General features: G+C 50.7%; 1 long non-coding RNA gene across 1 annotated transcript; it reads right to left on the reverse strand.

Moving 5' to 3' along the window:
* Positions 1 to 16,278: 16,278 nt before the first annotated feature.
* Positions 16,279 to 29,905, reverse strand: Gm31836. Its single transcript, XR_387670.3, has 3 exons — positions 29,065 to 29,905; positions 28,927 to 28,970; positions 16,279 to 18,405 (listed from the first exon to the last, which is right to left on the reverse strand). It is a non-coding gene; the product is annotated as a predicted gene, 31836 (long non-coding RNA).
* Between the last annotated feature and the right edge of the window lie 41,835 nt (positions 29,906 to 71,740).

The raw sequence follows: 71,740 nt of genomic DNA on the forward strand, positions 1-71,740 counted from the left end.
CCCCCAGGGAAAACTTTGAATCTAGGAAGCTTCGTCTGGGACATGGCCTCATTTCTCTGCGTTCTGGTTTCTTTGCAATTCCCCAGGCCTGGCAGCCGCCCTCACTTCAGAACCTGAATCAGAGACAGAGGCCCCACTTTGCCTGTCTCCCTGATGCTGCGGCCTCGTTTCTGGGGGACCCTTGGAGGAAGGAGCTAGCATCTTTCTTGTGCTCCCAGCAGGCCGAGTCTGAAAAGCAGTCTCAACTCTGCTGCCTCTGTCCTGCTAGGCTAGCCCTCTGCCCCATGTCTGCTGGCTCCCGCTGTATGCAAAAGGTGGCAGATGCTAGAGCAGGAGGCCATAGGCATTGATCAACCCTGACCCCTGACCCACCCCCCACCCCCAGTGTTTTATTTGATTCTGATCCAAGCATCTCAGCTCCTGGAACAAAAGTCATCCTCTCTCCACACCCAAAAGTCCCCACCCTCAGGGTGAGAGGTTAAACACCACCTTTTGAACCCAAAGCATAGGCTGGGAACCTCACACAGCCTAGATCCTGTCCAGCAGGTCCCCAGACCTGCCTCAGCTTCCTCGAGTGAAGACTGGGAGAAGACCACTCCTTCCAGATGGTTCCAAGGACCCAAAGGATATGAATCAAGCCAGGACCAAGGGAAACGTAGCAGCCAGACATTCTGCAGTTTGGCTGATCACTGCCCAGTGCTAGGCAGTGGACAGTAAGCCAAGGAAAAGAGAGTCCAGGTCCCCATGTCCTCCTCCCAAGGGACAGAGTGACAAATGATACCTATCGACCTGTGCCCGTACAGCGGGGCATGCATGAGTAGTGGGGGAGGATGGCTCAGTGGTTGGTGATTCTGCATCCCAGCTCCAGATCCCCAATCAAAGAATGATGGAGATCCTGTATGGGGTGAGAGGCACAAGGCACCTTCAAAGCAGGGAGAGAGGGGCAAAGATGGGAGGCCATGGCCACCCTGTCCTCTTGGTTCTTCTGGCTGGAAACTCTGCTACTGCCCCCTAGGTCTTTGCCACTGCCGAAATAGTGCGCTGTCAGCCAGGGGCTGCTCCCAAGGCACCACTGTCCCCATCTGAGGACCATGGCAATGTTTCAGGGCTGCACACATCCCCTGTCATCCTGGAGGCCGGAAGCAGTCACGTGGCAGCTGGCTGAGGCCTCAGATGTGTCGGCTCATGAATATCAATCAGGCCGGGTAATTCACAGAAAGAGGAGCCCAGATTGGCTAATAAGCAACGGTTTCACCCCAAACCGGGCCTGGGGAAGCAGCGGGCAGGTGTGGGCATGATGTGACTGGAATTGGAAAGCCAGAGAGTAAAGCTGTAGGCAGCGAGGTAGGGGGCTCGCCAAGCAACTTGAGGAGTGGGGAGGCCCCTCACAGGCAGCAGGCTCAGAGCCACAGCTTAGAGCATCTATAGGTAGAGATGTGAAGAACTCAGTCTATGCACTGGGGGAAGGGGCGGTGGCCTTTCAGGATGCATAGGGCCCATACCCCTAGCATCCAGCTGACATCAGTCATGGGGAGACCCCTCAGGTCACCTCTGCCCTAACTGAGAGGCAAGACCACTCTCTCCAAGGCTCCTGGCCACAGTTATGACGCCCAGTTGCATCCCTGAGAAAGAGGTGAGCTGTCTGTATAGGCTGCTCCCGCAGACTGGACCTTCACCAAGCAGAGGGAGGGCAAGGCTGAGGGAGAGTGCCCAGGTCCCTGCGGATTGAGGGTTACCCACTCTCTGTGACTCCGGAGCCCCAGGTTCTCACCAGAACCAGGACCCTGGGAAACTCAGGGATCTGACTCACCAGAGGTTTAGCCCTGTTGCTTACAAAGCTCTGGCCCCAGGAAAGTTACAAGGTCATCTCATTCTGCAGTTTCTATTGATGTTAGTGGGGGTAAGAAACAACTCCCCCACCCCCCGGAACCTACCGGGTGAGCTTAATGGGGTAAGTCACCAAGTTATGTGTCTCACACAAGACACCAACTTTGAGCCAAGTCCCAATGTGTAGGGCAGGCTCCAGGCACTAAGATGAGACACTGTGGGCCCTGGATGACGTCACCATCCTTCACCTCTCCCACTATTGATAAGGCTTGTCCACAGCCTTAAGTGACGTCATCACCAGTGCCTCCATACAGGTTAAGTTATTTCATAACACCCCACAAGTCAGGCACCCCCTGCACATGTCTTACCCTCAGCTCCAGTGAGAAATTCAGAAACCAGAGAGACTAGGTTTACTCAAGACCACACAGCTGGCAAGAGAGCCCAGGCCAGAAGCAGGCTGAGTAGCTGCCTGTTCCACTATAGACTCCCCCCGCCCCCACGACAGCCTCTGTCCAACATCCCTGAGACCCAGGAATGCCACCCTGCCTATTTGTGTAGGCGGTGCCAAGGTTGTGGGAGCTGGAACCTTTCCTCCCTGTGCACACAGGGAAGGGTACTGGGCTGCTAGGCAGAAACTGATGAAGAATCTTACACCCCCTGGGTGCAGTCTATGTTGGCGGCCCTGGTTCTCAGTGCTGGGACAAGAGCTGTCTCCAGCAACACCACGTATGTCCAACTTGAGTTCTCCCAGAGGATGTGCGGAACCAAAGCAAGCTCCAAAAAAACTGGAGGGGGGAACACTTTTTGATGAGACTGCACATGTTCTGCCAACTCTGAGATGCAGTATAGAGGAGACAGAACACAAAGTCCCTGTCATATTCCTGGGGGAGCAGGGGTGGAGAGATGGATTTACTGAAAGGGAAAGTATTGTTCTGGGTTGGGAGCCACCCTGCAGGATGGAGCAGGGGGAAGTCACTGCCCGGTAGGACTTCTTCCCTCAGGGCTATGTGATGGACTCACCGCTATAGAATAGTGGTGATGCTGACCTTACCAGGTCCTGTGAGTACAGACAAAGATGAAGGTGATCGGGAGCCCCCAGAAATACAGCAGGCGCTCAATAAAGGGGACCCCAGGGCCCAGCTGGCCACCACAGCTTGCTTTTACCAGCACTTGCAATGAGCCTGTGGCCTCAACACCTTGGGAATTTGGTGAGGACATCAAGCACCTGCCCCTAGTCTGAAGTTTCTAGTCCCCCTCTCACCGCTCTGTCTGTCTGTCCATCCACCGAGGCTAGCAGCTGCAGAGCCACTGCTCGGGGATGGGGGTGGGGTGCCCAGCCGCTGCCACCCGTGAAACCCCACGGTTTCTCATTTTCCCCTTGAGTGGTTTCTCAGCCCGGCTGGACCCGAAGCAGAGGCTGGGATGGAGACCCAGGCATGGGGAGGGGATGATCAAGCTCTCTCTCTCTCTTTCTCTCTCTCTCTTTCTCTCTCTCTCTCTTTCTCTCTCTCTTCCCCCCCTCTCTCTCTGCTGCCCCTCCCCCAGACAAATGGCTGAATACTCAGGGAGGGTTCTGAGAGAGGAATTTACAGGGGCTCAACCTGACTCATCCCCGGAGGAAGGATGAAGCTGTGTCTTCATACAGAAGAATGCAGAGCCTGCTGGGGAAGGGCCACAGCTCACAATGAAGGCACAGGCTGAAATTGTGGGCTCTTGTTCAAAGCATTTGAGTTCGTTTTCCTAAACTCAATTAGGGTCTCCAAATTCTTTTCTTGGGACACTGTTGGGGACAAATTCACTGTTTAGGACATTCCAGGAACCCGCAAAGGCTATCCTTTCTATCATTCTTAGAGGCTGTGACCCTGTGACACTAGAGAGCTTGAAGCCCCGCAGCCTTTCTCACACCTACCTGTGACTTATTAGTGTGTATGTGGGGGGGGGGGGTTGGAGTATCATAGGCTCAGAGAGGTTTATAGCTTTGCCCAGGGTCACACAGCTTAGAAATAGCAGGGTCACGCTTCAGTTCCTGGGTCTGCTGGACTCCACATCCAGTGCTCTGACATAGAAGATACTATGTCAGGTGTGAAGAGCGAGGGAGAGAATAGGCTGCAAGAGAATTAACCTTCCTTTGGATTCTCCACGTTCCTTTGTAGCTCCCCCACAGGACTGAGGTAGCCAGAGAGGCCCCTGCCTCTGCAGGCTCACACCTGCTGACCAGTTGGCTCACCCCAGGTGCCACCATCCCCACCCGACTCTGCTCAGAGCTCGTAGCTTTAGCAGGGCATCCAAGCTAGGCTTTACCTGGTCTGTTTTCTCAGACTCTCACTCTCAACGATGTTACAGCTGCCCCAACTCTGCCAACCCTGCCTCTGTTATCATGAGAACCACCAACCATGCCTGGGTAGAACTGGGGACCTCGTAGCTACCAGACCCACTAAGCCCTGCCCCAGCCTGACTCTTCCCTCCCATTCTAGCCATTGGGTCATCTTGATGTCCCCACACAGCATGGACTTGGCCTTGTTGCCCCCCCCAGTCAAAGACCCTCTGCTCCAAGATATCTCCAAGGAAGTCCTGCTCCATGAGGATGGGAAGGAAGGCCCCCCGTCCCACCACCCTGGCTAAGTCCATGTGTCCTACACCTACCAACCTCACACACACTGCACTTTACTGAACATTCTTCTTCTCTCATGTTCCGCAAGGACAGGGTCTGTTTCTTTCTTTTACTTTTTTAATTTTTTAAAATTATTTATTTTATGTACGTGAGTACACCATTGCTCTCTTCAGACACACCCAAATTGGGCAGCAGACCCCATCGCAGATGGTTGTGACCCATCATGTGGTTGCTGGGAATTGAACTTAGGACTTCTGGAAGAGCAGTCAGTGCTCTTAACTGCTGAGCCATCTCTCCAGCTCAGAGTCTGGATTACTTCTGACACTGTGGTGCCCAGCCAAGATACACAGTTGGGGAATGAATGGGTGCATCTATAGAGGACATTTCTTCTTCATATTCCTCTTGCCCCCACTTCAAAGATGTAAACACTGAGACCTGAAGACTGTCACACAGCTGTTGTGTGTGTGTGTGGGGGGGGAGGTGGTATACAGTGGAACATGCAATTGCTCAGCCTGCTTCTGGCCTGGACTCTCTTGTAAGCTGTGTGGTCTCCTAGCCTCTCTGGTTTCTAAATTCCTCACTGGAGCTAAGAATAAGACATGTGCAGTGGGTGCCTGCCTTGTGGGGTGTTGACTAGGAAATGACTTGACCTGTATGGAGGCGCTGGAGACGTCATTTAAGGATGTGCAGAGCCATCCATTCTTAACACCAAGTACCTGCCCTATTACAGAGGCAGAGAGCCTATGTCTCACCCCTCGGGTGGTACCAGCTCGGCAGGGATCTCTCCACAGAGGGGGGGAGGAACTCAAGACAGAAGTTGGAGGCCTGGGTCTGAGTCCCAGCAGAAGAGCAGCCACTGTGGGCACTTGAGCTAGAGTCACAGGCTTGGGTCTGGCTGCAGTAGCTTCGTTAGAATGCAGTCCTCAGATCAGCTTCTCTCTGATGGCTGCGAGTGATTGACACTTACAAATTACCCCGCCGAAAGTGTGGAGTCTTTGACCCCTGTGTAACATCTTTGGCAAGCCTGAGGTTTGCCAGCATTCTGTCATCTAATTACTACAAATCCCTGGAAACTTCTCCGGCCGCTGAATTTTTAATGCGGGGCAATTTCAACGTGCAGCCTGGCCCAGATGGGTTCCACTCACCTCCCCTCTCCCCGCCCCTCCTCCCCTTCCGGAGCCACTTGTTTTGCTTTAAATCTCACCAACTTCCAGATGAGCTGGGGGGCTCACCCCGAGAAGGCACAGAGCAGCCTCCCAGATCTGATCTGTAACCATGCTGTGAGCTCTTGTCTCTCCTACCCCGCCGCTGCCGCTGCCGGGCTAGCCTAACATGCAGGGTGGTGATGGACCAGACTCCTTGGGGGACACACGGTGTGAGTGCGCGAGTGGCCCCTCTGCTTGTCACTCGGCAGGCGGCAACCTGTAAGGTGGTCACCTTCACAGGACACGCTGGCAAAGCGAGCGAGGCCCGAGGCGAGCGCTTCTCAAGGTGACCACTCCCCCTAGTCTTTTAGGCCCCTTGGAGAACGGCGTTCAGCCAGGCAGGTGGCACAGAGCCGAAGCCGGGCCTACCGACTTGTTCTACTGCAGTGACCCTGAGCCTGACCCTGTTTCCTCTGACCCCAAGGGAGGCCACACTAGCCAGAGGAAATGTTACCAGAACCTGGGTGGCAGAATGGACTCAAGTCTGCCACCCAGCGGAAAGTCAGGCCGCCCCCACCGAGATTCGCTCATCCAGGAGCCCAGGCACCTGAAGTCTTCAAGTGGAGATGGAGCACCTGGCAGACACCCATTGTCCCAGCACTCAAGGCTGAGGCAGGAGGACTGCCAATTCAAAGACAGCCTGGGCTACATGGTCAAGCTCCATCCAAACCAGACAAACTCAACGGTATAAAAGTCTATAAATGTGAAAATGGCCCCAGTCTCAGGAGAGTCTCTCCCAATCATGTGTGATTTTCAAGTCTTCCTCCCTCCCTCCCTTCCTTCTTCCCTCCTTCCTTCCTTCCTCTCTCCTCCCTCCCTTCCTACTTCCCTCCTTCCTCCCTCCCTCCCTTCCTTCTTCCCTCCTTCCTTCCTTCCTCTCTACTCCCTCCCTTCCTTCTTCCCTCCTTCCTCCTTCCTCCCTCCCTCCCTTCCTTCTCCTTTTTATTTTTTAGTTTCAAGATTTCTTCTCTCTCTCTTTCCTGCATCGTCCTCCCAAGTGCTGGAGCTAACAAAACATGCCACCACACCCAGCCTCAGCTTTAAAATGTTCATTTTCCCCTTTCACCTATATTTATCGTACACACATATATGTACATATATACATGTGTGTATGTATGTGTGTATATGTGTGTATGTGTGTGTATGTGTATGTATGTGTGTGTATGTAGTGTGTGTATATGTGTGTATGTGTGTATATGTATATGTAGGTATGTATATATAGTGTGTATGTGTATGTATGTGTGTATGTGTATGTATGTGTGTGTATGTGTGTATATATAGTGTGTATGTATGTATGTGTGTGTATGTGTATGTATGTATTGTGTGTGTGTGTGTGTGTATGTATGTGTGTGTGTCCCCAGATGCCTTTTAAACTTGTTCCCAGTCAGCCTCCGAATAGCCATCACTTTGCAGTGTGGGAGCCTGTACCTGGTGTGGAGCAAATCCCACCAGAGCCCCCTCCCTGCTTCACCCTTTTCAGGAAAACGAGACTTGGCTTTTCAGGCCTGTTTTTTCTTACACATGTACCCGGCTGATAAAATATTCCACCTCGCCCCTTGTCCCCGTGGGACCCGCTGTCTTACGGGGAAAGGGTTTGTATGACAGCGAACCACAACAGACACCAATGTCGCCTGGAAACCGTGGGGTGGAGGTGGGGGACGGTGACTCCTTATTCAAATTCCCTCTTTGATAACAGTCTTGCTGGAGAGGGAGGGACCTGCCTTTCTCTGCAGGCTCCACTGGGCTGGAGGGCCCCTCTGGTCCCCTAGTAAAAGATGCTATCCAGATCTGGTCTCCTCCATTGGCTTCCCAGGGGAGTCCTGCAGCGATGGAGCCCGTGCTTATACAGCAGGCCGCTGCCTGGGCTCCAGGTATTGAGTTGCCTTCCCTGGCCCCCAAAGGCTAGGCAGGCTGCGCAGAAGCAGCCGTGGCTATGGGAACAGTGGGGCCACCACGCAAGGCTCGTGGGCCAAGGTGTTCCACAGAGGGGAGATGCAGGAGAGTGATGGGTTTGTCCCAGGCCTTGGAGGGGGTTTTGCATGGCACCTTCCTAAAGGATGCTTGGCCTTGCTTCTGTTGCCACACGCTCACCCGTGGCTCCAAACTGGGATATTATATAGATGGAGTATGGAGCACAAGAAGGCTTGTGGGGTGGGGATCCAGACCTGCCCCCCAATGCTTTCCCATTCCCCTTACCAAGGACAGCAGATTGTCACACTAGGGGTCCTCAGCTCAGGGGTGGACTGGCACCCCAAGAGCCAGGTCACTCCAGGCTCTGAATGGAGGGGCAGATCCATAGACCCTGCGCTTAAAGGAGCTTTGAGTGGACCCTGAGGCCCACAGACCATGAGGGAATTAAATCCATATCAGGGGAGAGGAACATCATGTCAGGAAGACAAGAAGAGAGTGGAACCCACACAGGAGGCAGCAGTGCACAACAAATACTCCGAATATTGGTGCCCCTCATGCAGGCCTCACTGGGAATGACCTAATGACCTAATGACAGACAGTCACTTAGACAGGGCTGTCTGAGTAGGAGCTGCCAGAGTGACCCAGGGTAAGCCATGGTGGCCTTCCCACAGGCCATGAGACCTTGTGGCTGGGCAGGGCTGTGAGGTCTGTGTGTAAGCGACAGTCAGATCCCTCCGCATAGCTGGGTCATCGTGGGTTAGCAAAGCCAGGTTCACATTGAAAGGAAAGCATTGGGCTCCAGTGTGAGCCCACCTGACCACTGGTCTGCAAGCCTCATATCTCCAGGATAGAGGAACGAACCACGAGGTTGTGTCAGTGATCCTAGGGTCTCACCTCTTTTATTTTGAAGTGTGATATGTATGCATATATGTGTACACATATATGTGGCTGTGCACAAGTGTATGTATGTGTGCAATATGTATGTGTGTGTGCTCTTTTTTTTAAAAGACTTATTAATTTATTTATTTAATGTATATAGATACACTGTAGCTGAACAGATGGTTGTGAGCCTTCATGTGGTTGTTCAGAATTGATTTTTTTTTTTAGGACCTCTATCCACTCCGGTTGACCCCACTTGCTCAGTCCTTGCTCCTGCTTATTATACATAAGTATACTGTAGCTGTCTTCAGACATGCCATTCCCATTATGGGTGGTTGTGAGCCACCATGTGGTTGCTGGGATTTGAACTCAGGACCTTCAGAAGAGCAGTCAGTGCTCTTACCCACTGAGCCATCTCACCAGCCCCGAGAGTGTGTGTGCTCTTATGCCCATGTCCTAAGCACATACCTCCTGCTCCTAACAAGGGAGCAGCCTTTTAAAGTCTGGGTCATATTTTTTTTCAGTTGAACATAAACACTGTATTTATTTAACACAACCATGCTTAGTCAGAGGACGATTTGCAGAAGTCACTTCTGTCTTTCACCAATATATAATTCAGGTTGGAAGATTCTAGCATCATGGTGCTCCATTCGGCAGAATCTAATGCCCGGTGGGGTCTCGGGCAGGCTGAGGTGGGCATGCCATCGTAAGCAACAGATGGTGGCACACACTTGTGATCCGGGTCCCTTGGAAACTGAGGCAGGATCAGGCCAGCCTGGGCTACATAGAGAGAGACCTGCTGGGTTTGTGACCACTTGAAAGAAGCTAAAGTCATCAAAGAGGAAGGAGCCCCGGTTGAGAAAATGTCTTCATGAGATGCAGCTATAAGACATCTTCTCAACTAGTGATTGATGGGAGAAGGCCCCGCCCACTGTGGGTGGAGCCATCCCTGGGCTGGTGATCCTGGATTCTATAAGAACATAGGCTGAGCAAGCCATGGGGAGTAAGTCAGTAAGCAGCACCTCTCCATGGCCTCTACATCAGCTTCTGCCTCCAGGTTCCTGCCCTGTGTGAGTTCATGTCCTGACTTCCTTTGGTGATGAACAGCAATGTGGAAGTGTAAGCTGAATAAACCCTTTCCTCCCCAACTTGCTTTTCGGTCATGGTGTTCATTCCAGCAATAGAAACCCTAAGTCAAAGAACATCAAACGAAAACAGTGCACATTATATAATTTGTGTTCAGTTTGCAGCTGGATGTACGACCCAGCTCAAAAGCAGATGCTGAATCCCCTTGTACTTGGGGTATCCCCTGAGGGGTCTCTTCTGGGTTTTTTGTTTGTTTCTTTGTTTGTTTGGTTGGTTGGGTTTTGTTTTGTTTTTTTTTGGTTTTTCGAGACATGGTTTCTCTGTGTAGCCCTGGCTGTCCTGGCACTCACTCTATAGACCAGGCTGGCCTCGAACTCAGAGATCCGCCTGCCTCTGCCTCCCGAGTGCTGGGATTAAAGGTGTGCGCCACCACGCTTGGCCTGAGGGGTCTCATCTAAGCCCTTATTTCAACCCCCCTTGAGGTTGAGAGGCCCACAAGCTGGATGCTGGGGCCACATCCCCTCTCCTCACATAAGTCCGTGGGGTGACCAAAGAAGAGAACAGTCTTTCTTTCTTTTTTTTTTTTTTTTTTGGCTTGGTTTTAGTGTTTTACTTTTCTGTTTTGAGACAGGGTCTCACTATGTAGCCCAGGCTGAGCTTGATCTCACAACCCTCCTTTCTCAGCCTCTGAAGGGCTGGGATGACAGCCACATGCCACTACATGGACCCTAGCATCTCTGCTTGGATGAGCTAGCCGACTCTCTATGGAGCGAGCCCTCAGTTCCCAAACTGTTCTGGGCCCTGAGACGTCATCTCATGAGTAAGCCCCCCCTCCCCAATGAGGAGAGACAGCATCTCAGAAATAGTTAAATGTTGGGATTGATTCTACCTCCGAGAATCCTCAAGAAAAAGGTGGGTGAGCAGAGACCACTTTTTGAGAAAGAAAGGCTCTACGCTGCAGTTGGGAGTCTTAGTCAGAATCCAATTGCCATGAACAGACACCATGGCCACAGCAACTCTTATATAAAGGAAAACATTTAATTGGGGCTGGCTTGCTGTTTCAGGGGCTTAGTCCATTCTCTCTCTCTCTCTCTCTCTCTCTCTCTCTCTCTCTCTCTCTTTTTCTTTTTTTTTTTTAAAAGATTTATTTATTTATTTATTTAATGTGTGTACACTATAGCTGTCTTCAGACACTCCAGAAGAGGGCATCAGATTTTTGTTACGGATGGTTGTGAGCCACCATGTGGTTGCTGGGATTTGAACTCAGGACCTTTGGAAGAGCAGTCGGTGCTCTTAACCGCTGAGCCATCTCATCAGCCCCCTCTCTCTCTTTTTCTCTCTCTCTTTCTCCCTCTCTCTCTCTCTCAAAGATTTATTTATTTATTTTAGTATATGAGTACACTGCAGTTGTTTTGTCTTCAGACACACCAGAAGAGGGCATCAGATCACATTGCAGATGATTGGTTACAAGCCACCATGTTGTTGCTGGGAATTGAACTCAGGACCTCTGAGCCATCTCTCCAGCCCAGAGAGAGTGACTGAGGTTGGCTTGGGCCTTTGAAACCCACCCCACACTCAGTGACACACTTTCTCCAACAGGGCCATACCCCCTAATCCCTCTCAAACAGTGCCAGTCCTTGATGGCTAAGCTTTCAAATATGTGAGCCCGTGGAGGCCATTCCTATTCAAACCACAGCACCATGCCTCAAGTCAAATGCTTCCAACTCCAGGAGAAGGAGGACGACGAAAGGAAACATGGTTCAGGTGGAATGGCATCCGAGGATGATCAGAGGCAGGCTAGTCTTGGCAGTGTGAGGGGCACCCACCATCTTTTCACCCAGCCAGGAGCCCTTCCCTGGATCTTGGCTGCCTCTCTTTCCTCTCACTAAAGCTTTCCATAGCCCTCCACTTGCCTCTCTTGCAGGGTGATCTCCCTTCCTGCCACTCACACTCCCTGTCAAGCCATCAGTTCTAAAATGTCATGAGCATCACCCTCAATTGTGCCTAAGGACAGACAGTAAGTGGGCGAGCCAAGGAGACACTGAGGATGAGAGCTTGAGTGTGTACTCTCACAAGTGTGCGCGCCTGTGTGCGTGTGCGTGTGTGTGTGTGTGTTTGTGTGTGTGTGTGTGTGTGTGTGTGTATACAGTAGCGTTTTAAACACCATACTGTTTGCACCCAATGAGGTGATGTGTGCCTGCCATTCTAGCACTCAGGATTGAAGCAGGAGGATCATGAGTTCAAGACCAGCCTGGGCTATATATCAAGGCAGCACCATTTTGTCTGCTGACGTGCAGTATGGACCCTGTGAATATGACACCGTATGGATATGTGGGGAGAGAGAGGGAGGGGGAGGGGGAGAGGGAGAGAGGGAGAGAGAGAGAGAGAGAGAGAGAGAGAGAGAGAGAGAGAGAGAGAGAGAGAGAGAGAGAGAAATTCCAGAAAGCCCAGGATTTAGGCAACATTTTGGGGTGTAGAATGATTGGAGCTCAGTCGTCCTGGGGTACAGCTGTCAGGACTGTTCAGGACTGTTGCCTTTCCCTCAAGCCTGCCAGGTGTGCGCCCACATGTGGTGCCCCCCACCCCTGAAAAACCTGCAGGTGCCTCTAACCACTGGAACCTGCTGTAGGCACAGGCCTGGCCCCCCAGGGTGCTCGGCACCAGGCACCATCTGCAAGTGTGAACACCCCCACTGCATCTCCCCGAGTTCACACGATGGGAGATTCTCATTTTCGCCCCGAGACAGCCTGTCTAGTAGAGAGCCCGGAGCCTACTTCTATTTTTTTTCCCCTGAATGATAATTTCTCCCTCTTTTTTTTTTGTAGCTAAAAATCACCCAGGCTTGTCCAGACGCGAGGGCAGAAAATGATGCGGCAAAGGAAAAGGGAGATAATTTCTTCGGGTCACAGGCGTTCTCGCTTGTCATCCGTCTGCAGGGGAAGTGGGGAGGGAGGAAGAAAATGAGGCCCAGCCCGAATCCATCACTGTCCTCTGCGCTTCTCCCTGGGGTGGGGGTTGGGGCGAAGTCTCAGAGGGAGAGGAGGAGCAGAAGGAGGCTTCCATGGAGCAACGGGAGGCAGGGCCCAGACCCCTGTGAATACTAACTTGTTATCCCAGCCAGACTCAGTTTCCCTTCTGGGGAAATGGGTTCCTTGCTCACTGAGCCCTCCCGATGCGGGGCTGTATGGTGTGAGAGGGCACTGCGTGGGTGGCCACAGAAGAAGCCCGCGGTCCGGCAACCTGAAGGAGCCAGGGTCGAATCCCAGGGCTGTCCCCAGGGATGCAAGAACATCCCAACTTGGCCAGACCTCGGGTTCACACCGGAGCACAGTCTTTCAGTGCCACCGGGCTCAAGGTTTTAATGTGTGTTTGGCGTGCTGTACGCGTTCAACAGCAAAATGACAGACACCGGGAATCAGGTTGATGACTCGGCACACGGGCACCTGCCTGGCAAGTGTGAGGACTTGAATTCGGATTCCTGAAAGCCATGTAAAGGAAGCTGAGCATGCGCGATGTGCGAAGGGTGGAAGGAGACAGGCCAATCCCTGCAAGTCATGGGTCAGCCTGCCTGGCCTAGATGGTGTAGTTCCAGGCCAAGAAGAGAGCCCCAAGGTTGTCTTCTGACCTCCACGTGCATGAACCTATACATAAACACCATACACACATCTCTTACAGACTCATACACACACAAATTCGTGGGCCCAGACCGGTGGCTCAGTGGGTAGCATGGGGGAGAGACCTGGAGAGTTCAAATTCCTAGAACCCACATAAAAAAAATTGATGCTTAATATTCCTAGGGAGGAGACTGGAGAATCCTCGTGTGCACAGGCCCACCATGTGCCTGGCATATGCAGCGGAGTACAAACGACCCGCCTCAAACAACAGTGGAAACGGAGAACAGACACCAGGATTGTCCTTTGTCCTCCATTGTGGCATGATGAGCCCACATTCACACCGGTGTGCACATATGCAACACAAAGGAATCATAAAACAATATGGGACTAGCCAGATCTTCACCCCACCCTACCCTCACCCAGCCAACACTGGGCGCCCTCAGGAGCCTCAATCTCTCACGCATGAAAAGTTCACAAATGCTCCAAGCAGGGTTGGAGGGGCAAGGGAGAAAATTCCAGAACCCAGAGTCGGACACGTTTGACTTCAGTCTGAGCACAATCCACCAGGTTGTGAGCTGGACAGATCAGTATCTTTCCATCAGCCTCAGCTTCCCCATCTGCACAGAACGGCTTATGACATTTACCAGAGTTGCTGGGGAGATTTGGGGAACTGTTTGCTAAGGAGCCAACAAGGGGCCAACCTCCAGGTTCTAGAACCCTACCAAGGAAAGCATTGATGAAGCATGGTTTGGGATTAGCCAGAGCTCTGTGGGAGGATCAACTGAGAACAAGGCTGCAGGCTTCATCCAACCCAGAGGCCATCCCATGTGAAGACACACTCAGACTTGAGCTGCACAGGAGCCCAGCTCACCTGCAGATGCAGTCTGCCATATCCTCAGGCCATCCCCAGATGTCCTCTGTTACTTCTCTGAGTACATGCCTGATGTTTCTCCCTGTAGGTCCTCCATCATCTCAGGGCCCTTTTCCAAAACATTCTTCCTTAAGGTTTCTTCTGGTGGGATCGCCTTCGCCTCGCTGGTCAGTTTAGAGCCAACCTTCAAGAGATGGCTCAAGTACAGGCTTAAAATCATTAAGGATCTGCCAGAGCAGTACCTATGGCAACAGGGCAAGCAGGACAAACACAGAGCACACATTGCACCAAGTGCTGTGCCTGTGCCAGAGCAGACATTAGTAATCAATCAAGGTGATCTTGCTCACTTCAGGCAGCCATTAAATTAAACAGTCAGTAAAGTGTTTACCACGAGAGCGTGAGGACCCAAGTGCTTTGAAAGAAAAGCTAATTTTCTATCCAGGAATTGTGTGTGTGTGTGTGTGTGTGTGTGTGTGTGTGTGTGTGTGTGTGTGTGTGTGTGGTGTGTGTGGTGTGTGTGGTGTGTGTGTGTGTGTGTGTGTGTGTGTGTGTGTATGTGTGTATTAGGGTCTGGGATAAAGTGTGAAATTCTTAGTGGTTATTAGCCCCATATGGGCATCCACTGGCCTTTTGGGGGAAGATTTGTACTCAGATCTCCCACACTGAGAGATTTTCTATGGAAGTTTCTATGGATAGGAGATGTTCCCCTTGGTTTTTGTTTGTTTGTTTGATTGTTTTTTAAACAAGGTAGCCGAGCCTGTATAGAACTCACTGTGTAGGCGAGGCTGGCCTTGAACTCACAGAGATCCACCTGCTTTTGTCTTTCAAGTGCTGGTGGTATTCAAAGTGTGCAACATCATGTCCAGCCACCAGTGAGGCTAGACTAGCTCCAGGGAGTCCCAGGGATCATGTCTCACCTTGGTGCTGGAATTACAGCGCCAGCCAAGGCACCTGGCTTCTTTACATGGCTTCTGGGATTTGAACCTGGGTCTTCACACTCTCGTAGTAAGCACTTTACTGACTGAGCCATCTCCCCAGCCCTCCAGCTTCAGTCTTCTCGGGCTACATATACCTGACAGAGGGGTAGGAAAGGTATCAGAGTCTTCTTGTCACTTGGAAAGAAGTAGAAGAAGAAACAACGCCATCTTCTTTGACTTTTTCTTTATTATCATGGATCCTCTTGCCACAGGGCCTTGGCACCTGCTGTTCCCTCTCTCTGACATACTTTTCTCTGCTCTCTTCACCCACTGTGACATCCCGCACATCACACCTCAATTCAGGTATCACTGTACCACACAGCCCGTCTTCTCCTCCTTCATTATTTCTTCTCTAGACGCTCCTCCCACTTAAGCACAAGGAGGGGCCGTGTATGCTCATTGATCGGCTCATTTGGGACATGTTTTTGAGGGCCTGACATGTTCCTGATTGGAGAGTTTGGAGGATGAGGGACAAGTGAGGTAATAGGGAAGTAGGTAATGAGGGTGGAATTAACACTGCTGTGAAACAAATGCCCCCAGTACCCTGTGGATACCCCAGTACCATAAGCATCACATGATGCAAGTCTCTGCATCATGGTTCGCCAGATTTTAACCCTTCACTCTCAGGTACCTCTGCTCAGTGAAAGGTTGCTGGGTGCCTCTGTGGATCTAGACTGGCTTCTCGCTCCGATAGAGCATTCATTGGCTGACAGGTAGTCTAGACTGGTCTCTGTTGTTGAGAATGTGGCATTAGGAGATCACGTCCCAGCTTACTTTCAATGTGGGAGTGAGAAGCCACAGGGTCTTCAGGGTCTTGCGGGCTCTTGGCTCAGCTCGAACACCTTAGCTTTCCCCACAGTCCCTTGGCCAAATTAGGTCACAGTGACCAGCTTAGCCTGGCCCAGACAATTGGGTCCAAGAACACACCCAGAATCTAGGGTGGATGGGCCAAAGTTTAAGGACAGGAAAACGTATTCTGCTCTTTAGTGGAAGGAACTCAAACTCAAGAGGTGGAAAGATAGACTCCACCCCTTTAGTGGGAGGAGCTTTAAGGTGCAAATGAACCTCTACAGCCTCTTGGGATCAGCAGGGTTCTCCCTAGTTCTTCTGAGAATGGACAAGGGGCAAGTGACAGACAGGGAGGGATGGAGTCTGGCCCTCCCTGTACCACCCATGCCACACCCTCAGTCCCCAGAGGTTGGATGTATTCGTGAAAATGATGGGTGGGGTCCACATCTGGCCCTTCAGGCGCCAGCCCCTCCCCTCCAGCTGCGAAGAAGGAGAAAGCAAGAGAGCGCGCTTTTCCAAAGTTTAATTAAGTGATCTGCCTGGAAGCCTAATCCTGTTATCACTGCCCAGAGCTGACCAAAGGGGAACCGTGTAAAATGTCACTGTCTGCAGGGCCTGGCGGGACCTGAAAGACTCTGGAATTCAGGACAGCAGGAGTGGGGCGGAAGTCAAAGCCTCCAGGGGGCATATTCTCCAGAGACAAAAAAAAAAAGGAAAAAAAGCTCTGTTCAGTCCACCCCAGGACAGCAGGCCACTAAGAAGCCTCTGTGGACTCCGCGGTGGCTGCTGCCCACTGGGGCCCCGCATTCCAGAGCACAGGTTCCAGCTGGCCACATCCTGTCCCTTTGCAAGACTCACTGTCCTCACCTGCCACACATCCCCCTCGCCCCCGCCCTCCCCCCCCCCCAGGACAGAAGAAAGAAATGAACCAGTGCTGGGCTGGATTTGCTGGGATTCTAATCCGCTGGCTCCTGTGTGGCTTGAGGCAAATGACCTAACATCTCTGAGCCTCCAGTGAACCAGGGGTTATGAGATCCAACTCCAGAATGACTAAGACTGAACAAAATACCTAGATCTGAGCCCGGCAGACATGGCTGCTTCTTTGGGAACAATGATTACACTCCATGTGGAGTGGTTGTCTTCATCCTCACACCTCCACAGGCTTCTGGGGAGCAAGGACTGTGTTAGATACAGGCCCCTTTAAGGGTACTCCCCAAGGGTGCCTGACCTAACACCAGCTCTGTCTGCTGCCCTGCTCCAGCCTCTAGCCCAAACCTTGCACTGACCAGTTTTTTGCTCACAATCCAATCATCCATGAACATAGACCCTCTTTTATAAAGTGGGGTACAGGACAGTTGGTCACACAGCTCCTTGTTGCTCTCTACCATGTGAGTTCTGGGCAGACTGGGAATGCCCCATTTTCTCCAGAAGTCATTCCTTTAGCTGCCCTCTCCCTGGTTGATGGCTGTCCATCTAAGCAGAGCTCCTGGCCTGAGGGGACTCAGGACACATGTGTCTTCCGCATCTTAGGAGCGGAGCTGTTTGGGGGAAAGGCTTGGTCACTCTAGGTCGATTGGAATTGGGTGGAAGGGGGAGGACACACAGGGGTCTGCAATGACCCTGGGGCATCACCATGTGCAAATGCCGCCCATCGCTCCTGCCATCATCAGACAGACAGACAAAGCTCCGATGAGGCCGAGGACACATGGTGGGTTTATCAAAGACTAGCTATCAGCCAGACTCCAAGTTCATAGCAGCCACACTCAAACCTCTCCGCCCACGGCTCACTGCCTCAGTTTCCCCACCTGCGACACAGGTTGTCAGAACCAAGGACAAAGTTCCCTACATTATGCTTTACTGGGGGAGGCTCCGGTTCCTCAGCCTGGGAGCAAGCGCCACCATTCCCCTCTCAGAACCGCAGTCTGGTACCATGGGACCAGCCCTCACAGCTGCCATGGTCGGAGCCCGGCAGCCCAGACCTAGCTTGCGCCTGGCCTGTCGTGGGAGTGAGTGGAGATCTCAATTTTCCTGGCACGGAGCCTCTGCCACCAAGGAGCACAGAAAGAGGCAGGGCCACCGTGGTCTCCGGGAAGTCACATGGAAATGTCGACCTGAAAGTAGTCCATAAAACCCAAGTGCAGTGAAGTCAGACTTTCCGCTGGAGTAATTAGCACTTCCCAGGGAGCGTGAAACCTAAATGTCAGATAATGCCCAGGCTGTTAGCCTTGTGATCTGCCCAGCTCCGGACCATGGCTGCTGGGTGGGCTCTGTGTCTTCAGTGACCTTGAAGGCTCAGAACAGCAAAACAGAACGGGCTGCCCGGGCCTGGGGACCAGAGGTGGCCTTTCCACTCTCCACAGCCCCAAGAGAGGCAGCTCCCGTACCTGGTCTTGCTACCTGCTAAATGGGTTTGTCTGCCCACAGGGTCACAGGAAGAAGGGTTTCCTTGGAGCCATCTCCAGATTAAGACCCAGGTTCTCTTGTAGCCCTTGAACTCTGTGTAGCTGAAGATGGCCTCAAACTTCTGATCGTCCTTCCGGGGAAGGAAATCATGGGTGTCACCGGAACACCGGGTTTATGCAGTCATCGAACCCAGTGCCGTGTGCAAGTGAGCCAGTGATGTCATGGAGAGCCCCTGTTGGTTGCAAGAGGTTAAATCCCATAACCAAAGCGTACAGGTGTTCACCCTGATGGTCCCACCCATCTCCTCCCCTTATAACTCTCCCTCCACGGTGCTATAACTCTCCTGAGAAGCTGAGGTAACAGGCACGCTGTACCCCATTGTGGTTTAAATCTAATTGCCCCTGGCTATACACACCCATCCAAAGTGAATATTAACATGGCTGTACCAGGAAGAGAGACCTTTAAGATGAGGGGTCTGTGGGAGTTAATGAGGTCCACAGTGGGCTGGAGTGAGTTATGGTTGCTAACTCTCAGTGCCTCCCACAGTCCTCCCCCTAATGTTATCCACCAGGAGGACCTCGTGGAGCCAAGCCGCATCCAGCACCGTGCGCTTATGCCAACGGCACTGGAAACTCCATAACCTCTTTTCTTTATAAGGTGCCCAACCTTGGGTGTGCTGTTATAGCCACCGAAGACGGAACCAAAAAGAGTAGACATCGTTGTCAGCCTCTGAGGGCACTGAGAAGAGTTCGTGGAAGTGGCTACAGACAAGATGCCTTCCTTTTGTGGTCCCACCCCTGCCCAGAGAGGCTGATGGTTCTGATCTTTATGCAGGATTTATTTCTAAGGATAAATACATTTGCTTTGACACCAGTGTCAGGGTGAAAGGTGGCCACCTGGTGAAGGGAATCTTTGGATAGGATTCTGATGAAGTAAGGTGCGTGTGGCTGAGTTTTTCCATTGTTGTGACAAAACTCCCAACGTCAACAACTCAGGGAGTAATGATTTCTTTTGCTGGTCAAGCCTGTGTCACCATCTGTATGGGAGGCTGTAGTGTGGCAGGGGTGGGAGTTGGGGGTTCACCAATTCAAGGCCAGCCTGGGTGGGACCCAGGTCCTAGTGGGACCTTGTCTTGAAATGTAAAAGGGGTTGAAGATCTGGTTCAGTGGTAGCATGCCAAACCCCCATTCAATAAAATAAAAATAAATCTAAAAAAATTTTTAAAATACACAGAGCGAACTGGAGATGTGCCGGGGAAGGAAATCACTGCTAGAGAGCAGATCTCAGCAGTGAGGGCACATGGTGTGGTCCCAGGGGGACAGGAGGCTAAGGAGTTTGAGGTCCATACTCAGTTACATATTGAGTTCAAGGATAGCCTACACTACCTGAGGCCCTGTCTCAAAGATAGATACATAGATACAGATAGATAGATAGATAGATAGATAGATAGATAGATAGATAGATAGATAGATAGATAGATACAAAGATAGATACTTAGATAGATACTTAGATAGATACATACATAGATAGTTGATGGATACATACATACATACATGATAGATACAGTGCTGCTAAAGGCTCAGGGGAAGAAATCTCTGCCTTTGCAACTTTCTGTCACTTGCCAGCTAGTGTGAATTTGCACCCTCTCTGAGCCTGGCTTTCCTTCTTATTAAGACAGAGATGCACCAGCAGACATGCTGACTGGGCCCAACCCCAACCCTCTGTTCCAGCTGTGTGATGCCAGATCCCCCAGCTAACCATTCTGTGCCTTGTTTCCTGAGCGGCAGGATGAGGCCACGGCGGAATGTGACATATAAGGGGGCCGAGACAGCTTAATGTATTAAGGAGCAGTCACCAAGCCGGAATTTATTTACTGGCACTTGAAGCATGCGGCTGCTGTGGCTGCCCCATCTGGGATCGTAGTGTGGCGGTGTTAGAAGCCATATTAGAGCGAGGTAGGAGCCGGCTTATGTCAAGCGGTGTTGGGGAGGAGGCATCGGGCCTTCTCTTCTGATGTGTTTCCGGATGGAGTCCGAGGACTGACCCACCCCAATTAGGTGACTCTTGTGTTAATATTGACACACAAAGGAGCCAGCTGGTGACCCCTGACCTCCTCTCACTTGGGATCACAGGCTGATTTCGGCCCTCGTCCTCAGCTCCAAGAGCCGGGATTCATAATCTTCTTTGTCACCAGAACAAGTTGGCCTCACCCTGACCTTTACCCCCCCTGCCTTTCTGATTTCCGGTGTTTCTGGGTCTGATGGTGGATAGGGCAGATAGAGCCTGGACTGAATGGATGGCAGTCTGGATGGGCCAGTGGCTGCTGTTTGGCAGAAGGACAGGTAAAGAAAATAGTAATCAGCTATTCTAGGATGCAGGGATGGAGTGGCCTGTAGAGACACACACACACACACACACACACAGAGAGAGAGAGAGAGAGAGAGAAAGAGAGAGAGAGAGAGAGAGAGAGAGAGCGCAGTGGGGCCTCTGCCTAGCATCCCACCTCAAGCTATGGCATGATTTCAGCCCCCACCTGCCTCTTGCCAGTCAGCTGAGTGGCCTGGAATGCGGGTTCCAGGGCCACCTCTGGTCCTGCCTGCCCCCAACGCTGAGCTCAGGAATCTGGTGATGCCCAGGAGGAGTTGCTATGGCAACTCTGCTGCTGCTGGGGGTCAGGGGGTAGAGTCTTGCTGACCAGTGCCCAGTCCTTAGATGCCTGCTTAGGAGGGGACACAAACTACACACTGCCCTTGGAGCATGCACCGTGATGCTCTGCAAGTTCGCCAAAGGCGAGGGTTGCTCACAGATGTGAACATGGAGGAGTTGAGGGGCTTGCTGCTTCTTCCACATTTCTATGTGATGTCTGTGAGCGTGGCCATCTCTGTTTCTGTTTCTACTTCAGACTCTCCGTCTGCCTCTGATGCTGATCTAAAGCTACTTCCTGTGACATGCCTGGGGCTCAAGAGTGGTACTAGAGTAGAAAGAGTTATAAAAAAAAAAAAAGGGTGGGGGGAGAAAAGAAGTTAAAAACAAGGCCTCAGGATGCAGGCTGCCCCGGTTTCACTCTGTCTCACTACTTGCTGCTGTGTGACTTTGAACCAGTTGCTGAACATCTCTGAGCCTCCCCATGTTAGCTGCCAACTGGGACTGGGCACTTACTTTAGGTAGGACTGAATGAGAACTACTAACAAAGCCTAGAGTAGCACCTGGCAGACATAAATCCTCAAGTCTTCCCTTCACCAGAATCCCCATCCTTAGGAATAAGGGACACATTTCGGCCCCAGAACCATAGAGATGAAGCCAGGTACAGTGAAGCCCACCTGTAATGTCAGGACTCAAGAGGCGGAAGAAGGAGGATTTGGAATTTAAGGTCAGCCCTAACCATATAGCAGCCCAAGGCCAGCCTGGGCTACAAATGATCCTGTCTTTAAAAATAAAATAAAATAAAATAAAATAAAATAAAATAAAATAAAATAAATCAGAAGGTCTGGGCTATAGCTCAGGGGGTTCGAGTGCTTGCTGAGCAAACATTGAGGCTCTAGGGATGAGTTCGAAACCTAGACCCAGCTAAAAGGCCTGGCATTGGCCATGCATACCTGTGATCCCAGAACTAGTGGGCAGAGACAGGTGGACCCCAAAATTCAGGCAGCCTAGCCAGAAAGGCAAGTTTTGTGCTTAGTGAGAAACCCCATTTGTGCATAATAAGGCTGAGAGCAATGACCTCTTGCTTTGGTCTCCACGCATGCGTGCCCAGGGATGTTCATCCATGCATTCTCATGCATTTAACACACACACACAGTACGCATGCACGCACGCACGCAAGCATGTGCATGCGCCCTCATACTGGTCCGGTTTCGAGCACCCACATGGCGACACAGAGCCAAGTTCCAGGGGTTCCACCACCCTCTTCTGGCCTCTGTGGGCACTACACACATGTGACGCCCAGAGACATGCATTCAGGTAGACACATAACTGAAACGCCTAATTTTTTTTTTTTATTAAAAATGGGTGGCTGATAATTGGGCATAATTGGGTTTATGGGGAGTTAAAAAGATGAACACTTTAAAATATAAAATGCAGTCGACGGCTTCCTTCTGAGTGACTGCCAGCACCTGTTCCCGGTTTGCCTCAGTTTCCCCTCGTATCTAGCACCCCTGGGCATGGCGCGTCCTTCTCTCCGTAGCCTGAAAATGTCATTGCTTACAGGAGAGCCTGTCTGTTTAGCTAGTGTTTCTAATGGGTAATAGCATTTGCCATTGAGCCGGATGACCTGAGTCCAATCCCTGGGACCAGGGGTCACTCTTCGGGCTAACTGGAGAGTCAGCAAGAGCTGCACCGTAAGAAGGAGGGTAAGAAGGAGGGAAGGAGCCGGGTGTGGTGGCGCACGCCTTTAATCCCAGCACTCGGGAGGCAGAAATTCACCAGGCAGAAATCCACCTGCCTGGTGGATTTCTGAGTTCGAGGCCAGCCTGGTCTACAGAGTGAGTTCCAGGACAGCCAGGGCTACACAGAGAAACCCTATCTCAAAAAAAAAAAAAAAAACCAAAAAAGAAGGAGGGAAGGGAGAGGTTTCCTGAAGGACATGGTGAGCGGGCACACATGCAGGCTGGGCCAACTGGTTCAGTCAGGAAGCCTCGTGATCATCAGTAGACTTCCTTTTTTCTCTGCTTCTTGGGTCACGGAAGGCGTCTGTTATTATCCAGAAAGGTGATGTTTCCTCTGTTCTGAGGAGTCAGGACCGAAGCAGAGTACAGGGGGCTTGGGACTTAACAGTGTGGTGTGTAAGATAGGGACATCCTTGGTGGTAGAGCCTGGCTCTGATCTTAGTTCTGAGGCCTCCTTAGGTCTACACCAGGCTACTCAGCCTCTTCTTTGGAGTGTAGCATGGTGATGTTGCTTATAAATAGTGGGCACTTGGATAACAGGGTCTAATGTTTCTTTGCTGAAAATTTTTGGGAGTTAAAAAGCCACTGCCTTGGAGCCAATACGATTAATTCTCCTTCCAGGCCAGAAGTTGAAAACCCCACCTCCTTGTGTGAACTACTGCCCACTACTTCAGAGAGGGCCTCTGTGCTAAGTGAAGGCACAGAGCCCATTCTGCATATAGGAATGGGCTTTTCAGGGCTTGGTACAGATGTGGAAACTGAGGCACAGAGGGAACGATCCCCAATTGGACCACCAAAGGTCAGTTTTGTGAGACTCTGTATGCAAGGTGGAGCCATCCAGACTGTAGGCCCTCACCATTTCTGTCTGTGATGGGTTTAAGTCAAGCCAAGGCTCCTTGAGGGCAGGGCAGAAGAATCTTGGGCCCCAGCTCCCCACCCCAAGCCCCTTTGACCCACTCATTTCAACCCTTTCCCTGCAGCAGGACAGCGCCCTGACACCCCCCCCCCCACTTGCTCTGAGGGCTGTGGGGGCCAAGAGTTGATGAGGAAGGGAGCCTGGGAGAGAGAGGGACAGGACTTGTCAAATCAATCATATTTAAACAAAAGCCTCTCCCGCCCAAGGGCCCTTTTAAAAGCTGCTTATTTAATTAAAAGCACCATTTTCCATATTTATGGCCCTTATTCAGTTAAATATTAACCGCTGGGGCCAGGGCTGGTGTGTGCTTTTCCAGTGCGGAGCGGAAAGGTTCATTACCACGGACGGGATTTATCAGAGGCAGCCCGGGTGGCGATCAATGCCCTCGCCCTGGATAAACAAGCGCACACTGGAAGGCAGGACCGCCGCCACTGCGGCTCTGTCTCTCCATGTCTGCCCCGCCATATGCAGGCCCCCAGAGGGTCCGCTACACTCTCGACAGAGACCCAGAGACACCGAGAGACATGGAGAGAGAGGCAGCGAGACAGGACCTGGCATATTCTTCTCAAGGCAAAGTGACAACGTGGGAGGTCTCTCACTCAAAGTGGGGTCCCGCACAGTCCCTGCGTGAGTGATTTCAACTTCATAAAGAACCAAGTTATATCGTTCACAAAAAAACAAAAACAAAAACAAAAACAAAACAAACAACTGGATACAACTAAAAGTGATTCGGTAAAGAGAATTAAAGAAGTCTCAGCAAGACAAATATGTTTTCTCCCATCTCTAGCTCCTAGACTTTATAGGCACATAAAACCATGTGTGAATATATATTTTAAAGTTGAAGTGTGGCTGTCTGAGGGGGACAGAGGGGACTAATGGGGGAGGTAAGGGGGGAGGAAGGAGGCCAGGGGGAGTGTGAGCAACATACAATATACACACAAGACAAAGCCTTAAAAAATGAATTTCATCGAAAAGAGAAAATTGTCTGAGATTCCTGCACCCACATCTGTATTACCCACTTGGTACAGGGCAGTACACACCATTCATACACCTACCCCTGGGCCTGGGATGGCTGAGCTGCCAAGTTTGGGCTATGAGAAGTCTTATACTCTCAGAGGGCCGGAGAAAGCCAGAGTTTCCAGAGGGTCTGATCCCACAAGCTGAGGGGCAGTGAGGCCAATGCTTGGGGCTCCTCGGGGGTTATGATATGCACCAGAGACTGTGGCTCAGAAAGAAGGAGCCCCAGTGTGCGCATGTCGAGGCGGGACTTCTGGCTCTCAGTGGATGCTCACAATGCCCCGAGTCAGGCACCTATAGCCACCACGTGTTATTGACTCATTAGGCAGTCTCACTTCCGATCGTTTTGGACCCTGTAGGCCCTCACACATGGGGAAACTGAGGCTCCAGCAGGTCACATAATGAGCTCAGGGTCTCTAGCCAGTGAAGGGCAGAGCTGAGACTGGTCTGTTCGCTCTAGAACACACGGAAGTCTTCTGTCACACTCAAATCTAACTGCGGGCCACTTCTTTCCTTCCCAAGTTCTCAAACCCGTTCTGAGACTCAGTGTCTCCCCCCACCCCCACACACCTATAACATAAGGGAGAAGAGGCCCTGAATCTAACTTTGGGGCAGCTCTACCCTCTTGATGTGGTCACTGTCTATCGTGTGTTGGGGGGGGGGGGGGCAAAGCAAGACTGAGCCATGCCCGCCTGTCTTGGGAGACAGGAGAACGGGAAGCTAAGACCATAAACTTGGGCTCCTTGTATCATTGCCTGAGCCTTGGTTTCTCCATCTGCAAGATGGGAGTGATGGTTCTCCTGGAGGTCTGAGGTTTGAGCAATAGTCCTTGGACATGATTGAGCTGTGCCTGCCTGCCACATGGTGACCTGCTCTGCCATCTGCAGGAGTTGAAGCTGAGGCCAAACCCTGCAACCCATGCCTTGGCCATATCCCTGTTGGGAGGCAGCGTGATTTCAGCCTGCCCGCCCCCCTCCCCTACCAGGCATGCGGGTTCTAGAGCTACCTCTGTGACCATGGGCCGTGCACATGCCCGCCTCTGCTGCATCTGAGCCCTCAGCTTGCTCAGCTGTGAGATGGTGGGAAGACTGTATGTTGGAGGTCTCGTGGGGGCTACCTGAGGGTAAAATGGCATAGAGAAGAGATGGAGCTGATGGAGACATCTCAGTAAATGGGAGGCCAGGGACAGGTGGGCACCAATGAGCAGGCTGGGGACAGTGCCTTCTCTCTCTCTCTCTCTCTCTCTCTCTCTCACACACACACACACACACACACACAACACAAACACACACCAACCCGTCTGGGGTCAGTGCCTTCTACCCCTCTCTCTTTCTGTCTCATACACACAGACAGACAGACACAGAGACGCACAGAGACAGACAGACACAGAGACACACAGAGAGAGACAACAACCAGGCTGGAGACATCCCCCCCCATACACACACACACAAACATACACACACAGGCACATGTGTGCACGTGTGCCCACATGTGTATGCACCCCACACATGCATGGATGACCCCCCCACCCCCACCTGCCCCAGCTCTACCTCCTTTAGGGGCTCCCTCCCAGCAACCTTCCCTCCCCACAAAGGGAAAGAAATCTGAAAGGGGCAGATTAGAACTTCACACCACATCGCCCAGAAAAATCTATGTCTCATTTTCCTATCTAGTAAAATAAAATGACACGGAACACTCTGGCCCCTGGAGGGGAGTGCGCGTGTGGAAGATGAGGGGGGAGACCTCCTCCCGGAGCGGGGAGCCCCGGGCATGGGGAGAAGTAGGGATGGCGTGGCTGGCCGCTCTCCTCTGGGTGTCTGGGTGTCTGCAGGCTTGACTGGGGGTCCTGGGGAGGTTCTCACCATTGCATGGAGGGGAGACGGGGGAATGCCATGCTGGGTATGGGGAGAGAGAGACAGAGAGAGAGAGAGAGAGAGAGAGAGAGAGAGAGAGAGAGAGAGAGAGAGAGAGAGAGAGAGAGAGAGAGAGAGAGAGACCAGGTTATCAGAGGAGTGTGAAGACAATAACACAATCTGACATTTCTGAAACAAGACCCCCCGGTTGCCATGGCAACGACTCATGTGGGAGCAGCTCCCAGGAGACGGCTTCGAGATGTACTATAAATGATGTTTGATTAGAATTTAAATCATTTAGGCAGAGAGAAGATAGGCCTTTTGTCAGCAAGGGGGCCTGGGGGAGGGGCGGGCGGGCGGGGGGAGGGGCGCGGGTCCTGGTGCCGGTGGCGGAGCCCAGTGAGGTCGCCCGGGTTGATTACTTTTGCCCTCGGCTTCATTCCCGTTTACAGTAACCTTTCCACGGTGGCCTCAGGGACAAGGAGGGCAGGAGAGGGGAGGCCCCGGGGGGACCCAGGGGTGCGAGGGGAGGAAGAGACGGGAGAGAGATGGGAGAGACTGAGAGAGGTAGGGAAAGTGGGGTGAAGACGAGAGAGCCAAGAGAGGGGAGAGAAAAGAAAGAGGGAGAAAGAGAAGGAAGAGGAGACAGGAGGGGAGGGGAGGGGAGGGGAGAAGAAAGGAGACAGAAAAGAGAGAGGGTCCGGGAGAGGCAGAGGCACAGCCAGTGAGGGAGGAAGCCAGGACCGAATCATCACTTCCCAGCCTTCAAAAGCGCCTCAGGTTTAGGGTTCCTGGGAGCTGAGGCTCTGCACCAAGGAAGCCCTCTGCCTCCCATTCTCTGGCTCCCCAGCAGGGAAAGGCCCAGGCCTGAGAATCCCAGCAACACCATGTGGGACCCTGAAGGGAGAAACCCTGGCTTTAATTTACCAGTAAAACAGTAAGTCAAGCTTGGTGTAGCATGGGAGCCTCAGTTTCCCCCTTTCTCAAGCAAGAAATGGCCAGGCAAAGGGCCTCAAGAGGCAGAGGCAGGAGGAGTGTTACTGCAGATTCGAGGCCAGGCTGCCTGACACAGTTTCAAGCCAACCAGGGCTGAAAAGGGAGACACTTCATCTCAAAAACATAAATTAATAAATTAATAAAAAATCAAGAAATGTGGGCTGCCTCTGCTTGTGTGTAATCAGTTAAGTCCCCCATCTCGAGCCTTTTTTATTTTTTTTAAACGTGATTTATTTGCTGGCCTTTAGAAACCGAGAGACACCACAGAAATATTAATATTTAATCTCTGGGTTCTATTTTTAAACAATAGGTAGCCTTCTGCCTGCCTGCCCCCCATTTCTCATGGCAGCCATGTGCCGGGCATGAAGAGTAGTCCCTATTTTCAGCAAACCCTGAGATGTCCAGTTTACAGCAGTCCCCACTCTGCCCTATTACCTCACTCTGCTTTTCTCTTCCACATGGCTTCTGCCTGCCCACTGTGTGTTTTGAACCCACAAACTCTGCAAATGACCTATGACTTCTCAAGACACTCATAATCTATTCATGTGGGTTGGGTGGGGGAGGCTTTCCCTCAGTCACCACCGTTTAAGACACTCGTAGTGAGAGCACAGGGGTGCCCACAGTCTGGGCAAATGATACAGCCAAACTCAGGCACACAGCAGGCACTCAGTGAATGTAAAGGCTGGGCAGTGGTGGCGCGTGCCTTTAATCCCAGCACTTGGGAGCCAGAGGCAGGTGAATTTCTGAGTTGAAGGCCAGCCTGGTCTACAGAGTGAGTTCCAGGATAGCCAGGGCTACACAGAGAAACCCTGTCTCGAAAAACAAAACAAACAAACAAACAAACAAAAGAACGTAATGAACACAGGGAGAAGAGCTAACGTGGACAGGGAGACGGAATTGGGAGTCATAATGGGATGGTCCAGCTAGTACCTACGTGAGACAAAAACATATGCCCACCGGGATTAAAATTACCTGACTGGGGCTGAAGAGAGGGCTCAGTGACTAAGATCATAGCTCCTCTTGCAGAGGACAGACACTCACGCGGTGGCGAACAACCATCTATCACTCCAGTTCTATGACACCTATTGTCCCCTTCTGGTCTCCACAGGTATCTGCACACAAGCGGTGCACAGACAAGGCACGAGACCGTACAGGAAATAAAAGTTCAAAAAGTGTTCCTCCAAGAATTATTTTGTAAAAAGATGATCTGCTTAGCCAATCAAGGAGATAACCTGAAAAGTGTTTGCCGTGCAACCTGGAGGACTGGAGTTCAAATCCCCAATCCACACAGTGATATTAGTGTGTGCTTGCAACCTCAGCCCTAAGGTAGCAGAGTCAGGAGGATCCTGGAGCCCACTGGCAAGCCAGCCTTGCCTCATCATTGACCCTCAGATGCCAGCGAGAGGCCCTGTTTCAGAAAACACACACATACATGCATACCTACACACACAATCTGCTTCCATCAGATGGAAGCTATCTGTAAAGAGGGTTCCTGCTGCGGAGGAAGAGATGACCAGAAGTTCCTGTCTCCACCTCCTCTCAGCTCCCACCAGACTCCTCCTCCGTCTGTATGTCTGGTTGCTTACCTGAACCCATGCTTGGTGTCTCTGTCCCCAGGACACTGTGGCCTCTGTGAAGAGAGACATCGAGTAAATATAATAGTCCCAGCAGGCAGAGCTAGTGAGTGCTCAGAGACCCCTGATGTGTGCGTGGATGAATGCTACCTTGGCTTGGCTTACGTCTTCCTTCCGTTTCCCATTTCTGTTCCGAGTTCTCAGAAGCTCCCAAGCACATCTTCTCTTATGTTCAGGTGGCTTGCCCTTGTGTTCTGTTCATACCAGGGCGGGGCATACAGCAGGCGTTCCATAAATGGGATGGCAGGTCATATTCAGGAAGTAGCTATAGTTATTATAGAGCTCCTTGGTCTTTCCTGCTCTAACTGTGTGGGCCGCATCTGCACAGACCACCCTGTTGACAAAAGATGCTTCAGTTTGCTGAGGAGACTTAGGGAGCGAGGATGTCATGCTCGATTAGTGATGCCTGCTGTGGCATCACTGGGTTGGAATGAGATGTCATCCCCCAGCTTAACTCTCCAAGCAGGGTAGGGCGCCAGCCAGTGAGCAGCATTGTGTTGTGTGGATATCCACAGACAGTTCTGGAAACCTTTGCATTCCGCAGCGGGGTGCAGAAACTCCACCAGTGTAGCCATAAGCCCAGCAACAAGCCTTTAGCTGCTATGTAAGTCCCCTGCTCCTGTCTGTGTCTCAAGCTCTGCTTTCAGGTGAACTTGAGCTAAGACGATGCTTGATCAGTGACAGCCCAGTGTACTAGACACTCCTGACACAAAGCTGCTTGAGCAAATCTATTTCTTCGTTGGCTGAAAAGTTCACAGTCTCACCTGGACCGTCATGCACAGCTGAATACAGGCTCTAAAGCAGTGTGCTTTCCCGTGCCAGCTGTCTTCTCATTCGTGGGAGGAGCTGTACTCCCATCCCCCAACCTCTCCGACCTGCCCCCCCCATCTCCACACCCCACTCCATTCTCACCCCACATCCAGATGGCATTAACCAAAGCAAAAACTGCCTTAACCCGATAAAGTGAGCAAAAGCAACAGGGGTCCTTGGTCCTCAGCTCTGATTGGCTGAGCCTACTATGGGGGCGGGGCAGTGAGAGATTGAGTATCTTATGTCACTTCCTGTCCCAGGAGCTGGGAGTGGATCGAGCCCCATCAATGCCATGTGATCTAGAAGCAGCAAGCCATGGTTCCTCTAGAGAAATTTGGGGTGCTTTGTGAGATGGGGTTAAAAGGAAAAGCCAGTCTTCTGTAGGCAAGGTTCATACTGTTAATTTTAGGCAAAAGGATGGGAGATAAGAGGCCGCCCAGCAGATGGGGCCTGGAGCTGGACGGAAGGGACGCCAGGCATGGTGCCAGTCGCCAGCACCAATCTGTCCCCAGCTGGGGAGGTGGGGGGCGGGGAAGCAGAATTCTCGGGATCGGAAATCTTCAGTCAGAGAGCTTGTCTAAATTTTTGCAATTTCTATTTTCTTGGCTGCAGAGCTGAGGGAAAGCCAAATGGAAATAAGTCCCTCCCAACCAACGCCAGCTTGTTGGCGACTTGTGACATGCCTCGTGCGGAGAGAAAGAGGCTTTTGTTGAAGGTTGTGGAGAAAGCAGGGTGGAAGGCTGGCAGCCAAGGAAGTGAATGGAGACCCCCCTCCCTCCCCACAAGCAAGAAACAAACATGGGAGGGAGAGGGACTTGTGCTGCCAGCAGGGACAGCAGGGCAGGTGTGAGGGCTAGAAAAACCAGCTCTGTCATTGTCCAGCAGCTGGCTTAAACTCCGTGAGCCTTGGTTTCTGCATCTGCTGAATGGGAATAACTACTTTTATAAAGATTACATCAAAGGACAGGTATGCAGCCATTAGCCTGGGGTTCAGGGCCTGGGCCAAGGGATGGAGAGGTCATTAATGTGGTCTCCACAGATTCCAGGCCCTTCCTTGCACACAGCCCAAGGACCAGCAGCCGCCCAGATCCTCCAGTCTGCATGAGACACTCCTTGCTTTGCACTGAGTGGCCATGAACTTGTGACTCACAGAACGCACTAGAGTTCCCTCCCAGTTCTGGAGGTCCCAGGCCCTGGAGTCAAGGTGTCAGCTGGCTCCCTCAGGAGCTCTAAGGGGGAATCCATCTCCCCATCTTTTCCAGCTACCAGAAGCCACCCACATTCCTTGGCTTGTGGTTTCCTCCTCTCAGCACAGGGTCAGCAGTGCATCTTCTGGTATCTCTGCTTCCATTGACATTCTACCTGCTCTGGCCCTGATACTCCTCCCTCTCCTCTCCCTCCTCCACCTCCTCCCTCTCTTCCTCTCCCTCTCTTTTTCTCCCTTCCTTTTCTTTCCCCTCTTCCCTCTCTTCCTCTCCTTTTCCTCCTCTCCCTCCTCCTTCTCTTCTCTCCCCTCCCTCTCTTCTCCTTCCTCCCTTCCTCTCTCTCTCCTCTTCCCACTCCCCCTTCTCTTCCCCTCCCTTTTCTTCTCTGCTTTCCCCTTCCTCTCTTTTTCCTTCTGTTTTTGAAGCATAGTCTCAACGTGTAGCCCAGTCTCACCCCAAGCTCACAATCCTCCTGCCTTGGCCTCCAATTGCTGGGATTCTACCCCACTTCCCTCCTTCCTCCCATGAGGACCTCTGGTGACAATGGACCCTCTTGTATAAATAAAGATCAGTGCCTCCCCCCATCTCAAGACTTGAAACCTGGTCACATCTACAAAGTCCCCTTTGTGTGTCGGGTGACATATTTGTAGACCAGAGGAAGATGCTTGACTTACGGAGGTTCATTTCAGTGAGACTACTGAAGCACAGAGAGGTGACATCACTTGCTCAAGGCCACCCAGAGCTGGGATTCAGCCACATGACCTGAGCCCTGTCACCCTTGGGTGCAGAAATCCCATGTGGAGAGATGGATGACCAGTGTAGGCTAGACAGAGGAGGCTACACAGCAGAGATGCCCACACTAATCAGTGCACATGCTGGTGCACGGACACTGGCCCCCACAGCCCTGCCTTCACTTGGTGTCAGCCGCTGACCAAATGCTGAACTGACACAGCTCCCCAAGGTTCATCTCTTTAGAGGTGAGGGAGCCCCAGCAGTGCATCTAGAATTGGGGATCATTCCTATCACCATGAGGGAAAGGCAAGAGGACAATGGCTGTGAATGGACCCACGATGAGCACTTTTCCTGGGAGTCCAGTCTCCTCTTCCTCCCTAGTGCCCCTGGCTCCCCTGCATCCAGGCTTTCTGTTCTTAGTCCTGAACAACACAAGAGCCCCTCAGTGTTCTTCTCTGCACCTCCCACCTTCACAGCTGCCAAGCAGTTCCTGTGGTGGCATCCTAAATCCTTAGCCACCATCCCCAACCTTCCCCAACACATAAGACTCCCATCTCCAGCAGGTGAACAGCATAAAAGCTATCAAGCTTTTGCCTGAATCCTCCCTGGCCTGCTCCACTCAGAGTCATCCCCTGTCCACCCCCAGCCTGGGTACCCATCTTCAGAGGACTCTCAGTGTGTGTAGGTGACCTCCTGGATCCCTCTGCAAGGAGCCAATTTGATGCTCAGCCACCAGGTCATATTCACATCACCACTGCCAAGCTTACTACTTTGTGTGTCTTTTTCTTCATATTGTAACTCCTAGTAGACAGAACACGGCATAACTCATGCTTATCCCCAACAGGCCGGCCCTTCCTGAGGGCAGGGCCTCTCTCCAACTGCTTCCACAATGTCTCTCTCTCTCTCTCCCTACTGGAGAGAGAGAGAGAGAGACATTGGTGTGTGGTAGCTGCTCAGTCAATGTGCTTTGAGATAAAAGAATGGGGGAGTTATGAATAAAGAAGTTATGAATGGGTGGGTGAGGGCAGTCATCACTGGGCCACTTCTCTGGGGTGGGAACATGGCTTACCTGGATTGTCTGTGGAGGAAGGATGGCCTCCAGCTGCATAGTTCGATACCCATGTGGGCGTGGTTTCTCACCACACTCCCAACCCTCTTCCACCACATCATCCACGGACAACTAGACAACACCAGCTCTGTCTGGAATGTCCTCTGAAATGGATTCCCTGACCTTCTGAGTGGCAAGGACCGGGTGGCCAGTGGAGTGGCCAGACTCCCTACATAGTGTCTTGACCACCAGGAAGCCATGGCCCCCATGCAGGGAAGATATGGGCTCTACATCTGTGTCTGGGCTCACCAAACCATGAACAGTAATGGACATAAGAGATCACACAGGACCTGATATGTTCCTAGTGGGTGATTTCAATATGCCATGCTCATCTCTGAATCGGGCATACAAACTGAAAAACAGCAAATAAATCTCAGAGTTAAACTACAGCATAGATCAAGCCATTTTTTTTTTCTAGATAGGAACAGAACATACCATCCAACAGCAACAGAATTCTTCTCGGCAGCCCGTGGAATCTTCTCGAAAGCCGACCATATTCTAGACCATAACATTAAGCCATACCAAACAGGAAAGAATAAAAATAATCTCTTTAAACTTATCCAGTCATACTAGAGGAAAACAAACAGGAAAAATCAGTAGCAAAACAAAACAAAATTAAAAACAAAAACAATGAGACCACAGAGACTGAACAAGGTTCTCTTGAGTGACCCGTGGCCATGGAAGAAATCAAGAATCAAATAAAAGCAAAAGCCGTTGGCTACCGCTAGGGTGTTTCTAAGAGGATTTTAAATAAATAACCTAATTATGCACCTCAAGGCTTAGGAAAACAAGAACAAGCCAGACCCTGAAGGACTAGACAGTAAGAAACAATAAACAAAAGGGCAGAAGTTATTAAGATGGAAACTCAATAATATATTCAACAAAGAGTTAGGGTTTTAAAAAAAACAAATGGTGGGGGAGGGTGGGGGGGACTTTTGGGATAGCATTGGAAATGTAAATGAAATAAATACCTAGTTAAAAAAAAAGAAAAAAATACAAATTGACAAATTCCTAGTCAAACTAACCATAAGAGACAGAAGGAACAGATTAATAAAATTAGAGATGGAAAGGAGAGGGGTTATCCTAGGTGCTAATGAAATCCAGAGAATAATTAGAGAATGCTTTGAAAAGTTCATATCCCCCAAATCTAAATACCCTGAAAGAAGTGGATAAACTCCTAGACACAGGTGAATTGACCCAAACGCCGTAAATGATCAGTGAGCTTGAAGCAATGACCAAATGACTCCTAATCAAAAACAGTCCAAGAACAGATGGACTTGCTACCAAGTCCTACCAAACCTTTAAAGAAAAACCAACACCAGGTTCCCACAATCTGTTCCAGAAACCTGAAATGGAAGGGTCACTATCTAAACCATTCTATGAAGCCAGAATTAATCAGATACCAAAACTGGGTAACAGGGCTGGAGAGATGGCTCAGTGGTTCAGAGCACTGGCTGCTCTTACAGAGGAGGACCTGGATATGGTGGCCAGCAGCCACATGGCTGTTCAGAATCATCTGTGACTCCAGTTTCAGGACATCCTCGTTTGACCTCTAAAGCAGTAGTTCTCAACCTGTAGGTCTCGACCCCCCACAGGGTCGCATAATAGATATTTACATTACACTTCATAACAGTAGCAAAATGACAGTTACAAAGTAGCAACAAAATAATTTTATGGTGGGGGAGTCACCACAGCACGAGGAAGCCATTGATCTATGAGGTTAAAGTAGGACCATAAAGGAAGGGTTTGTAAAAGATTCTAGAATACAGAACGGCTTCCTTTGGATAGGCAGACTTAACGTTGTCCAAACATTACTGTGATTCTGGCCCCAGAAGCAGGCACTTAACCGTTTCATGTCTCTGTCTTCTCTTCTAAATGGCAACAGTGATCACTCAGAGGCAGCCCCCATGTTGATTGAATGAGAAAACCCAGGAAGATATTGTGTGCCATCGTGTCTGGCATGGAGCAAGCCCTGGGTGAAGACCACAAGTGGGGTGGATGGCTGGGGTGGGGAGGAAGGGTGGTCCTGGCAGGCACGACAGACACAAAACCTGAAGAACAGACCAGAATGTTGGATGTGGGTAGCAGATGGCACCGTCGGGCTAGTGCCCAGAGGCCAGCCGGTCTTAACCCAGTCTGGGTCACAGCCCAAGCTGGGGGAATCCATAATTTAAAAATTCAGATACTCACCCAATTCATACCTGGATCCAGAAGGGTCATGGACCACAGCTTCTAGGCGGCGGCACAGTCAACATCCATGTTAGGAATGAATGCCCTGTGCAGTGTGGGGGTTGTGGCAACAACACCTTGACAACACTTGTGGGACCGTGAAAGGCAGCCTGTTTTCTGATCAAGCAAGACTTACTCCAAAGACCCAGGAGAAACTCTACAAGGGATGAAACAGTGAGCTATGCTCCCAGCCTGACACCACGAAACCCCCAACTCCATAATCCTGTGTCTGTCAGTCACGCAGACAAGTCCCAAGCTCATGGCATTCTGGCTAGACTCCACCTTCACAGTTACCTGACAATAGCCAGGTATGCTCCTCCCCACAGCTACCCTGCAACTGCAAGATAGCCCAGTCCACTATAAAAGGGGCTGCTTGGCCCCTCCCCTCTCTCTCTCTTGACCTCTCACCTCTCTTATTCTCATCTCTACCTCTCCTTCTCACCCTCCCTTCCTCCCTCTCTCCATATCAGCCATGGCCAGCCTCTCTCTTTCTCTCTGCCTTTCTACAATAAAGCTCTAAAACCATGGACCATTTCTACTCATCGAGACTCACCGTGTTGGGGCAACAGAGCAGGCTTTTCTCTAAAGAGCCACCCTCCCTCCGGAATCCAGCACAGACCAGACCAAGGGCTCTTGCCCAAGTGGGAAGCACCCAATCCCCGCTTTCTTTTTTTTTTTTTTTTTTTTTTTTATAAGTAATAGTTTTAATTTTTTTTTTAAAGATTTATTTATTTATTATATGTAAGTACACTGTAGCTGTCTTCAGACACTCCAGAAGAGGGAATCAGATCTCGTTACAGATGGTTGTGAGCCACCATGTGGTTGCTGGGATTTGAACTCTGGACCTTCGGAAGAGCAGTCGGGTGCTCTTACCCACTGAGCCATCTCACCAGCCCCAATCCCCGCTTTCTCTCCCTCTTCCCTTTCCCCTTCAGCTCGGGGCAGACTGAACCTCCCCTGGGGCCCCTACCTATTCTCTGATCTTCTGCGACATACAGCGAAGTATGGGATAGCTGAGACTGAGAACCTGTGGCCTTTGGCCTCCGTGAGGTCCAGAGACCCCGGATTGCTCCCTCTCTACCCCTGCGGACTGGGGTTCCATGGCTTCCCACAGCCAGACACCCACCCAGGCTGCATTGAGAGAGCGTGGCAGTCCCGAGAGTCCGCCCACCCAGACCACCGGAACTCTGGCGGGATGCGGGTTGTCCCCCACGCCTTTATTTCCCCATGCCACTGCCCGACAAACACTCACCTCCAAGGACAGGTCCTGTTCAAGTAATGACAACCAGAATGCCTCTAGGCGCTGCTAAGCACTTCCTGAGGTCTTCGGAGAACCAATGCTCTATGCCACCTGCCTATCAATACCGGGCAGCTTGGCCTGAACCACGGACCTCTCTCCACCCCTTCTGGATTGCTGCCCTGGAGTAGGCCTTGGAGGAGGAAGGACAGTGGACCCACCTTGACTGACTGGCCAAATGTAGGGCAGTGGGAGTGGGGTAATAAAGGGAGTGGGAGAAAACCCACGCCCCGCCAGAGTTCCGGTGCTCTGGGCAGGTGGACACAGGAGGACTGCTGCATACTTTCTACGTGGCCCCAGGTAGGGTGGGTGTCTGGCTGTGGGAAGTCACGGAACCCAGCCCTTGAGGGAGGACAGGGGGCAGTCTGAGGACTCTGAGCCTCACGGAGACCAGAGACAACAAGTTCTCAGTCTCGGGCATCCCAAACGCAGCTGGATACTGCAGAAGAGCTGAGAACAAAGTGGCGGCTCAGTCATCCCCAGGGCGGAAGGGAGGAGAGGGCTGGGAGAGAGGGGGCGCTGGGTGGTTCCTACATGGGCGAGAGTCCTTAGTCTGGTCCATGGCTGGAGCGAAGGAAGACCCTCCGGCAGGAGATTAGACGTGGGTCTTTAGGGGAAAGCCTATTCCATCCTTCAAGCATGGCGGGCCTTGATGAGCAGAGACAGTCTATGGTTTTAGAGCTTTATTGTAGAAAGGCAGAGAGAAAGAGAAAGGTAAAAGAAAGAGAGAGGCCGGCCATGGCCACGTGGAGAGAGGGGAAAAGGGAGAGAGAAAGAGAGAGAGAGGGCTAAAGATGAGAGTAAGAAAGGTGAGATCTGGGCTGGTGGGTAAGAGCACCCGACTGCTCTTCCGAAGGTCCAGAGTCCAGAGTTCAAAACCCAGCAACCACATGGTGGCTCACAACCATCCTTAAGGAGATCTGACTCCCTCTTCTGGAGTGGCTGAAGACAGCTACAATGTACTTACATATAATAAATAGATAAATCTTAAAAAAAAAAAGAAAAGAAAAAAAGAAAGGTGAGAGCTTAAAGAGAGAGAGGAGTTGCCAAGCAGCCCCTTTTATAGTGGGCTGGACTATCTTGCTGTTGCCAGGTAACTGTGGGGAGGTGCATATATAGTCAGCTAACTGACTATAGTCAGCTAACTGTGGGGGTGGAGTCTAGCTAGAATGCCAGAAGCTTGGGACATTGTCTGCGTGACTGATAGTCACAGAATTATGGAGTTGGGGCTCTGTGGTGTTAGGCACCTGTCTCTGGGAACGTGGCTCACAGTTCCGTCCCCTGTAGAGTTTCCTACTGGAACTCTGAAGCAAGCCTCAGTCAACTGAAACAGGCTGCCTTTCATGGTTCCACAGCCAAGCAGAATTCTCCAACTACCCAAACCTAGGTCTGTCTCTCTCCAGAGCATAGATTGATGCTCTATGTCTTGCTCCCCTGGTTCAGTCTACAAACTTCTGTGTCATTCACGGTCTCTATCTCTGAGGCCAGGGTCTCCTCTGGCTCACACCAGGCTGGTGGCTGGGCAAAGTGGTGGGAGCTGAGCCATACCCCCACTTCTCAGAGCCATACCTGGCCAGTGAGCGAGGGGGTGAGATCAGGTCCGAACTCACTCCCACCCAATGTGGGTCTCTATCTCACTGTTGTGGATCCCGCTGTACCCCCTGAACTCTCTCTTCTCTTCCCAGCTCTCTAAACTCCATCCAAGGTGACCCACATGACTGAGCAGTCAGGGTGGGACTTGAGACACTAAATCTTACTTGGTCCCTGGTGGGCCCAGTGCTCTTCCAGGTCTGGAAGCAGCCAGTGTAAGCCCGGTTTCTGGCTAGCCCTATCATCTGTACAAGGGTCTGTGCAGTTGCAGCAAAGCATGCTGGTACCCACTTCATATTCTCCCTAAGACACTACTGGCTTCGAGTCTCAGCCCGTTATACTAGAAGACAGACAAGGAACCCGGGGCTCTCTTGCCTTTAGCATCTTGCATCCTATAACTTTGAAATAACCACAAGCCTTTGGGGTCTCCAGGACTGCCTGCTCAAGGTAGAGCTGAAACTGGCACCCAGGGGACCATACCCGGGCAATATTCAATACTATCTGTCCCTGACTACCCCAGGATCAGTTTATGTCAACTCTCAAGAGATGGTGGCATAGGAAGGCCACTTGCTTAGTTCTGTCTTTTTCTCGGACACTTCCAACCAGACTCCCCGAGGCCACAGGGGCTGACTCTGAGCGTCTACAACATGCTGCCTGACATGCTGTAGGTATGGAGTCTTTTCTTTTCTTTCCTTGTCTTTTCTTTACTTTTTTTCCTATGGAGCGGAGTCCCTCATGCCAGCCAATCATTCCACCACCATGTGACAGCTCTTTTTATTTCCTATTTTGAGAAAGGGTCTGTGTGGCCCACACAAGTCTTGAACTTTATGATCCTCAAACCCTGGCCTCCAGAGCAGCGGGGGTAATAGGCTTGCCTCTCCAGGCATGACTTGTTTCTTGAGCTGGCCTACCACCTCTGTGAGTCGTGACCCAGTGACCCAGGCCAAACAGGAGCCTCAGAGATGGTGTCTTCTGTAACAGCCTTGCTTCTGGTTCCCAGCCCTGGGGTGCAGAAGGCTTGGGGGAAGCGGTCTGGCTAAACCACACTGTCCTCCCTCCCCCTGAGCACAGACACATCGGTGGCAGCAGGAGGAGGAAGTGGAGCTTGAGATCCACTCCAGTGACACCTTGATGGACCTATATATCACCCAGTATGGATGGAGCCACTCTGAGGAGTATCGACAGTGGGCAAACAGCAGTGCGCGTATGGATGGCTGGCTCATCCATCAGGCCCCACAGCTACCCAGATCTAGTCCGTGTGCCCCAACACAGCACTGTCCCAGCCATCAGATTAAGGAACGGATCTGATAGCGCCATCCTCTTCTGTCCGGTGACCCTTCTGTCTCGGATGTGAGCAGGAGGGATGGGGAGAGTGGGCACTTGCAGTCTGGATGGTGGAGAGGGGTGTTGGGTGGCGCTGGCAGGGGTGTCAGACAGGTCAGGGCCATCAGTGGTAATTACAATGGATACGATCTAGACGGGTCCAAGACAGATGGCCGTGGAGAAGGTTAGTCCTGCTCTGGGGAGCCCAGGGCGGGGGACTGGGGACAAACTGGACTGAGAGGAGCAGCTGGTGTAGATGACAGTGGGTGTGTGAGTTTGGGGAGGGTTCAGGCAGGTAGAGGGTGGCGATGTGAGGAGCTTGGGCAGTGACTAAGGACCAGAGACCCTTGTCCCATTCTTCAATTCCCCTCTCCTCTCTCTCCACTCTTTCTGCCTCCGTCTCTCTTCTACCTGTTTGTCTCCTTGTGTGCCCCTCTCTCTCTCTCTCTCTCTCTCTCTCTCTCTCTCTCCTTCCTGTCTCCGCTTGACACTCACTCGTACCTTCTCTTCCATCTTTTTCCTCCTCCTGTTCTCCTCCTGCCACTACCCACCCACCCTCCCTCCCTCCCTCCCTCCCTCCCTCCCTCCCTCCCTCCCTCCCTCCCTCCTTCCCTGTCCATCTGAGTCTTCCCCTGTTCTCCTTAAGGTGGGCATCTCTGTCTTGCCTCCACCTCCCCAGCTCCCCACATTACTCTTCCTCTCCTCTAGAGTCAGGAGCAAAGCCGGTGTTTTGGGCTTTATCCTCAGGATGTTGCCCGACACTCTTTTATGACCTCCACTTCTGTGGCTCAGTTCATATAGAAATCAGGGAGGGAGGGAGGGAGGGGTCCTAACCCTTGGTACCAATGGGGAGCATAAATACACAGTTCTGGGTGGCAGCAGGTTGACTTCCTGGTCAGTGTCTTTGCAGCTTCCTGCATGGAACACACACATCAGTCCCAAGAGGAGTGTAACCTCAGGCCCCACCCCAAATCCAAGGTCCATGCTCACAAGTGGGTCATTTCACACTTGCCTAAGTCTCAGTTCCCTCCTCTGGAAAATAAAAAGGTGAAAAAGTCCTTGCGGCTCCGTCACTGGCCCGGTGCTGGCTCATGGTGGAAGAATGGAATATTAGGTGTGAACTCTCAGGCGCTGTGTATGCAAGATGCCTGCTGAGTCCTCAGAGATGGCTGGAGGCTTGTAAGACAAAGGCTGTGTGAGCCTCCTTTCCTACCCAGCCTGGTCTCCTCTGCTTCTCCACCCCAAGTTCCTGATGGCTACATCCAGCCCTTCTTCTGCCCCTACCTCCCTCTCTGCCCCCTTCCCTGCCCCCACAGAACTCCACCGTCCAGATGTTTGGTTTTGTGGCTTAAACTCACACATCACGGGTCTGTCCAAAAGACACTGTGTGAGGACAGGCTGGATGTGCAGGTGGGACCACTCCAAGCAGGCTCACGTCATGTCACTCACACGTGGATTTTTGTCAAATATGATCAATTAATACCGACATTTTGATTGAACACATCTCCAAGTTAGGAGGTGTGGGGACTAGAGAGAGAAATACACATTTTTTTTCTCTCCACCAGAGCCAGCCTCCATCCTGAACTGCCTCTTCTGTAGACCCCCTGTGGGGATCACATCCAATTACAGATGGACCTCACGGTCCAGTGTCTGTTGTCACAACCTGCATGGCTTTGGAGGCTCCCACAGGAGTGAGTAAGAATCCACGGGTGTTTGCCCAGTACTGGGTATGCGCTGCGCACTTTACAAACATTTTAGGGAGTGACTGGGAGACGGTGTGCAGCCTGTGGTCAATGCATTTCCTGAGATGAAAAAACTCACTGGGACCTCTTCCCTTGATTTAACAAATGCATTGAACACGCAAGTCAGGTGTCCTCTGCCCATGCTGAGGGTGGCCCACAGACAAAGTATCATGGGAGACACCGATAGATTCCCCTCCACCCCCCACAGAGCAGGCTGTCTGGGAGAGACGTGTGTGCACTCGGACTTATGTAGACATAGAGGTATGAACATGCTGATTTTAGAAGCATCACAATTTGGGCGGGTCTGAGGGTGTGGCTGGGTGGATAGAGTGTGCTTTAGGCAAACACAAAGCCCTTGGTTCCATCACCAACATCATATAAATTGGATTTGGGTGTGCTGCCTGTAGTCCCAATACTTAAATGATAGAGGCAGAAGAATTGGACATTCAAGGTCATTCTTGGCTACACAGTGAGTTCAAGGTCAGTCTAGGCTACATAAGCTCCTGTTTCAAAGAACCACCTCCTCCCATAAACAATCAAATGAACAGAACATCGAGGTGAAGGATAACAAGTCGAGAGTTAATGATATAAGGAAGTTTTCATTTCAGATGAAGGACTTGGGGCTCAGAGAAGCAGAGTTCCTTGTCCAAGGTCACACAGCAGAATTACAGCTCTGATCTCTCAGGGTCACATTGCCTGTGGCTTCACACAGGGACAGCCTTCAGGGACAGCTGCAGAGGGTAGAGGGAGGGATGACCTCTGTGGACTTCTTCCCTCTACACTGCCTCCCACCCTCAAATAAAGAAGTCACTGCCGTTATCATCTGTGATGGTCAGCTACTGGTTTCTGATGATCAAAGGTGGCCTTGATCCTTGTCAACCCTAAAGATCACCCTGGTTTACAGACTTAGGTCTGGCTGTGAATTTCCCCAGGATTTAGTTTTTATCTTTCCATTTTTCACTTGTGTGTAGTGGGCATGTGTGTGTGTGTGTGTGTGTGTGTGTGTGTGTGTGTGTGTGTGTGCGTGCACTCGCATGTGGAGGCCTGAGGCTGATGTCAGGAAGCCTCCTCCCTCGCTCCTCCATCTTGCTCACTGAAGCAAACCCGAGCTTGCCCATGTCTTTCAGTTTGTTTATTTTCAAGACGTGATCTCTCTCTATAGCTGTGGCTATCCTGGAACTCGCTCTGTAAACCATGCTGGCCTCAAATCAGAGATATGCCTGCCTCTGCCTCCAGAGTGCTGGGATTAATCCCAGCATAAGGCATGAGGCACACTGCCCAGGAATATGGCTAGTCTTGCTGGCCAACTTGCTCTGGGAATCCCCGAGTCTGCTCTCAGAGGCTGGAATTACTTACAGGCAGCCCACTGCACACACCTGGCACTTACATAGGTCCAGAACTTTGATCCTCATATTTATGTAGCAAATGATTTAACCCCTGTGTCATCTCCTCGTTCTCTTCCCAGCTGTTAAAAGACTCTCGGCAGAGTTTTACCATGGTGCTGATGGGCCATTCTGAAACATGCTGCTGTGGCCTGTGAGAAAGAGTCTCTGGCTTGTCATGTGGGTCTCATTGTGTGTCACTCCCTCAGAGAGTATGGTGAGGTCTCAGTTAACTCTCTCGGTTAACTGGCTGTTTCTCTCTAGTGTGTCCCCCTGTCTCACCCTCAGTGTGACATCAGTGTTAGCTGAAATGATGTTGGTCCTTTGTAGGATTACCTGTGATCTGTCTTCCTCCACTCAAATGCCAGCCATTGGGAATGCTGTCCTGTGGGAATATCAGCCTGTGTGAATGTCAGCTCATGGGAATGCTAGCCTATAGGAATGTCAGCCCCTGAGGCAGAGATCAGATTTGTAGTCTGCACTGGGTCCCAATGACCAGAAGAGCCTGATACATAGCAGTGTTACACTGAGGATTCTATGCGGATGGATGGAAATGAATGGACATGTGGGTTATTGGTAGATGGGAAGAAGGATAAATGGATGGATGGATAGTTAAATAGAAGATGGGTGGATACAGGATGGATGGGTGGGAGGATGGATGAGTGGATAGATGGATAGATAGATGGATGGATGATAGATGGATGGATGATGGATAGATGGGTGGGTGAGTGGGTGGATACATGGATGGATGGATGGATGGATGGATGGATGGATGGATGATGGATAAATGGACTTTAGTCAGCCTGAGAGCTTTGAAGAAATCACTTTTCTCTCCTAGATGGTCTAGCCCCCAAAGGAAGGTCACCTACAAAACATGAGCAGTTTGAAATATCATTGCCATGGAGCCAGAAACAGAGCTATTCTCAGCACAGAAGAAGAAACTTAGAAAACTTGCCAAAATGGCCAATACATAGTCATGTGGGTTCTCTTTGATGATTTAGACAGATAAGAATAGTGAGAAAATCAAACATGGTAGCCTTCCCTGCCAAACCCTCAAAAACTCAGGCGGCTGAATGTCAACCTTTGTCCATGACTCTCACTGGTTCAAGGGTAGCCTTGGACCACTGGCCTCTGGGTTTGCTTTTCCCTAGGGACCAATAAACATCTTCTGTAAATGACAGTTAAGCTTTCCATCTTTGGGGTGGATGTGGTGTTGGGCCACAGAGGATGGCTCAGTGAGGGGACCCCAAGCATCTCTCTTAGCCAGGAGCCAACCTTCTGATCCAATTGATCCAAAAGGCTTGGGGCCATAGCAGCCTGGTCCCCTAACTGTCCAGGACTTTCTTTGGACACCTATTGATCATTAGCCCAGCCGAGTAAAGAGACAGGGATCCAGTCTTCCAAAGCCACCCCCTCTCTGCCATGCCCCTTCCTCCTGTTATCCTTCCTTCCCTCCTCTCTCCTATACCTTCTCTTCTCCCTTTCCCTCTGTTGCCAATAGCTCTGGGGTTCAACAATAGCAACCTCTATGTGGGTTCTCCCAGGTGGCAGCCTGAAGGGTCTGATGTAACCCCATTCCCTCTGCTTCAGGACAAGCATGGACACAATGGCTACCAGTGGACTTGCTCACTTAAGGATGGTACCGAAGCTTGTGACCAGGGACCCATGCCTGCTTCATGGCGGTTACAATTCAGCTACCTAGAGCAGCTGAGGGACTTGGGAAGGAGAGCATGTGACTGTTACATTGTCTTAGGTCTGAGTTTAGGCAAGAAACTGGACCTCCTGGACCTTCTTCTATGGAACAGGAGTGGAGACATCTGAGTTACAAGGTGGTGGGGATATAAGGCCAGCCAAAACTGGTATTCTAAAAGGGGGGGGGGTTGTTTGGAGATGTGAAAAGGGATTTCTGGGGAGAATTTCAAGCAGCTGGCTTTATCTCATGACAGACATGTTATCACAAGTTGCTACAAGCCCATGATTGCTAGCAGAGGGGGTGTTATAAAATCTTAGGCTCTTGGGACTAGGGTAACTTCTCTTCTTGTGAGGGCAGGATTGACCTGGAGCTAAAAGCAATGTTTTGGCCTCACTCGTACTCAGATGAGGGACTCTGGAGAGCTGGCCTCAACTCCTTTGCTGATGTCTCAGGCTGGCACTTCAGACTCTGCCTCCTAAAGAGGGAGAGTGAAGAAACACCATCTTCTTCGGGGGAAAACTTGGGAGGGCTTCCGTGCTCCAGGAGTCCTCCATACCCTGAGAAGTACTTCAGAAGGTGGGCACGCACTGTGAGAACTGTAGAGAGCTGGGCTGGGGAGGTAGTGAAGTTGGGAAAAAGTTTACTCTAGAAATGTGAGGACCTGAGTTCAGGCTCCGGCACCCTGGTTACAGTGCATGTGTAACCCTGGTGAAAGTGGCATGTGTAACCCTGGCTAAAGTGGCATGTGTAACCCTGGTGAAAGTGGCATGTGTAACTCTAGCACTGAAGAAGCAGAGACAGGAGAATACCTGGGGCTCACTGGGCAGCCAGCCCTGGTGAATTGGTGAGCTTCCGGCTCATTGTCTCAAAAAACCAAGGTGAAGAGGAATTGAGGAAGCCGGGTGACAGCCACTTCTGGCTGCTCCATGCACACACGGCACTCCCCTTCATGAGGTTGGGGAATCTGAGGTGTTGTCTGAGAGATGGAAAATCAAAGCTTGTTATCTCAGATCTCTCAATGATCACAGCTTGGGCTAAGACAGGCTCCTAGCTGACCATCAGTGAGACTCAAACAGGACTAAGTTCTTGGTGACAAGAGACCATATGCCCAGGATGGAGGACAGGACCTGAACCCTGCTGGAAGGTGATCTGCAGAGTCTGGGATAGACTCTCTTAGACAGGCCGATCCTCCAACCTCTGAACTCAGTTCTCAAAGTCTTTCCAGGGGGCACCCTTGACCCAGAATGAACTGTAGTTCTTTGAGGTTTGTTTTTGAGATCTGAGTCCCTGAAGTGGAGAAGGGGAGGGAGAGGGTTCAGTATGTAACTGGGATCAGGGCTCAGTATGTAACTGGGATCAGGGCTCAGTATGTAACTGGGATCAGGGCTCAGTATGTAACTGGGATCAGGGCTCAGTATGTAACTGGGATCAGGGCTCAGTATGTAACTGGGATCAGGGCTCAGTATGTAACTGGGATCAGGGTTCAGTATGTAACTGGGATCAGAGTTCAGTCTATAACTGGGATCAGGGCTCAGTATGTAACTGGGATCAGGGCTCAGTATGTAACTGGTATCAGAGTTCAGTCTATAACTGGGATCAAGACTCACGTTGTGATTCAATCTGTGGCTGTGCCCCAAGCTCAGTATGTAATATGTTGGGTTCTGGGGGGGTAAGCCTCCATAACTCATAAGTTTGGCAAAAAGAGGGGCAGTGCTGGAGTTGGGGATCTGGGGGCTTGTCTCAGTGGGTGAAATGCTTGCAGCATAAATATGAGGATCAGAGTTTGATCCCTAGCTCCTGTATCAAAGCCACATAAAGACAAGTAGATATGGCAGCCTGCCTGTAACCCCAGCAATGGGCGACACTGTCAGGGAAGTCCCAGAGCAGGCTGCCTAGCCTAGTTGACTGAAATGAAGCACTCCAGATTCAGTGAGAGACCCTGCCTCAGTTGAGGAAGATACTTGAAGTATCCCAGGTATCCACACACATGTACACCTGCACACGCACACAGACACACATACACACACATACAGAGGCTCCTGCACACACGCACACCCACATACATTCAAACATGCATACACATACGAACACATACCACAGAAAGGGATAAAACGACAGCTTGGATTGTGAGTGGGAGTAGGGCTCTCTCAGACTGTAATAAGGCTTGGGGCTTGAGCTGATCCAGGATCAGGGATCAGGCTATAACAAGGGTTCCAGGTTGAATCTATAACCAGCGTCAGCGTTCAGGTTCCAACAAGAGCCAGAGCTTGCACTGGAGCCAGGATGAGGGTTACACCACTAGCCACTTATCAGCCTGCTTGTTGGAGGCTTACACAGCAGAACCTGTGTGCTGAGCACTGACGTTGCCTCCCCCCAGGACCAGATCCTCTGTCCAGCCTCTACTTCCCCTTCCTTGCCCTGTAGCCTCAGGGCCCCTGCTTGGGCTGGGTGTGGCCTTGGGCACCACTGAGCTCCAACACTGTACCCTATGCTTCCTTCCTTCCTCCCTCCCTCTGCCGCCAGCTGCCGGCTCCGTCTGCTCGCTCCTCTCCTCTCCCCCTCTCTGCCTCAGAGACAGCTATAAGTCTCCCGTGAAATATATACAGTGTAAATATATAAAAAGCTTGTGCCTGCCTGCTGCTTATGTATTCATGAAATAGTAAATAAATTTTATGGGATAATTTGAAGGCTGCCAGGGAGCCGGGAGATGAAAACGAAGGCCTAATGAGATGGAATATCGGGGCAGCACACGCGATCGATCGGCTGCTGCAGGCTCGACTGGGAGGAGCCTGGCTCCGGGGGCCCAGGGCCACAGGACTAGGTGCTCCTAGGGGCTTCGGGGCTCATAAACTATGGCAGCGGTGGAGGGAAGCTAGGGAAAGCCTGCAGAGAGGAGACGCTCCCTGAGTTCTTTCCGTCGCTCTGCGGGGGATGCGCTGTGAATCAGCTGAGTGTCTTCTGTAGTGCCTCAGTTTCTCCACATGTCTGATGAAGGCCCGGACGGTCCCCTCAGAATCTCTGACCCTTGCCCTGTGTTTGGCGCATGTAAGGACAGGCTTACTGAGTTTTTAGCGGTCTTGCCACCACGCTTGCCCACGGGCCTGAGCAATCTAGTTTATTATTCAATTAAGTTTTGGTTTTCCTATCTCTCAGTAACGATCAACTGATTAAATAAACAAGGGAATGAATGAACCGATGAGGGGAAAAAAAATCCAATCCTGCTTACTTTTTTTCACCCCTCCGTCACCACCTTGGCTGAAGCCACCAGCAACCATTGCTTGGGCACACCCGCAGGAGACTTAAGGCCGCCGAGGCTGCATACAGGTCATTTCCCCATAACCGCTAGAGGGCTCTGGCTAAACTAATAAATCAGGCCATGTCCCTCTTGGTCTCTCCTGTGTCTCACAAAGAATCTGTCCCCTCTGCTGCCCAACCCTTCACCCACTGCTCTTCCTGCCGCTCCTGGATTGCACCCCAGGGCCTTTGCACTGCCTGTCTCCTTCTTCAAACGTACTTCAGCCCCATTCCAAACTTCCCCTAAACCCTGCTCAGCTACATGGCCCTCTGTTTGAAACCCAGCTGTCCACTCCTTCTCCCCATCCCCCTTCTTGCTTACCCCCAGCATCCCCCCACCCTAACAGGCAGCAAATTTTCCTCCTGTGGGATCCAGAGGAGTGGAGATTTTGGGGTATCCATGGCAGACACCCCAACCCCACCCCATTCCCAGAACACTGTGCAGCATGCAGTAGACACTGTGGGTAATGCACGGTGAATGAGTGACTAAGGGGCTTTCCAAAACTGGTGTCTTCATATGTTGAAAGTTTAATTAACTAATTAGTTATGCTGGGAATGGGGCCCAGGGCCTCCTACATTTCAGGCCTCACTAACATGCTCAGGTTGGCCTGGAACTCACTCTCTCAGGCAAACAAGCACCAGCCTTTCACAGTGGGCCTTTGCAGTGGGGAAAGGCCAGACTGCACAGGACCTTGGCAGACCTCAGGGCAAATTCACCAGGCAGTTGGGCCACTATTTCGCCTTAAAGAATGACTAGATGGTTTTTGCAGGAATGCCTCCAAAGCTCTCCTCAGGGTCTGTGAGACTGTCAGGAAGTCTGTCTTAGAGCTAACTTAAACTCCACAAACTGCAGTCTCAGCTCAATCTCATTCTCAGGGGGCGGGGGTGGGGGGTGGGGAGAGAGCCTGTGGAATGGCCTTCACACACCTGGACTCTGAAGCACATGGCATCCCAAGTTTGAGGTCTTTCTAAGAGGGCTGGAATTGGACATGTAACTGGGTTCCATCACTCACTTGATCCCTGAGCTTCAGGCATATCAATAAGCAAGCAGAGGGGGCCACATCTAAGTAAACAGCAGGCAAGCAGTAAAGAAGTAAAGCATTGAGCTCCAAACTGGACTCACAGTAAGTACCCAATTACAATAGCTGGAATCAGTGTGGTCTAATGACCACAGGGCCCACTTCTTCTGGTCCACATGATAGCCCAGGGCTCCCCCGGGGGCACAGTGCTAGTGGCTAAGGGGATTTTCTGAGCAAGGATGAATACACTCTGTATGTTGGCCATTCTAGTCAGAAACAGGTAAGCTCTGGGGGCCAGGCGCTACCTGGCAGCAGGGTCTCTTCATCTTCCCCAAATACCTCTTTCACTTGTCTCATCCTCCTTGTCTTATCCTCCCTTCCAATGTTGACCCTCCTCTCTTCCAAGGCTCACCCTCCTCCCTCCCAAGGCTCACCCTCCTCCCTTCCTATAGGCTCATCCTCCTCCCTTCCTATAGGCTCATCCGGCTTCCTTCCAATGCTTATCTTACTTCCTTCATCTGCTCACCCTCTTTTCTGATGCCTCATTTCTGCCTCAGCAGCAGGCTGACCCTTCGCAGGCATCAATAGGACCTTTCTCATCCAGCAGAGTCGGTTAAAATCAGTTGAAGCACTTAGTAGGTCCTGTGTGCTCAAACTCTTTCTAGAAATTTCCATGGCTTTGTATATGCTGACCTCTGGTCCCTCACAGTGTTACTCCACCCCCGTCCCCCGTCCACCACCCCCGCTATGAAACAAGGTCTCACTGTGTAGACCAGGCTGGCCTCAAACACAGAGATCCACCTGCCTCTGCCTCTCAAATGCTGGAATTGAATGCATGGCACACCATGCCTGGCTCATGTGCTGTCCCCTCTGCTCCAGTTGGTACCCGCTTACCTCTTCTTTTGAGGCCTTGTCTCTTAGGGTCTCCTGACACCCTTCCTGCCCTGGTCCCCAGCCTTGGCTCTCTGCTCAGAGCTTCCTAGGGGCTGTCAGCTGAAAAACCCGGCTGCGGCTCTCTCCTGGACACTCCATCTTGTCTCTCTCCCAGGGTTCCAGAGCAAGCAGGAAACAAGCCTTGAGCTCTTCGTTATAGCTCAACATATAGAATCACAGGATGTCAGATCCATCAGTGGTCTACGTTCAAGCAGGCACAGCTCACACCCAACTGCTCCTCCGTATGTCCATCATCCCTGCACTCTCGGGGAGTGCTGAGGCAGAAGGGTTGCCAGTTCTGGGCCATCCTGGGCTGCCAAGTGAGTGCCCTGCTTCAGAATAGATAAATAGATAATAGACATTTTAAAAACGGCCTTCACTTTGAAAATACAGGGTGACTCGGACACTGTCACCTCTTCCTCTTTTTCTTCCATAGGAACGGAGCTGTGCACGAATGTATGCCCCTGGGTTCCTGGAGGAGGAGGAGAGTGTGTATACAGTTGGCCCTGCTGCTTGCACTCCAGAAACTACTCAGATGGCAGAAAAGCTGGTGACATCAGTACCCAGTTGTCACTCAATAATTGTGAATGTTGCTGGAAGATGTAAGATGCAGAATCCAACTCCCTAGCCCCATGTGACCCACGAACTTGGCTTGGCGACCAGTGCCCGCCTTGACCCACCTCCCAGAATGGTTCTTGTGCTTGCGCAGCAGGTACTTTGCACAGGGAGGTGGCTTCCTGGGCCCTGCCAGAGCCTTGGTCTTGTTTTCTCTTCTGGACACCGAGTAGCCAGTGGGGAAGGGCTGCCCTTGATGAATTCGTTGACCCCGTGCAGAAGTGTGAGCGCGGAGGGATTTTTCCCGGCTTGAGCCTGTCCGTGGATGAGGCCTGAGAAGCTGGGTTCTGGATCCAGCCCACCCCGCCTGTCTGCAGGCGTGAGGCAGGAAGTGTTTTCTTTCTTCTCTGTTCCCCCAAACCAATCTTTACATCGATTCCCACACCTCCACCTCCTGCCTCAGTCCTCAGGCTGCAAGGGTGCCTGAATGTGTTAGTTTTGCCCACAAACTACAGTGTGACCGCCACTGCCACCAGCTGCTGGCAGCAGGGACCAGGCATCCTGGTCCGAGCACCTCCTGGGCTCTGGAGACAGGTCACAAACTAATCCCATTCTCAGAGACAAACCCCATTCTCTTCTAGGATCCATTTGAGAGAGAGCTAAGTGAGTCATCTGTACTTAAGCATTGTCTGAGCACCTACTGTGTACCAAATCAAACCCAGGCTGGGGAGATGCCTCCGTGTTAAAACTTTTACTACATAAGTGGAGGACCCAAGTTCAAATCTCCCAGAAGCCATGTAAGTGTCAGGTGGGTGTGGCAGCTCACCTGAAATTCCAGCCAGGAGAGTGGAGACAGGGGATCCCCCAGTGAGCTAGCCAGCAAGACTAGCCATTTCCTCAAGCCTTAGGTTTGACTGAGTGACTCTGTCTCAGTGATTAAGGAGGAGGAGCAATGAGGGATGCAGCCACACACACATGGGGGAAATTAAAAAGGGAAACAAAGTCAAGTCACATTGGTTCCACTGAATGAGCTCTAGGGTAGCCATTGGCCCCCACTAACTACACCTTCAGCATCTTGTAGACCCAACTGGCACCATATCAAAAGACTGGAGGTGCAGTGTGGGTGCCCTTCCCAGCATGCTCTGGTAAAAGAAACAAATAAAATAAATAAAACTAATAACCACATCATCCCCGATCCATATCTACCAATTCCACCTGTCTTTATTCCCCAGATAACAGTGTAGCTGTCCCTATGCTGACACCCAGAAGTGGTGGACACTTCAAACCCAGCACTCAGGAGGGGTGGAGAAGGAGGGGCTCAGGCACAAGGATCAGGAGTTCAAGGCCAGCCTAGACACATAGCAAGACCCCATTTCAAAAGAGAAAGGGGGCATGGGAAAAAATAAGGAGGTACATGAGGTATGGCGAGACCAGGTGTGCAAATCGTTCTTTCTAATCTGTTTCTGGGTGTGACCCCATGTGCACCAGTGCATGAATAGAAATGTATGCAGGGGGTGGTGTGCCTGTGTGTGTGCATGCAGAGATCAGGGCAGGACACTGAATCTCTTCTATCACACTCTGCCGATTGCCTCAGGATGGGGCCTCTCACTGAACCAGAAGCTTGCTTCTTAAGCTGGGCTCTCGACATTCACCTGACTCCACACCCAATTCTGGGGTGGGGGTGGGCAGGTCACAAGCACATGCACCCATGCTAGAATTTTTATGTGGGTATGGGATATTTGAACTTGACTATCTCGTAGAGTTTCCCCCAGCTCTGTTTTATTTCTCAGCTTTTAAAGTGTGTGTACAACACCCAGAAGATACAATGAATAAAACCCTCACTCCCCACTTCAGAAGCCTGACAGCCTCATTCCTAGTCAGCAGTGTTCACTCCCGCAATCCTCTCCAGAATATTCCAGACTATGTAAATAATAATGGATACATTGTTGCTCACCCCAATCCAGTGTTTCCACGCCCACACAGACAACCAATTACAGGTCAGCAATATTCATAGCCAATACTACATCTCTACAGGACAGATACAGGCTTTCCCCGCTTGTCACTGCGCTCTAGACCACACAGGATGACAATATTCCTTCTTATATATTGTATCGCAACAGTGTGCTCTATGCATATTAGCACTGTTTTGTTTCACATTCTCTGTCTTGGCAAACCTCCCATTCTTTTATACGACTGCATAGTATTCCATCCAGTGGAAAAGCCATTGTTTATTAGCCTGGATCCTCTGTGTATAGGCACATGGAACTTTTTTCTTTTTTTAATTGTGAAAATTTTTGGTTGTACTGTCATTTTAAAGACCATGAAACAGAACCCAGCCCTTCTGCAGAGATGAGTGGGAGAGGAGGGGGCTTCTCTTGTCACTTACCACAAAGCATCATTAAGCCCTGTGCTTCCCCACTCCAGCTTTTATTAAATTATCCCAATTTGTCCTTTCAAATAGATGTCTTTTCTTAAGTAGTGATTTACCACAATTAAGCCCCCCAAAATTAAATTAAATGAATTACGCCTCTCAGGTTGGGTGTCTGCAGGACCTGAAGTTGGATGCAGCAAGGGTCTAGATGCTATTAAAAGCGAAGGCAGGGGGGACCGTGTGCTGGGTTAGAAGGGAAAATTCATGGCTCCACTGATACGCCATGATAAATAATTATGAGTTATTAATTTTAAATTACATCTTTAATGCGATGCATGATTTTAATTCCCCTTACAGTATTAATATCGGACTGGCTTTGATTAATTTAAGGCAGAACAGAAAGGTGCCAATTAAGGAAGCTGGTTGGGAGCTTGGAGGTGTTCAGAGCTGTCTCCTGGTACCCCTCGCTGGGGACCCAAGGTCACTGCTCAAGGGAATCTGTAGATTGTCCCCAGGAACCCAGGCTGGGCCATGTCAAAAAGAATGGGAGATGGATGTTAACCCTTGGTGCATCTTCAGTGGCAGATGGAGAGAAGGGAAGCCCGATCCTTCTGCAGCCAGAGGAACCCTGCACAGCAGCTAGGTGTTTCCTTCAGTGTGCATTAAAAGAAATTTTGACTGCAGTTCCTAGTATGACATTCTGAATGCCTTTTTACCAGTAAAGCTTGGTTTAGCAAACAGGGGAGGGAAACCCTGAGAGATGGGCACCTAGACATAGCCTCGCTCTGTATACCAAGCTGGCCTCAAACTAGCAGCAATCCTCCTGCCTCTGCCTCTAGAGAGGTGAGATTATAGGCATGCACCACCAGGACCCACTTTGAAAAGCAATCTATAATTGGGTGTGGTGGCCCTTACTTGGGTGGCTGAGACAGGAGGATTGTGAATTTGAGATCAACCTGGGTTATAGAATGAGATTGATGTTCAAGAAAGAAGAGAGGGGAAGGGAGGAAGGAGGGGGGGAGGGAGAAGGGGAAGGAAGAGAGAGGGACAGTGAAGGAAGAGAACAAGAGGCTGAAACCCATGATTTAGCAGCCAGGACTTCTTAGATTGAGGGTAAAATTTAAGTTGAAAGAAGAGACAAAGGATAAAAGGTCACATAAAGCCCCTCTGCCCTTTCCTTTTAAAGGTTTGTTTCTCTATTTTATGTATGTGAGTGCACTGCAGCTGTCTTCAGACACTCCAGAAGAGGACATTGGATCCCCATTACAGATGGTTGTGAGCTACCTTGTGGTTGCTGGGAATTGAACTCAGGACCTCTGGAAGAGCAGTCAGTGCTCTTAATCACTGAGCCATCTCTCCAGCCCCCCGAGTCTTCCTGTCTTGCATGTGACATTCATCAAGAGAAAGCACGATATTGATGACAACAGAAGCTAGTGACACTGGAATGAAAGAGTAGCAAGAAATCAATCCATGGTCTCCAGCTAGGTCGGAGAGGGGGTGCACAGGGGAGGTGACTTTCAAGGCAGCTCACAGTCACAGAAGGTGCCTCAGGCCACCTGCCATCAGAGCTTCATTTTAGGTTAGCGTTCAACCCAGCCTAGACCCAGCTTTCATGGACAGTGAACCTTGGGTTAGTTATTACTTCGAGTTTTAAGTGATCAATCCTGGGGCCTGAGAAATTGTTTCTGGGTGTTAGGTATTTGCTGAGCAAGCATGAGGCCCTGAGTTCGAGTCCTCAGTACCTCTCCGCCCCCCCCCCCAAAAAAAAAGTCAGGTCTGGAGACATACTCTGTAACTGCAGGGCCTGAGGCAGGAGGCTTTCTCAGGCTCACTGGCCGGCCAGCCCTGCAGAAAGGTTCAGGGAGAGACCCTGCCTCAAAAATGGAGGGAGAAAAGTTGAAGACGCTGACCTCAACCTATGCATGCGCGCGCGCAAACAAACACACTTGAAAATTCATCTCGAACACAGCAATGGTGGATGCATCGCGGAAGGCGGCATGGGGCCCTAACAACATTGCTGGCTGTGATGATTCCACACAGAAACTGCAGTGGTAAAGATGGAGTCACTGGCTCTTCACCATCACCAGACAGACATCCCAGCCAGGGTTCCACGCTCAGGAAGCTCACTGAGACCAAGGTGTCATGGGAGTGCTGTGCTCCGCAGTGACTTCTGAGTGGCAGCATGCCCCATTCAAAACTTGGCGTCAAGTCTGCAGAGCCTAGGAAACTGCCAGAATAGGGACGGGAGCTGTGAGGGGTATCACGCTGGGGGTGGGGGGAGGGGCAGGATGGAGAGGACCAGGGCAAAGATAAAGAAGGGAAGGATCTGACATTGAATTGCAGCTCACAGGAGGCTGAGGCCGGAGAATCTTGAGCACAACAGAACAGAAGGAAAAGGAAGCAGCAGGTCTCAGTCAACATCAGCAACGTTAACTTCTGCCGGTATCCCGTTTCAGACCCTCTCTCCAAACAGACTTTTTTAAAAAAATGATTTATTTACTTATTTGTATGAATCCTCTATCTGCATGTACGCCTGCATGCCAGAAGAGGGTATCAGACTCCACTATAGATAGTTGGGAGCCACCAGGTGGTTGCTGGGAATTGAACTCAGGACCTCTGGAAGAGCAGCTAGCTCTCTTAACCGCGGAGCCATCTCTCCATCCTCTACATAGACTTCTATTCCTTACAACAGTGCATTTTAGCTCATGCCCTCCTGGGTCCTGATGCAAACTGAGGTTCAGGGAGATACGACGACTTGTTTGAGGTCAACCAGCCACGGAACGGGTCTTTTGCAGTCTGAGATTCGGAGATGCAGAGAGGTTTTTGCATCAGGCCCAAGATCACACAGCCAACTGAACTGAAGGTGAACTGGGCTGCCTGTCAGTCTGTGGGGCCGTAGCTGGGTGTGTTGGTTCTCGGGACATTCTGGGTAGGACCGTCACCATCAGTCCAGAGAGGGCCCTTCTGGGCCAAGCAGAGAGAAAGTGTGAACGCTTCGTGGGGGAAGGGGGTCTGGGGTGGGGAGTGAATCCATGAGAAGTGGCATGTGGACTCCCTAACCCTGTCTCTGCTCAGCCTCCTCTGAGCATGCGCATGTGTCATGCTCCTCTGACTTGGGGTTTCTGGAAGGCCAGCCAGGAAAAAGACAATCAGGCAAGGCCCCTGGGGTGGATTACAAAGGCGGGATATGCCAGGTGGATTGCAGGAACAGAGCACAGAGCTGGTTCAGGGCCAAAGCTTGCTCCTCCAGAGGAATTAAAAATGGGTTCTAATTCCAAGCTAGAAAAGAGCCAGGGAGGCCAGCTTTCTGAGATAAGCCAACCGGCAGGTGCAAACTCCCTGGTTGAGGGCAGCGAGGTTCAACCTAAAAATGCCCAGGACACAGACGCTGCCTGTCCTCAGCTTCTCCCCTGGGTCAGGGCTCAAGGCCAGCTGCTGAGGACCACTGTCATATACCAGGTCTCACTGAAGCTGTGAGAGGCAAACAACAATCTCATAGGGAGACCTGCTCACCAACTGAGCCAGACAGATGCAGGGCTGAACTCAGACTCTAGCTCAGCGCAGCTGGCTCCTGGCCCCTCACTAGACTGACCACAGTGAATTATTTGTGTTTCAGTAAACCGCTGGTTTCCTTAATGGCAGTAGGGCATTGTGTGTTTTTTTGTAGAATAAGTTGGAAGAAAGGATAAGGGAGGGATTGATTGCACGGGAGGGGAGGAGGTAAGATCTATGAATAGATGAATGTGTGCAAGGCTAGATGAATAGATATATGAATGGAAGGAAGGAAAAGAAACAGTGGATGGGTAGGTAGATGGATGGATAGATGAATGGGTGGGTAGGCAGATAGATGGATAAGTGCATAGATAGGTTGATAGGTGGATATTGGATGGATAAATGGGTGTTTAGAGGCAGATAGGTAGATAGTGGGTGGATAGAGAGATGAATGGGTAAGTGAATCAATAGAAGGATGGTAGATAGATACATGGAAGGATATTGGATAAGTGAAGGTATGGAAAGTAGGTAACTGAGAAGTGAAATGGGTTGGTGCAATAATGGATGGATGTTGGGTGGGCAAGTGGGTAGATTGCTGAATGAGTAGATGGATGGATGGTAGGTGGGGTAGATGGATGGGTGGAGGAGTGGATGGATGGATGAGTGGGTGAGTGGATAAGTGGATAGATGGATGAAGAGTAGGTGGTATGGATGCATGCATGCATGCATGGAAAGATGGATGGATAGTAGGATAGATGGGCAGATGGATGGTTGAGTGAATTGTGATTGGGTGGGTGGGTGGATAGATGTATGGATAGAAGGATGGATGGATGGGAGAGGCATACATACGGAGGAAAGTCATGTTAACCAGGCTCCACATGCCCTTGCTCAGGTGCTGCCTGTGTGCTCTGAATTAATGGTGACATGTGCAGAGGGAAGATGTCTTGAAAAGTCTCAGAGGCAGGGGTGTGGATGTACATGAAGACCTTCACTGTGAAGGATGGGAGACGATGGGTCGTCTTGGAAGAGAGCAAGCAGACATTCCCAGCTTCTAGATCAACCCTTAGATACACCATGCAGCAATAGACAGGTGAATAGCTAGAGACTTTGTTTCAATAAGGCAGAAGGGGAGACTGACACACAAGATGGTCCTCTCGTCTCTCACAGGAACATGTAAACACATACCCAGCACAAACACACATGATTTAAATGATTGTTTGTTTGTTCAAAAGAGAAAAGAAAAGAAAATGGCCAAGCATAAACATCAAATTCTCAACTGAGAAGGACAGCTGTGCTCAAACTGAATCATAAGCCTTAGCTGAGTCATGCTTTGCTTTGGTGTGTTGGAAGAGGTCCTACAGCACACACGTATCAGCTATCTATGGTCATGTGTGCTTCCTGACAAACATGTACACACACACACACACAGAGAGAGAGAGAGAGAGAGACAGACAGACAGACAGACAGACAGACAGACAGACAGAGGGGAGGCTTCTTTTCTCCACCTGGAACTGACTGGTCTGGGATACAGCAGGGACCAGTACCATGTGATTGGGTTCGATCTTTGGGTCTGCTCACAGACACTAATTGCTTTCCTCTGCTAATCTTTCTTCCCTCTTTCTTCCCTCTTTCTTCCCTCTTTCTTCCCTCTCTGTGAAATGGGAACGTTTGTTGTGGGCCTCTGAGGAGTGACAGGAGGCTGGCACGCACTTCACGGATGGAGTGCCTAACTTGAGAAGCCACTGAATGCATGCAGAGTCACACCGGCTACAGTCTGTGTGGTGTCCTGGGACCCAGTTCTTCCGGGCTCCAGGCTCTGTGTTGGGATTCCCCGTAGGAAAGAGCTTTGTGTCCAGGTTGGGCCCTGGGCGCCTGCTGACCATCTGCTGGGGGAGATTTCTGGTTAACAAGCCTGTAATCTTTGCTCTGATCACAGCTCCCAGCCGCCCTCCCTGGGCTCTCCCAGGGGCTCCAGCCTGTCTTGCTAAGCCCCTGCCACAGCTATGAATAGCTGAACACCTGACCCGCATTTCAATATGCTTGCAAGTAGCCCAGGAGTCGGGCGGCCCAGACGATGGGGCAACCTCCCTAGCTGGCTTCGGCACCAGTAACATTTGCTTATTCAAATCTTTCATGCAACAAACATATAAACAACGTGCCAACTCAGACGTGGAGACATCCTGCTGCTTCTGAACTCAAGGGCCTTTCAGGACCCTCGGTGTTGACAGCGAAAACATTTGGTCCAAACAGCAGTGAGGGCTGGTGAGCTGGCTCAGTGGGTAAAGGCACTTGTGGCCAAGCCTGACCGATCCCTGAATTCAATCCCTGAACCCCACGTAGAAGGGGAAGGAGAGAACCAGTTCCTTCCAGCCTGCTCGTTGTCCTCGTGTGACACCCGATGATCACACGGCTCCCGAGACACTATCAAAAGCTCAGGTGACAATGGGTAAGTTCAGAAGTGACAAGCAGGGGAATGGGGGTCTGAAAAAGGTGAGTTCCTGAGAGGAGTCCTAGTGGACATCTGAAGGGACAGAACAGGGCAGGGCAAAGGGCACATGAAGTTTAGTCTCAGCTGGATCCCGCTTAGATCGGATTGAAGAGCCTGTAACACTTTGAAGCAATGGAGCAGGTTACTGTCCCCAGTAGAAACCTAACATTGTCTGTAGGTCACCTCTGCTGTGTTGGGAAGGCAGACCCAAGCCTCACTGTACAAGGATAGGCGTACCAAGTGCTTACTTAGCGCAAACGACAGCTGGATGCAGAGGCACAGAACCACTTGAGTCTGCCCATCCAAGCATCTTCCGTTCCTACCGCCCCGCCATTGCCCCGCCCCACCATGCCCCGCCCCGCCATTGCCCCGCCCCAGTCCAGGATGACAGGGGTTGTGGGTTTCACAGAGCCATAGGGTGGTGGCTCTAAGCAATTTCTAATTCTGCCTGGTAAAATTTTGGAGAAACATGGCAAGTATCTCTAGACCTCAGTTTTTCATTGTTTTGTTTTTTGAGACAGGGTTTCTCCGTGTAGCCCTGGTTGTCCTGAAACACCCTATAAGCCAGGCTAGCCTTGAACTCAGATCTGCCTGCCTCTGCCTCCAGAGTGCTGGGATTGAGTGTGCCACCACTCCTAGCTATGCCTTTTTTTGTTTTTATCCACACACAAAAAGAGGTACTCACTCTTCCTGCATGGTTTTCTAGGACCGTGGAGGCCCCAAACCCTGATTCTCGAGGCCCACAGCCTATGCCAGAACCCGGTCAGGAACTCCAATCCCAGATTCCTCTCCTAAAATGAGACGGTTCCTAAACAGACCTTCCCTGGGGAACCCTGAACAGACTACGGTCCCCGATGGCCTCAGTTTCCCCATCAGTTGCCTCTAGCTATAAGCAACTCTGAAAAGCAGCCCACTGAGAAAGCCATTGTTCTGGCCATCTCTACCCTTTCCCAGGGCAGCCCACAGCATGCTGCATCCATTTTTACCCCCCCCCCCATTTAAGGTACCCCATTTTATGAGTGAATGCACTGTGCTTTTTCTTTAGCAGGAAGGGGTTAGTTTCCCATACTACACTGGCTTTAGTCTCCTCAACTCAAAGCCAAGACAGAAAGGGTTTTGTGTTTTGCCAATGTTCTCTTCCCTGATGCTCAGATAACGGCAGTTCAGCTAGGATGGGAAGAGATGGCTGTACCCAGCTCTTTCCTGCAGACAGAACACCTGACACAAAGCTGGGACAACTCTGAGGTTCTAGCAGAGTTCTGGAACCCTGAGGGGGCCGGACCTTGCTATAAACTCTCTCCCTATCCTGGCCTGTGTCACCCTAAATTAACCACTTTCCTGGTAGCCCTGACAACCTTCAAAATTATCCTGTACAATTTAACAGATAACAAAGACTCCTCTTTGTACATGTATACAAGGTGCAGGGGTGTGTGTGTGTATATGTGTGTGTGTGTGTGTGTGTGTGTGTGTGTGTGTGTGTGTGTGTGTACACTCACAAGCACAACACCTGCCTGGCTGATACTACTCCCCTCCTCCCCCTGCAACTGAAACTCCTACCCAGGTGTTTCTTCCTGGTGGAAGGTCAGAGTTGGATTGAGCCTGGGTCACAAAGTCCCTCACCAGCAAGGACACACGACCTGCCCTTTGGGTGAGGCCATGGGACACAGGAACAACAGAGGATAGTGAAGGTAAGCAGGAAGCCAAAGGAGGCAGCCATGACATTGGAAAGGGGAGGATTCAGAGCCACCCACACACCGCCTGTATGCCGGGTCTCAGGTGGCCGTCTGCTGGGGCCAGCCTCACCCTCCACTTCAGAGGCACTCCAGCCATAATAGGGACATTGAGACTCGTCTTCCTGCAGCTGGAGCTCCCAGCCACCAAGACAGCCACGTTGAGCCAAGGACTTCTGCAAAGGGTAGGAGACAGAATGGGCCCTAAAGGTTGCTTCCTGGTGGACAGGACAGGCTGCGAGGACAAGCTCTCTCCCTTGGAGCTCTGGGTAGGAAGGAGAAATGCAGAAGGTTGCTCTGCCTTTGCTTCTTGGTGACAGGCCTGTGCCCATGAACCCTGCAGGTCACCCAGCTGGGCCTCCTCAGCAGCCCTGTGAGTGGTTTCCTTTGTCAGTGTCTGCCAGTTTGGAAATAACTCCCATCATGCTTCCTGCCTACCGCATGCATGGCTCTGCAGTGAGGGAGGAGGCCAAGCTACCTGCAGGACATTGGTAAACTGAGCATCTACTATGCTATGCATAGGTGCAGGTCCCCCGGGGTCACTGTGGGTAGAGCCCACAGACCATCCCAGGCAAGTACACAGCGGCTGTGTGCAGAGTACTGATAAGGGACTAACCCTGAAGAGGCAGAGACATCATGGACTCCTTAGACCCAATCAGGGGAGAGACCAGTGAGACAGATCAGGGGATTATGGTGGAGCCCTTGACAACCTGTTTGACCTCTCCAGATCCCACATGGAGGAAAGAGAGAAACGACTCCCACAAGTTCTTCTCTGACTTCTACATAGACAGATGGGATACAAGTGTGCGAATGCACATGTGCACCATAAATATTAAAAATAAATAAGAAACAGGAAAGAGAAGCCTAGAGGGATATGCTGAAGAGCTAGGAAGTGACCAGTAAGGGCTCAGGAGCCTCCTGGCTCTGAGGCTCTGTGGGCTTCAAACTTTAAAAACATAGCAAACATAGAATTTGGGTGGCTGCAAGAGCCAGATAAAGCTGGGCACACTACAAGCCTGAGTGTCTCTCTACTCTGGCCTCTTCCTCTCCAGGAACAGTCACTCCACTGCCTTAAGTCCATTAAAAGCCTCTTGGAGAAGTCTGGTGGTGATGCACACCTTTCATCCCACCATTCTGGAGGCAGAGGCAGGCAGATCTTTGAGTTTGGGGTCAACCTGGTCTACAGAGCAAGTTTCAGGACAGCCAGGGCTACAGAGAGAACCCCATCTAATAAAACAAAATAAAATAAAATAAAATAAAATAAAATAAGACTCTTGGAGAAATGACAGCTAAGATTGACCTCTGATCTCCACACACACAAGTGCACACACCTGCACTTGCACACACATGAGCAAACAGATACACACGCACACACACACGCATGCACACGTGTGTGTGTGTGTGTGTGTGTGTGTGTGTGTGTGTGTGTGTGTGCGTGCGCGCTCGAGCGCGCATAAAACCTTCTGGCAAAGTTCAAGTACTACTGTTCATTGGCTGGCTTGGATCACATGGCTGTCCCTGAAGCAGTCAGGGAGTCTTTCGGGAGTGGATTTCTCCTCTGGTTGGAGAGAAGTGTTTTCAGGAAACAGAGAGCAGGGTGTAACAGGGAGGGCAAAGAGGAAGGCCCATGGGGGAGAGACTGTACCCCTGAGACCTGGTAGTACATAAGGAGAGCCCGGGTCAGAGCACAGCTATACAGTGAGTTTGATTCAGCCTGAGCCACAGGCAGATACATACATACATACATACATACATACATACATACATACATACATACATAGGAAAACCAGGACTGGTATGATAAGGAATAAAGGCAACTTCCCCAGAGCCTGGTGGCCCAAGTTCTAACCCCAGGACTCTCACAAATATCCTCTGACTTCCACAATGGCTCTGTAAGCACAAACATAAATAAATGTCATTTTTATAAAAGGAAAGTGTTCAGCTCGCTACGTTTAAGATATTCTTTCAACACATCATCTAAAAACTGTGTGAGTGACCTATGTTACATCCTTTTAATTTGCTCCACTCTGGGAGCCAGCCTTTGATCATATCCTCTCCACCCCAGTCCTGAAACACCTCTTTTCAGCATTGAGGGTCCTGCGTGACAAGTGGCCATCCTGGGCCCTCAGCTCACATAGGCACCAGTTAAATTGTGATGTGCACACTGCAGAAGATACTCAGAGATGTGGAATGCCAGGCTGAGCCCAGGACATCCAAAGCAAGCCCCACTGGGATCCATCCCCAAGGGACCGTGCTGTCTGGGACACACTGGTCCAGACCAGTCTTAAGAACATTCCACCGAGATGGATGCTAATCATGGATGTGGAAAAGCCTCCAGCCAACTGTATTCCCTCCACCCCAGCACACCCAGCACTGGATGAGAGAGAGAGAGAGAGAGAGAGAGAGAGAGAGAGAGAGAGAGGCATAGCTCACATGGTGTATGGAGCCTCATGCTTATTTTTCCAAGAATTATGTTTTAGCTAGATGATCTCTCTCTCTCTCTCTCTCTCTCTCTCTCTCTCTCTCTCTCTCTCTCTCTCATTTGTTTTTTTTTTTTTTTTTTTTGTTTCCAAGACATGGTTTTTCTGTGTAACAGCCATGGCTGTCCTGCAACTTGCTTGGTAGATCAGGCTGACCTCAAACTCATCTCCTTTCTCTGCCTCCTGAGTGCTGGGATTAAAGGTGTATGCCCCCAAGCAGGACTGACTAGGGCTTCCGTCATCGTGGATTTTGTCTAAGGGAGAATGAATCAAATGCAGATGTATTGAGCAACATGGACAAGTTATTTCTGCTGTATGTATTAAATATTATTTTTGCTGGGGTGGGGAGGGGGTGGTAGCAGTGGTGGTATGTGTGTGTGGTGTGGTGTTCCTGTGGAGGACTGAGAACATCTTTGTGAAGGGGGCTCACTCTTCCATATCTATGGGGTTGCTGGGAGAGAGCCCCAGCTCTAGGCTTGTGCAGCAAGTGTCTTTTCCTGCCTAGCCAGCCTACCTTCTTTTTCTTTCCTTCTCTTTAAATGTGTGCGCACATGTATGTGTTCTTATGTATATGGTTGTCTTCCCTGGGTTTCTTATTGCCATGATAAAACACCATAACTAAAAGTAACTCGGGAAGGAAAGGCTTTACCTGGCTTTTCCTGGCTTTAAAGTTCTACTTCCCTGTCCATCATGAAAGGAAGAAGTCGGGGCAGGAACCTGGAGGCAGGAACTGAAGCAGAAGACAAGAGGAGCAAGCCAGTAAGTAGCCCTCCATCATTCTGGGGCGTCATCTTCATCTTCATCCTCTGTCTCAATTCCTGCCTAGAGTTCCCGCTCTACCTTCCCTGTCGGATGGGCTGGGACCTGGAGGCTGTAAGCTGAATAAACCCTTTCCCTAAGTTGCTTTTGGTCCTGATGTTTTACCACAGCAATAGAAACCCTAACTAAGACAATGGGTGTGTGTTTGTGTCTGGTGCCTTGATATGGAGGCTAGAGGACAATCTCGGGTGTCAACCTCAGGAGTACTGCCCATCTTCCTTGAGACAGGGTCTCTCATTAACCTGGAGCTAATGAGAGTTAGGTTAGGCTGGCAGCCAGTCCCTCCCCCCCCACCCCCCCCCCACACCTCCAGCACAACGACTATATTGCAAGATACCACACCTGCTTGTATCCGACTCAGGCTTGAGTTGGGACTTTTGAGTCACTTCCAAGACAGAATAGTATAGATAGTGACAGTCCCCACGCTATCTGTGGGGTCCATCTGTGAACCTGAACTTTTACCTATTTTGACCACATAACGCCTCAACGAGGAGATGCTGTAACCTGTATTTTACAAAGAGAAGGCCCGAGAGGCTCAGAGAAGTGCTGACACTTGTCAGGGATCACGTAGGCCATACATACAAAGTGGTCAAATGCTGCACTGTCTCCCCAGGCTAGGCAGTAATGGACCTGCTGTAAAAGCAAGGCTTTATCTGGACCCTGGTGGGGAGGGGTTTTAAGGGGGAATGAGGTAGAAGCCACTACCTAGCCTGGAGACGCTCCTTGGAAAAGGGGAACCACCAAGCTTCCTTTTTATGTATGGAGGGGTCCCTGTCTGTCCTTCGATTGGGCAGTGGCAGATGCCAGGCACACACGGAAGCCCCAGGGGTCTTACAGTTAGGTCTGCAGCAGGGTTGGATTGGCTGCAGCTGCAAGCATATGGGGACGTGAGTGGCTTCCTGAACAGCGGTATGTGTGGCCAGCTCAAGCCAAGGAAGCCCGAGGAAGCGCTCGTCCTTGTGCCTCGGTCTCAGGCCTCCGCTGTGCGCTTGTATTTAACGCCTCGCTCCATTTCCGAGCGAGCCTGGGTGCTGTGGGTTTGTTTGTCTAGCGACAGAAGGCAGCCTCCCAGGGAAGGGCCCTCCCTCGGCCCCCTCCACGCTCACACAGCCGGCCTAATGCTGCGTGGCGGGGCGCACTGATTAGGAAGCAAGCTGAGGGTCTCCTGGCACCACCACCGGATCAGGCTCTCCCCTGCCACGGGAAGCCAGCCTGAATCCCAAACTGGCAAAGACTTGGGGTGCTTCACCCCACAGCGAAGAGCGCCTGAGCAAACCTCACAGAAAATGAATCGCTGGCAAAAAGGAAAAGAAGCCATTTCCTGTTTCCAGAACACTACGCGGCTAGTTCAGCCCATGCGGGAGCCTGTGAGATACACATCAAAGCTGGGGAGCCATCTCCTCAGTAACGTGCTAGTACTAAAAGCATAAGGACCCGAGTTCGATCCCCGGGACCCACACAAAGAGTAGTGCACGGAGATACTAGCATCCTAACCCCAGCACTGGAGAGGTAGAGACAGGAAGATATCTAGGGCTTACTAACCAGCCAGACTAACCTGTTTGGTGAACTCTAGGTCTGTGAGAAACCCTCTCTCAGAGTAGGTGAACAAGTCTGTTAGGGTGCCCTCCCACCTCCCCAAACATGTACCTGCACCCCCTTTTTAAAAATCACCCATTGTGTTAAAAATAATCAGAATTAAATACAGAAAAATCAGATTCCATCATACTCCAAGCTACACAAAAAGCAACTGAATCTCTGCGAGTGTCTTTAACTCAAGATCCACATTTACAAACGCCAAGGAGAGACAGGATTTGAATGCAGTACTGCCTAACAAACACAAAACAACGTAAAATTCTGCTGTTAAGAAACAAAGGGACTCAAGGCTGTTAGCTTCACATCTGCAATGTCTTTGTCATGCAACTGACTTTAGGGACCTCTTGGCCTCAGTTTCCTAATCTGTAGAGTGGGGATGACAAGGCCAATGAGGTTTAAATGAATGGTGTAGAGCTGAGATGAGACAGTAGGTGGACAGGAAGGGGGCAGGATCACAAACAGCCAGTGCTTGGTGTGAGTCCACACCACAGAAGTCTCTTTCTGGTTAAGTCTCTAGAACCTAGTGTCTAGAAGCCATAGAGCTCTGTTCTAAAAGGAGGCAATGAACCCCTCTGGTGTAGTTAGTCCATTTTAGAGATGTGCAAACTGACGCTCTGGCCAGTTTGTTGGCCTGCTGTCATCTGCATGTGAGCTTGGTCAGATGCTGGCTAAGGATGGTGTGAAGAAAATGCACTGTGGGATCTCTCTCTTTCTCTACACACATACACACACACACACACACACACTCACACTCACAGAGCTGCTTCTGTTCCTGATGCTGGTGTTGTCACAACGTCCTTGTCCAACTGCTGGGGCCAACCATCACCATGGCAACCGCCAAAGGCCAGCTGGCCTCAGGTGCTAGGATGGGCTGTGGCCACCTTGAGCCCTGGCCCCGGTGCCCTCCTTGACTGTGCATGATGATGTTTCTAACTTGGTGGCCTTCAGAGGAAGATGGAGCTGGGTGGAGGCTGAGCCCTTCCCTAAAGACAGACCCCAAGGTCCCCTCTGATTCTCCTGCATCCCCATCCCTCCTCCTGCCTTGAGGGTGTGATGCCCTCAGGGTCCGAAGTCTCTGGTGAAGCAGGACTGCAGACCCCACTCCTTGCGAGCCGGCCAGTGAGAGCACACACTGGAACAGCTTAGCAGCCGGCTCTGTGCTGCAAATATTAATTATCTGCTAACGACTCTCCAGGCAGTCATTAGACTCTGCTGCTGGCAGCTGTTCCCCAAACCTACCAGAGGCAGCACGGGTGGAAGGAGCTGCCCGTGTCCGGAGGGGTGGAACGGACCCTGGGAGCAGGCATGAGGCTGGGCAGGAGGAGGAGTGGGGGGAGCGCTGGAGCAGCTCTGCGAGGGAAGAGTGGGTTAGGGCCACTCTCTTCATGAGTGAGTTAAGGAACAGAGCCTGTGAGGCAGGCTGGGTACTGGGGAGAATCCAGAAAGGCAGGAGGAGCAGCACAAAGCCTATAGATACCAAGTCTTTGTCTTGCACATCATGTGTACTTATTGAGGACCTTTGGTGTACCTCAATGACAGGGAATGCCAGTGAAAGCCTCTACTTGCATATCTACCACATCCCTCACTCATGAAGGCACAGCTGCCTCTACCCGATGACCCTGACTCCTGCCCTACCTCAGAAAATGCTCTCTGGTCCCTGGGCTCTCTGGTCCCTGGGCGCTGGTCACAGCTTCCAGCACAGATCCTAGGCTAGGGATGGAGCCAAGGGCAAGGTCTCAGGATCTCCCCACCTCATCTGCTTCCACTCTGATTGAAGCACAGTTGGCCTGATGACCTACCAGTGAGTGAATGAGTCAGCCTTCTCCTCAGGCTCCCCACAAGGACAGATGGCCTCGAAGGGGAAGGGCATCTCCAGGAACCACATACATATCTGATACGTCAGGGGTTCAAGTACAGTTGGCCAAGGCTCTGCTGTCTGCCCCCCAACCCCCGACCCACCCCAACTGTCCCTGAGAGGAAGACTCTGAAGAGTCCACAGGGACACCTTGCTCCAGCAAAGGTCCTGGGAGGATAAGGCAGAGGGATGTGGTAGGGTGTGGTCAGAGTTGGTGACCACAGAGACCACCAGGCTAGAGACATCTCACGTGACCATTAGTCCCAGATATATTGGCACATACTTGTAACCCAGCACTCAGGAGGCTGGGGCTAGAGGATCATGGGTTCAAGGCCATCCTGGGCTACATAGTGAGACCTTGTCTGAAACTAAAATTAACAAGAGGGTCCCCAGACATTATCAGGGCCAAGTCTCACAGTGGCTAAGGGTACACTCATGGTCCAGCAATGGGACCAGTCATCTAGGTAGAAATGAGTTTCCTTCACCAAGGAAAATTCAGAGAACCAGATGATACCAGGAACTATGGGGAGGAGTATCAGAAGTATACAGGACTCCAGGATGCCCAGATCCAGCTCTGTAGGGGCAGGAGAACCTGTGGGTTCCTAAACCCCGCAGCTTCCATATCCTCAGAAAAATGGGATTATAGCTGTAACCCAGAGCGCCCATGTTCCCCACTAAGTGAACAAGGTGAGAATGGCTGAGCCCTGAGCTCAAAGCACAGTGCTCAGAAAGCACTTCCTTCTCTTCCTCCTCTCCTCCCTCTTCCTCTTTCTCCCCTCTCCCTCTCCTCTTTCCTCCTCTTTCCTCCCCATCCTCTCCCTCCAGCCCTCCCTCTTCCTCTTTCTCCCCCTCTCCACTCCCTCCTCCCTTTTCTCTTCCTTCTCCTCTTTTATGTCCTCCTCTTCCTCCTTCTTCTTCATTTGCTCCTCCTCCTCCCCCTCCTCCCCCTCATCCTTACTCTTCACACAGATGTGTAACATGCATGTGCTAAGGCACAGAAGTCTCTACACACACAGTGGGCACTTTCAAACACTCCCCACCTGGAACAGAACACAGTCTGCTTCCAGCTCCGTCTCATCATGTGCCCACTCTCCAACTCCTGTGACCCCAGTGCTCCTGAGGGTGGGCATCAACTTCATGAGCTTCAGTCTGATTTTAGTGCAGTCACAAGGCCATGAAGCTACCACCCCAATAAGTTGTATGTATGCCATTTGTCACCTCAAAAGGATGCCTGTGTTCCTCTGCCACCACTCCGGACTCCTGGACCCATCACCTGAGTCACTGGCTACCCAAAATCTGCTTTATGGGTTTACCTCATCTGGGTGTTTCATGGCAGGGGAAACCATTTATCTTTCATGTCTGGTTCTCTCACTCGTGTTCTTACATGACTTATCATGAAGCAGGGACCACTCCTTTCTTTCTCTTGTAGCTGTATAATATTCCCTTGAATGGACATACCACATTTTTTAAATTTATCCATCCCTCAATGGATATATATATATATATATATATATATATATATATATATACATACATACACACATACATATCCACTGGAACTCATGTATGCTGTATTCTGTTCAAGGATTTTCAGTCCAGCACATTAGTCATTATCCATTACCCATGTTGCCATTTTAAGTGGTTTCATTCTCTGAATAAAGCAGCTAGGGATAGTTTTGCAGAAATCACCTGGCAACTGTTTCCACTGGGTGAGTCTCTGTATAAAGTTATTAAAATGGGTCCTCCTGTGTTTGTTTAGTAGTTTGTTTTTTTTTAATAGAGAGCTGGCAGAGATCCAGGGAGAGCACTGCCAACTGCATCATTTGTAAATGTATCATCATCACTTTCTCTCCTTGCGTTTAGTTACTCTGTTACTTTCTCTTTGTGGAAAGGGGATGTATAGTGTTGGTCCCAAGACTCTTTTAAAATGGTATGTTTAGTCTCCTCCCTCCAACCCCCCCCCACATGTTAGGCAAGCTCTCTACACATCAGGTGAAGCCCAGAGTTCATAGCAGTGCTGTTGGGTGGGAAATACAAAGAAGTTAGTTCAAAGAATATTTTCAGCAGATAATAAGTAATCACACAATCCAAGCTCTGAGCTTTTGAGCTCTGGTCCTCTTGGCTCATTGAGTCTGGCCATGTTGGAGTCTGAATGGAGTGGTGCGTGTACAGGCAGGACTCCAGGACAAATTCTGAGGGTGGTGACTGTTAGGTGGGAGATGGGGGTGAGTGAGAAACAGACCCAAGTTGCAAGAGTGGGCTCCAGTGGTAGAGTGCCAGCCTGCTGTGTGCTGGTGACACCTGAAATCCCAGGGAGAAAATGGCAGGAAGATTAAGAGTTCAAGGTCACCCTGGGCCACATAGCAAGTTCAATTCCAACTTTGGAAACATAAGACCCTGTCTCAGAAAGAGAGGAAGAGAAAGAAGAAGAGAGAGAGGAAGGGAATGAGGGGGAGGGATGGATAAAAGGAGTCACACTAAGGAGTTGTCAAGCCACCAACAAAACTCTGGCTTTGTGATGGAGGATATGGCTTCTATACTACCATGGGGTTCCCAAGCCTGGTGACCTTGAACAAGTTCTTATTTTTCTCTGTGCCTCAGTTTCTTCATATGCACCAGGAGGGTCCTCCTATGGGCCTATGCAAGAATTTCTTTTTTTTAAAAAAATTATTATTTAATTCAAAGTTATAAGAATTTTTTTGTCAGAAAAGTTTTCATAAGAATGGCATCTATTCACTGTGGTTCTGGGCTTCCTAAGGACATTCTCCAACAAATACATATTGTATGTTGGGTACATCTCTTGATACATCCTCTATCCCCACAACACCTCCTGGTGTTTCCAGATGGTTTTGTTTGTGCTTTCTGGTCATCTATACAAACATGAGTTAATTTTCTTAGTCCAGCTATCACCAGGTGCCTCCGTCTTCCTGCAAATGACCCTGCTTTGTTTCTTATAACAGCAAAAGTCTTTTGTGTATGTAAACCATATTTTTTTCCCCAGTCTTCTGTTGACAGGCTGCTAGGTTGGTTCTGTAACATTGTAACATCATTCTTGTGACTTGTGTCTCAGTAACCGTTGATAAGCGAGAATGTCTGTGATTGGCTGGTCTGGACAGTTTGGAGGCCTTATGTAAATACCCAGATGTGGTACTGCTGGGACATGTGATGGATCTATTTTCAGTTTTTTAGAGGAATCTTCATGTTGATTCCTACAGAGGCTGGACTCACAGCCACCAGCATTGTCTAAGAGTCCTCTTTCCTCTACATACTCACAAGCATTTCTTGTTTGTCTTCTTTCAAAATGTTTTCATCAGGCTGGTGAGATGGCTCAGCAGGTAAGAGCACCCGACTGCTCTTCCGAAGTTCGGAGTTCAAATCCCAGCAGCCACATGGTGGCTCACAACCATCTGTAACGAGATCTGACTCCCTCTTCTGGAGTGTCTGAAGACAGCTACAGTGTACTTACATATAATAAATAAATCTTAAAAAATGTTTTCATCTACTTATTTTAATTTATGTGTATTATACATGTTTTTCCTGCATGTATGCTTACGCATCACATGTGTGCAGTGTCTGTGGAAGCCAGAAGAGGGAGTCAGATATCCTAGAACTGGAGTTAGAGAAGGTTGTGAGCTGCTTTGTGGGTGCTGGGAATTGAACCTGGAACCTTTGGAAGAGTAGCCAGGGCTCTTAACCACTGAGCTGTCTCTCCAGCCCCTTGGTTGATCTTTTCATTCATTCCTGTAAATTTTATAAGCCAGGGTTTCTCTGTGCAGCCCAAACTCACCCTGAGCTTTTTTACCTTATCCTCCTACTGTTGGGCTGAAGGAGAGGGCAGCACACTTGGCTATATGGGTTTCAGTTCATACAATAGCTATCAGGGATGAGAGGTGCACAGCAGGCCTTCAGCACAGCCCAGGGACAACTGATGTCACGAGTCCCCTCTGGCCAGCCCTCCTCAGAGACATCCCCAGCAGCCAGCAGAGTCCCTGTCTCTTCTAACAGAGAGCGGCCAGGAGGTGTGGCCAATGAGTAGCTGCTTAACTGGAGAAATGAACAAGGCAGGTCTATGCTGACATAAATCTCAGGAAGAGAACATTTAGACGCTCCATTCTTGGGCTGGCTATCATTTAAATTGCCAGGCGGCTGCCTCTCGGCCCACATTCTCTTATTAGCGTGTTTCTGAAGCTCAGGCCTTAATTGCACATCACTGCAGACTTTGCCCACAGTGCCTGCCCACCCGTTTGCAGATCCTCCACCCCGGCTTGGCAGCACCGGGACTGGAGACCGGGCACCAGAGCAATACACAGACAGGTGCAGCTCTGTAAGAGCAGAGTGCAGAGGGAGCCCGTCAGTCACGCCTGCCTCTCTCCCTCGATGCCCTTTGTAGGGCTGTTTTCCAAACAGAGTCCAGAATGACCCAGAGGTATGAATCACATCAACTTTGATCCCTCCTCTGGGTCCTAGTTAATGCTGGTTAAAAGCTTAACTCGGGGCTGTGGAGTTGGCTCTGTCAGTAACATCACTGCACATAAGCATAAGAGCTTCATTGAAATCCTCACACCCCACTCCATCTGCCAGCTATGGCCCAGCCTCCTCCACCCTCCTGGATCTATCTCAATAAGTTCCTTGTGCCTCAGGACCTTGGCATGTGCTACAGCCTCTTCCTGTTTTCTTCTTTTCCCAGTGTTTGCCTGATGGATTCATTCACCTGCCTCAGAACTCTGGTTTTGTTTGTTCATTTTGTTTTGTTTTAAGATCTTACCAAAAATCCACCCCCATCCCCCATCGTCATCCTTTAAGCCTCTATGCTCCTGGATCCCATCCTTCAGTGTTAACAGGAGGGCACAGGTCACCTTGGACTCTCCGGCAAATGGAGAAGTTGAGGCTCAGAGATGGGATGTGACTTCCTGAACCACACACTCCTGTAAAAAACAAACAAACAAAAACAAACAAAAAAAAACTGTTTTTTTTTTCTTCCCAGCCACATAGTTCCCAACAGCAAGGACTCAAACTGATTATTTTT

Source organism: Mus musculus, chromosome 5 (genome assembly GCF_000001635.26).
Source record: "Mus musculus strain C57BL/6J chromosome 5, GRCm38.p6 C57BL/6J".
Taxonomy (NCBI): domain Eukaryota; kingdom Metazoa; phylum Chordata; class Mammalia; order Rodentia; family Muridae; genus Mus; species Mus musculus.